Here is a 72,089-nt window from a genome sequence, read left to right on the forward strand (position 1 = left end):
TTGGTCCAAAAACCTGCAAATTTCACTTCCAATCTCACGATCCATCAGATCGTACGAATCGTGAGTTTCATCTTGACTTTCCCAAAACAAGAGAAGAGGTTCTTCATGATTGGTGGGAAATGTAAATAATAATAACAAAGGGAGGGGCTAGCCATGGTGTATAAAAAGCAGCCACCATTTTAACCCTGTGCACATTCTGCTCTGATACTAGTGAGGCTTGGTTTATACCAGCTGAAACCTGTACATTGCTACTGTGCTCTGCTTTGTATTTGACTTTTACCTATTACAAAGTGTGTTATCTACCTGGAAGTGTGTGCATTCTATTCTGTTACTGAATTCTGTGCTGATGCATCCCTATCAGTATAAAGTATTGGTCACCCAAGCTGGGGTCCAGTTGATCCAGGAGAGGGCCCAGCGAAGGAGAAGAACATGCTGAACCAAAGAGTGGCTTCAGCAAAGGGATACCCACTCTCACATGTCCCTGCTGATGGAGATCAAGGACAATAACCCGGACGACTATCGCAACTACCTGCACATGGATGATGCCATCCAGGAGTTGCTGACTATGGTGACCCCCCACATCCGGAGGCAAGATATAAGGTGGCGGAGGGCAATCCCTGCTGAAGAGACGCTGGTGGCTACCCTGAGGTACCTGGCTACAGGAAGGTCATTTGAAGACCTGAAGTTTGGGACACTCATCTCACCTCAGTCGTTGGGCATCATCATTCCAGAGACCTGCAAGGCAATCGTTAAAGTGCTGCAGTTCCAGTATTGCTAGGTAAGAAAAAAAAAATACTACACATTTGTTTCTTGTCAAAGAAAAAAAGTTTTTTTTTTGTTCAATTTAACTCTTTATATAACTGTGACAGCCAATAAGGCTGCATTAACAAAACTGTGCTGCATAGCAGTCATGAATATTTGTGTGGCAAGAACACAACAGTATGTAATTGTAAATACAGGTTGAGTCTCCGATATCCAAAATGCTTGGGACCAGGGGTATTTTGGATAACGGAATATTCCGTATTTTGGAATATTTGCATATCATAATGAAATATCTTGGGAATGGGACCCAAATATACACACAGAATACATTTGTGTTGTATACACCTTATACACACAGCCTGCAGGTAATTTTATGCAATATATTCAATAATTTTGTGGATCAAACAAAGTTTGTGTACAGACATAAAATTCAGTTTATGTTTCATATACACCTTATACACACTGCCTGAAGGTAATTTTATACAATATTTTTAATAATTTGTGCCTTAGACAAAGTTTGTGTACATTGAGCCATCGAAAATCAAAAGTTTCATTATCTCAGCCATGCCAAAAAAATTCCGTATTTTCGAATATTCCGTATTTCGGAATACTTGGATATAGGAGACTCAACCTGTATATTACATAAACGTGTATAAACAGCACAAAACAGCATTATCACCAAATTTGATCAATCCCAATAGGTAGCATGCTATATGGCGGGTCAGACACCAGATTGAACAGGCCAATACACACATGGCCCTGGCTTCCAGCAATGTGTACTTGTGCCATGTGTGTAGCGATCTTGTCCAATTGGTGTCATCACCACTATATAGCATACAGCGTGTACCTATTGGGTGTGATGAAATTTGGTGATGGTACAGAAGAAGAAGCAAAAAAATAACAAATAGGTTAACGCGGCAAATCCTCCTCTGACTCCAGCATAGCATTGTAAACGGTGCTTCTTGTGGTTGTGGTGCTGGTTGGGGGAGTCATCTCCAACTGGGCTGGGGGGTGTCTGACATAGGCATTTGGAGCAGGGGAATAAAGCATAGGGTCAGCAGTATAGGTTGAGTAATGCAAATTACTGCTGAGGGATCGAATGAGAAGCTCATAGACGAGCCTATGAAAATTTTTGGAAGTAACTGCATCCATTTTTCTCATCTGGCTATTTATGTGAGCAGTAAAGTCATCAATAGCATCAGGGGCTTTTTGAAGGATGCTTTCTGCTTTTTGTAGGAACAGCTCCTCCTGTTCTGTGTGTTTTTGTTTCTTTGCATTTTGTTTTTTTTGGGGTGGTATCGAGGAGGATGATGCTCCTGCTTCAATGGTTGTGGCCATTGTGGTGAAGTTTTCCACCTTGATGTCCCCGATCAAAGTTAGGTCCGGCGTCATGGACAAATCAGGATCTTGGGTGGGAGTCTATATAGGAAAAAAAATGTAAAAAAATTATTAAAGTTATGTTTATCTAAAAAATTTTTTTTCTATTTTTGCAGTTTCCTAACACCGTGGAAGAGTGGAAGAGCATCGCTGAAGAATTTGAACAATGTTGGAATTTCCCTAACTGCGGAGGAGCCATCGATGTAAAACACGTCCGCATCAACCCACCTGCCAACATCGGATCATATTACTACAACTATAAAGGCTTCTTCAGCATCATTCTCATGGCAGTGGTGAATGCCAACTATGAATTTTTGTTTGTGGATGTCAGCAAGAATGGCCGTGCTTAAGATAGTGTGTCCTTCAAACAGACTGCTTTCTACCACAAACTCACCAACAAAACCCTCCACTTGCCATCACTGGATAAAACAAAGCACGGCCTAAATTACAATTTTGTCACAGACGAGGCTTTTGCATTACATGAACATGTGATGAAGCCATTTGCACAGAGGGGCCTGACCAGAGAGAAGAGGATCTAAAACTATCGTCTATCCAGGGCACGGCGCATTGTGGAAAATGCATTTGGAATACTCAGCAACCAGTTCCGTATTTTCCACACCACCATAAACCTACGTGTGGAGAAGATAGATTGGGTCATGTTGGCGTGCTGTGTGCTACATAACTTTCTGCGAAGGAAAACTACACAACAAGGACCAGTCCAAGTTAGACCAGAAAATGTAGGACCTCTGGAGGAGATTGCCCAGTTTACATCAGTGTCTGCATCGAGTATATGGCCTATTTCACCGGACCAGGTGCGGTGCCATGGCAGGAGGGCTATCAGTGAGATAAATGACTACACTGGCCAACTGTGATTGAGCATCAAAAAAAACTTATGAACTGTGTCTCTACTTACCAACAAATCCTCAGAAGATGCAATCACTTCTGCAGCCTCCTGGTCTCCCTCTCACTTGGCGATCAGGACCACTGACTTGCGTTGTGGCTCTTGTTCACTTATAAAACTTATAAGGTCATAGTACCAGAGTGTTGGGTGGTACACGTCATCACAGCCAGCCCCCGGAACTTTTAGACTCAACAACTTTTCGCTTTTCTTTGATGTAGATTCTGTTTTCTGCCGTACTGTTTAAAGGTCAGCATCCACAATGAACCGTTTTGTATAGTCCAAAAGGACATTTAAAGCTGCCAATTTTGCCGACTTGTGGTGGTACTGTCGACAGGCTATCCTTCAAAGGCACTCCGTTTCCTGGAGGATCGCTAGGAAACTGGTAACAAATTCCCATTCACTATCCACGGGCATTGCTAGGAGGAAAAAATAAGGACATTTTAATAATCTACAAAATGTGAATTGTTTTGTACATTTTTCATGTATATTTTTACCTTGTTCAAAATTTTTGTATATTTTATGTTTTTTGGTTTTTTTATATTAGATGTTTCCAGGAATGTTCTGTGTTTTTATATGTATTTTAATCTGTTTTTTTTCCCCAGGAACGTTCTGTTTTTTTATATGTATTGTAAACAGTTTTTTTCCAGGAATGTTATGTGTTTTATATGTTTTTTAATCAGTTTTTTCCCCAGGGATATTCTGTTTTATATGTATTGTAATCAGTTTTTTTTACAGGAATGTTATGTGTTTTTATATGTTTTTTAACATGTTTTTTTTGTTGTTGTTGACATACATTTGTTTATGGTGGTATATTCAAACATCATAAACTAATGTATGACAGCAACAAAAACAAATTTTATATATGTATCGCTGTTCTTGTAATTTGTTAATATTTGTTGTTAAACTACATTTTTGTTTAAATCAATTTATAAAACTTTTGAGTGATTTTTTAATGTGAGGTTATTTTATCGGTGTCATGTGACATTGGTGGGTAGGTGGCTGGGACACATTGGTGGGCAGTGGGAGGTTAATGCATGACCCAGCCACCACCCACCTCATTCTGGCAGGCGGTGGCTGGGCCATGCATTTACAAATGGCTGGCACACATTGGTGGGCAGTGGGAGGTAAATGCATGGCCCAGCCACTGCCCGCCTCATTCCGGTGGGCAGTGGCTGGGCCATGCATTTATAAATGGGTGTCAGACGTTGGTGGGCAGTGGGAGGTTAATGCATGGCCCAGCCACCACCCGCCGGAATGAGCCACAGCTTGCCGGAATTTGCCCCCAGCCACCTCCCGCCGGAATGAGGCAGGTGGTGGCTGGGCCATGCATTTATAAATGGGTGGCACACGTTGGTGGGTAGGTGGGTGGCATACATTGGTGGGTAGGTGGGTGGCACACATTGGTGGGCAGTGGGAGGTTAATGCATGGCCCAGCCACTGCCTGCCTCATTCTGGTGGGCGGTGACTGGGCCATGCACTTATAAATGGGTGGCACACATTGGTGGGTAGGTGGGTGGCACATTGGTGGGCAGTGGGAAGGTAATGCATGGCCCAGCCACCGCCCTCCGGAATGCATTTATAAATGGGTGGCACACATTGGTGGTCAGTGGGATTGCATTAAAATACAGTACCAATACTCACCAAACTGCTGTAATCCACACTTCACTGTGTAAGCTCTTTCTTGCTTCCTTCTTGTAGCCACGATGCTACAGAAGATGGCTATTGGGAGTGTACAGGGTCGTGTCAGTCAAATTTCCCAAAGTACGATGAATCGTGAGACACATCGTGAGTAAAAAAAACAACACGATTTGGATCAAATCGTGTCCCAGATTGGAAAATCTGGCTTACAGCATGCCAGATTTTAAGATGCGAGGTGTGACGAGCTGGGACGCGCATCGGGATCATGATCAGGAGTAGAACTTCACGATTTGGCCATATTTTACACGATTCGTCGAAATCACCCAAATCGGGTAAAAAATCGCCATGTGTTTGGCCAGCTTAACTGTTTCACAATATCTCTCCTTTTTTGAAACACAAGGTACACCAATTCTAGGAACCCGAACAACAGGTTACATAGGCTTCTCATTACCATTTTTTTAAAACTATGTCTTACCATTAGTATCAATTTTACAAACAGGAATAAAAAAAAAGGATTAGAAAGAATCGCACAGCACTTATACAAATTGAACCGAAGAACCATCTGGCTAATGAGAAAGCTGCTGTCCTGTAGGTGATAAACACAATAGATAGGATGGGGAAATTAACAATTAAATTTATCAGCTATTTGAGTAAATTGTTATGTGATATATATATATATATACACAGAGAGAGAGAGAGAGAGAGAGACATTAGTCACCTACCTTCACTATGTTAAGTGAGGGTGGGTGAGCTGCTAGTGTCCATCATCTAATGGGCATAGCAAATATGGAAACGATGTGCAGCATTCAACCCTAGATGTATGAATCTGAAGAGAAAAAGAGACATTAGTCAGTATAGCTAAAAACATATTTTGTATTACATTGGTATTGCAGCAGGTAGTTACATTTGCACAATATCAATGGGTCTGATGGTAACAGTAGTGTATTAAAACAATGTAAACTCTGTAACAATTCTAAAGCTAAAAGTAGCAATCTTCATGCAAATAGATGCATAAGAATACAGTGCTCAAGGATTCTTCTGGGGCAAGGACTGAAGTGAATCATTTAAATATTTTTTTGTAAATTACTCCCCTCCCCTCCTCCCTCATAAATTTGCTTCAGAGTAAAAAATTTCAATAAAATTTTTCAAATATGAATTTCCCTGCCTTCAACTGCATACATACTCCTACTCCCTCAGGCCTCTTGAATAATACAACAATTTGTTTCCTGATGTGCCATGTTGGAAGTTGAACTGCCACAGCTACTACAATCTTTGACATGCAGTTGCTGAATGCCAAAAATGTCCAGAAATGTTTATGGCCACAGATAGCTTCTCCTGCATGCCCCTTTAATTTGTAAAAATATTCTGAACCACCAAGTTGATTTGTGGGCAAAACATGGGACATATTGTTCACCCATGCTCTCTCCTCCTCCTTCATAAAATTGCTTTGGAATAAAAAAATTTAATTACATTTACTACCATTCAACCCTTCATGTCCCCGCCTTCAACTACATACATATTCCATGTTCCTCAGGCCTCCTGATTAATGAAAACATATGTGGAATGTTGGAAGTTGAACTGCCACGTGTTTGTGCCACCCACTGCTGCCGCTTAGCTTAGTCAGCCAGCCAGCTTGGTGCAAATTTTGGGCCTAAACTGGATGAAAACAATATAGTGAGCTGTGAGGTGGTCAAAGTTGACTGGAAATGAGTAAAAATTTATGTTATTTGGCTTAATAATACTGTAGGAACAAAAAAAAGCCCAAATTATGTGATGTTAGCAGTTTTTATCAATTTTTGCAAAAAAATATAGATCTAAAACCAAAACACGCAAGAGTGGTTTTGGCAAAACCAAATCCAGATCCAAAACATGAAGGAGATACAGATTCAAAAATAAAACATAGAGGATGGCGCAAATCCCTAGTGTATATATATATATATATATATATATATGTGGAGAGAAGTAGAAGATAAGTAAGCACCACCTGGATATTATTTTATACAGTAATACACATGATATACAATATCTAATCGCACTTTCTTGTCTGGTTAAGGGTATTGTCCTTGAGGGAGTCTGTGAGACAGACGAAATGCGTTGGGATATCCGGAAACCTGCCTTACTTGAACTTGCCCAAAGATATTCAACTAAGATAAGCACATGGCACTTTGCTGTTTATTTATCTCTCTATACTTTGAAATAGAACTATGATATGCTTTTCTTAAATATAGATCCTTTGTAATATGTTTTTTTATATCTCTATTTTACAATGTTTTTTATTTATTTAAAAGAACATTTATTGTAATTAGCTAATACAAATTTTATTATTTTTTTATATATATTATTTGTCTTCCTGTTCTATTATACTAAAAAGCTAGTACCATCCAGAAGGTGTTTGATCCTAAAATATGCATCTTATGTGCATGGACAGAAATTTATGTTTTGAATAACCTTTTTGCACTATTGCACTGACACTTTAGCACACTACCCAATTTTTAGTAGTATTCCTTTGATCTACATTTATTACTTATATGACATATCCTAGATACAAGTAGCTAGTGATCCTATTCACAGCTACACTTTTGTATTAATTAAAATATGTTGTATATATAATTTATGGTTGCACGTATTGTACTGACACTTTCATTACACTACCTTATATCGAGCTCCCATCCCCTCTCTTTTTTATTGATTTTATCTTTGTTTACATTCCTTTAGATGAATGTACACTTCTAGATTGATACCCACTATTGTATGATTTTATTTATTTTCTACCCTATCAACACTATTTGTCACTGTACACCAAGTTTATATACAGTATTTATATATATATATATATATATATATATATATATAGTGGTCAAAGTGGGAATTTTGAAGTGGGGGTATGGAACACTAAGGCTCTACTTTTGCGTGCGTCTCGCGTGCGTACCCATTAACAGGCATGGCCACTCAGAAGAGGGTATGGTCACTCACAAATGTCACATCAGTGTAGTTTACCAAACTGTAGTGCCCCTTATACACATTATGTCACACAATAGTAGTGCCCCTTATAACACAGTATGCCACTCAGTAGTGCCCCTTATAACACATTATGTCATACAGTAGTAGCACAATTTATAACATGATATGCTACAGTAATGCCAACTTATACACATTATGCCACACACATTGCCATTTACAAGTGATGCCACATACAGTAATGCCCTTTACAAGTGATGTTACACAGTAATGTCTTCTACAAAATTTGTAGTACAAATTATGCCACCCAGTATTAATGCCCCTTACACATTATGCCACATAGTAATGCCCATTATAACATTATGCCCCACAGTAAAGACTCTCCCCCCCTGCAACCTCTTACCTCCCTCTTCAGTCCCTTGAGCAGCATGATAAGAGATGACATGATGAGAGGAGACTCATCTCAATGTGTATTTGGTACCCTGCATGGCAGATATCCATGCAGAGACAGCGGCACCACACTCCCATTTCAAATCTGACACTGTCTCTGAGCCAATCAGGAGCCACCACATCACTGACAAATGCTTCCACTACTCCCAGCATCACTAACAAACACTCATCCACTTCCACCTGCACCACTAACAAACCCCCCCCCTCCACTACTCTGAGCACCACTAACTATCCCCCGGTCCACTACTCCGAGCACCATTAACAAACCCTGGTTCCACTATTCCCAGCACCACTAACAAACCCCCCTCCACTACTCCCAGCACCACTTACAAACCCCCCCTCCACTATTCCCAACACAACTAACAAACCCTCCTCCACTACTCCCAATACCACTTACAAACCCCCCCTCCACTATTCCCAACACAACTAACAAAACCTCCTCCACTACTCCCAGCACCACTTACAAACCCCCCTCCACTATTCCCAGCACCACTAACAAACCCTCCTCCACTACTCCCAGCACAACTAACAAATCCTCCTCCACTACTCCCAGCACCACTAACAACCCCACCTCCACTACTCTACTCCCAGCACCACTAACAAACCCTCCATCCACTACTCCCAGCACCACTAACAAACCCTCCTCCACTACTACCAACACCACTCCCAAACTCCCCCTCCGCTACTCCCAGCAACACTAACAAACCCCCCTCCGCACACTACTCCCTGCATCACTCCACTATCAAACCCCCTCTCCACACTACTCCCTGCATCACTCCACTAACAAACCCCCTCCCCACATACTCCCTGCATCACTCCACTATCAAACCCCTCTCCACACTACTCCCTGCATCACTCCACTATCAAACCCCTCTCCACACTACTCCCTGCATCACTCCACTAACAAACCCCCTCCCCACACTTCTCCCTGCATCACTACACTAACAAACGCCCTCCCCACACTACTCCCTGCATCACTCCACTAACAAACCCCCCTCCCCACACTACTCCCTGCATCACTCCACTAACAAACCCCCTCCCCACACTACTCCCTGCATCACTCCACTAACAAACTCCCCTCCCCACACTACTCCCTGCATCACTTACAAAAATACCCTCTCCACTACTCCCAGCACCACTCCCAAACCCCCCTAAACAACTCCCAGCACCACTCCCAAACCCCCCCTACACAACTCCCAGCACCACTAACAACCCCCCCTCCCCACACTACTCCCTGCTTCATCCACTAACAAAATCCCCTCCCCACACTACTCCATACATCTCTTACAAAATCCCCCCTACTACTCCCTGCATCCTAACCCAATTTTCCCTGCTTCAATAACAACCAAGCATTCTGTTGCTCTTTCTTTGAGGAGGTGGCAGAAGCCGAGGAAGGCAGTGACACAATTGAAGTAGATAGATCCCCTTCAGCGCAAGGAATGCAAGAAGTGTGCCAAGCCCCAGGCTCCTGTTCGCCACAGCCATCGGAGCACATGACGTCACCTTCATGTCCTCCGAGCAGCCCTGCCCTGTGGAACAACTGTGGGAGTGCAGCTAAGGAGCTGTCTATCACTCCTCCGAGCAGCATGGTCTTGCTCGGCGGTGCAGTCTGGCATAGGATCTAGCAGCAACCGTGCAGGTCTGGTTGGTGCAATGTAATATGTAGCCGCTAATGGTGGCTACAATGTGAGCAGGCGGTATGGTGTAAAAAAAAGAATTCTAGTGCTTGAAGTGCCGGTATGTCATACCGTTGCATACCGGCACACTTCGAGCACTGTATACAGTATATATATATATATATAACACTTCGAGCACTGTATACAGTATACATATATATATATATATATTTATTTATTTATATATTAGGGATGTGCGCCGACCCCAGTGTTTTGGTTTTGGATCTGTATCTCCTTCAAAGTTTTGGATCTGGATATTTTAAATAAAAAAGTTTTAAAAACAGCTAAAATCATGTAATTTATGAAATCCAAAACCCAAAATTCAGATTTAAAATCCGAAGATCAGAACCACGATCCGGATTTACCCGGATCTCCTCAGGAGATTAGAACAGCTACTCAGATTTACCTGGATTCACGAAATTCAGGTGTTTTCGGCTTTCTGGAGTACAGAATCACACATCTCTAATATATACTGTATATCACAACAACAAACATTACACTGATCTGTAGATGTATGTGACATGTGTTCTCTTGCCTGGTATTCCACCAGCAGCTCAGCCTATGTGGCTCCACTTTTATAATAATTTCATTGCCCAGCTACTATGGATCAGCGCAATTGCCTGCCAAAGGAGAGGTGGGTGGGGCTTCGGGCAGCTACAGGGGCGAGGGTTCGGTTGCCGTGGGTGGGTGGGGCTTGATTAAGCAAAGTCGAATAGATATGGCTTGGGACTTCCCGGAGGTGAATGGGCAGGGGATAAGGACTATTGGGGGAGAGTGGGAGAGACTTTGCATTGCAATGCTGCTAAAGCCGAAGGGAAAAAAAAACTACTTTGGTTCATATGGGCCTATTTTCATTACGGGCCTGGAGCTTAAGCTCCACCAGCCCCATTGTTAATCTGGCCCTGACTCACTGTCCAGTGCTTAGAGATGCCCACTGAAACAATCTGACATCCACCACTCACACACACAACTGGAAAACTTGGAAACATCGAATGCAGATCAGTCTAAGCTGCCACAGACATAGTGGGTTCTCCAGACATGCAGAGGGCTCTCTTCTGTGAGCAAGAGTGTAGTGGCTAATTTATGGACGCCCAGAGAACAGAGTTTAAATGGTCCGACACGTCTGTGTTTTTTCTAACCACCCCCTGTTACCTCCCCAAATGCTGACTAACTGTCAAACACTTGGGGCACATGTACTAATCTCTGGAAAGTGATAAAATGGTGAGTGATAAACTACCAGCTACTACTAAACAGCTCCTAACTGTTATATTTGGAACACAGCCTGTAACATGACAGTTAGGAGCTGAGTGGCTGGTAGTATAATACTGTCCAATTTATCACTTTCCAGAGCTTAGTACATCTCCCCCTTTGTGAGGGAATCCTCTGTGTGAGCGTAATCACAATTCAGTTGCTGCATATGCACAGTGCAGCTTACACACATGCACAATGACTAACAATTGCTCAATCTATGTATATTATAGGCATTGTGTACATCTGAATTAGGCCCAGAGTAAACCATCTGCTCTCAGATCCTCCATCAGTGTGTATATGCAGGGTGCAGTGCATGGAAAGTCTGTTGGCCTGATTCAGAGCCGGACGCTCTGACCAGAGCGCTCGACTGAATCAGGGCCCTCCTACGTGAAAATGGAGCGTCTTCCTGGGCGCTCGTATAGCTGTGGGTGACCACCCACAGCTTATGTGAGCGTCCATGATGATGGTCGCGCTGGTCAAGACCATCGCGACCATCGGGCTTGCGACGGAGACCCTGCGGTAGGGTCTCGCAGCTGCAAGCCCTGGAGTGATTTTGGCTCTATCAGAGCCAAAATCACTCCCACTGACATCACTAGTGATGTCAGTGGGGCCGGCTTCAGACGGTAGGCGTTCCCATGGGAACGCCTCCATCTGGCAGCCACGCCCCCGGCACGCCCTCCAAAGGGGGCGTGCTGTCAATCAACATCGACAGCACGCCCCCTTTGGTGCGAGACCCGGAGCGACGGCTACCTCGTCGCTAGCCGGGTCTCGCGCATGCGCACAACGGAGCTCCCTCCGTCGTGCGCATGCGCAGTGGGGTAACATCGACACGCTTGCGAGCGTCCTGCATTTGCGAGCGGGTCTGAATGACCCCCTGTGTCTGTTATCTTTGGTGAATACGTAGTATGCTGATCATCACAAGATGTACCTGCTTTTGGATTTTAAATCCAACACAAAATCAGACCCTCAATCTGTATCCAACTCAAGTTACATACACCTAAAAGACATACAGTAGGACCTTGGACCTGATTCATTAAGGATCGCTATTGTGATTGCAGCTCCGTAATCCAGGGCTGACGCTAGGTGTCTCTGCACCCAGTGCCATCCCGTGCTTCCCCTCCGCCCACTTCTTCCCTGCGGCCTTCCCCTAACCATAAAATTACACCTGCAGCAGGTGGGTGGAAGGTGGGGATTTTCTTCAGCTGGACCTGACGCCTCTGTGTGGCTGCACTGACAGAACGTGTCAGGAGCCAGGCCTGCCGTAATCACACACAAGTCTGCTGCAAAAAAATGCTAATGAATGCTATCGTAGTGCAGTTACCAAGAGGTTAATAGTAGGCACTGGGATGTGCTGGTTTTCAAGCAGCTACAAATATAAAGGGATAGTCACACCCTTACAAATGTATAGAAACAAAGAAATAACAATGTAGCGCTATGATGGATGATAGCATACAATAATCAAAATGGATAAATTTAATTAAAAAAAAAATAATTTATAACAGAATAATCAGCAATTGCATAAAACAATGAGAAAACATGCGCCTCTCGCTCGTGATACTCAAATACTGAAGCCTGTTCCTATGTATACTTCCAAGTGTACAATGCACATAAGTCACGATGCAGAGAGCACCACTCTCATTCACTAGATAGGGATTTTCCAATGGGTTTGCATAATTAACAAGTCCTGTTTACCGATAGAGGAATGTTCCTGTCGGCATATTAACCATATGTAGCACTCGGAATCCTCAGATGACATGGTGCACAAATCCAGTGCAGGAGCAAGGAAAAAAGTCCCAAGATGATGGAATCCTAATGGTGAATCCAGGAAGTTTGTATAGGCTTGTAATTGGCAGGTCCCGAAGTCACTTGAGGGCAAAGGGTGGGTGCACTGACGCGTTTCGCTGTCTACAACTGCCAGCATAGAGACGCCCACTGCCTCCAACTACCGCTATCTCACATCCATAATACCTCGCAGTCATGCATATACATCGGTAACATCGAGTACCATCGGCCCTTCACACAGAATTACAGTAGCCCTGACCTTACTTTAATAATTGCTAACCTCGTTGTACGCAGTAAGTACTCAAGCTGCGTATGCAATCGCAGTGGCTAATTTATGCACACCCAAGTAACGGCGTTCAAAGGGACAGGCGCTGCATTTCACTGACCCCCCCCCCCAAACGCTCACTGCCTGTCAATCACTCTGCGATGGCTCGCCGTAGTCTGTGTGATAGCAGTGTGATCACAGTGGTGCCTTTGCGCACGTGCACTGTGATGCATACGCATGCGCAGTACACAGCAATTGGCCATCTCCATGCACTTTAGCAGTTACGATCCATGCTGAATCAGGCCCCTTATTCTGATTCCCTCCTCAGTCTAAAACTTTCTACACACTTGCACAAAACTACATATTTCCACTTTACTTACTGACTATATCAGTGTCATCCATTGCCATATTGCTCACAAAAATATTTTTAGCACTTTACCGGGGAGGGCTACAACCAACTAACACCATCTTCAGATGGCGTTAACTGCAGGGGCCAATCTCCGGAATGTTTTGCAGTCCAGAAGTTGGTAAATGTAGCATCTCGCCCCCATAAAAACAGTTAGGGAATGTGGCTGCCTGCAAGAATGGAGGGATCGCAGCAGTTATTGGAGATATCTGCTGCGGTCCCTCCTTTATACATAGGGAAGATACTAAATATTCACGGTTATCCCAAAAACGGGTGTTTTTGGGGTATAAGCTGCAAAAATTTAATGATAAATGGGTCCCATGATAAGGATAATGGGGATTGATGATGAGAAAAAAATGCTGGACACGTCCCTCTTTGAAGTATATCTATCTAAATTTCCCTGGGTACACACTAGAGATCTGCGCTGACCCGCGTGTTTTGGTTTTGGATCCGGATTCACCTTTGTGTGTTGGTCTTGGTTTTGGTTTTGCAAAACCACCCTCTTGTTTTTTGGTTTTGGATCTGTATTTTAATTTTTTAACATAGAAAAAACTGCTAAAATTACGTAATTTTGATACAGTATGTTAGTTTGCAATTCAAAACCTGAGTTTGGTTTTAAATTTGAGTTTCGAACGGCGGGAAGACTTGAACCGGGACTCAGTTCAACTAGGTACCCCAAAGTGATTCTGAACCGGGACTCAGTTAAACTAGGTACCCCAAAATGATTCCAAATTTGGACTCAGGCCCTGATTCAGAGCCGGACGCTCTGACCAGAGCACCCGCTCTGAATCAGGGCCATCCTAGTTAAATTTGGAGCGGCCTTTTGGACGCTCGCATAGCTGTTGGTTACCACCCAAAGCTTATGCGAGCGTCCATGATGATGGTCGCGAAGGTCAAAACCTTCGCGACCATCGGGCTTGCGACGAGATCCTGCAGTAGGGTCTCGCTGCCACAAGCCCTGGAGTGATTTTGGCTCTATCAGAGCCAAAATCACTCCCACTGACATCACTAGTGGGGCCGGACCCAGACGGTAGGCGTTCCCATGGGAACGCCTCCGTCTGGCAGGCACGCCCACCAAAGGGGGCGTGCTGTCACTCACCATTGACAGCACGCCCCCTTTGGTGCGAGACCCGGAGCAACAGCTTGGCTGTCGCTATCCGGGTCTCGCGCATGCGCACTACGGAGCTCCCTCCGTCGTGTGCATGCGCATTTGGGTACCATCGACCCGCTTGCGAGTATCCTGCGCTCGCGAGCGGGTCTGAATGAGACCCTCAGTTCTTCTTGGAACCCCTAAATTTGGTTGTTGTCGGTTCTCTAAGAACAGGACCAGCACATCTCTAGTACATACCCTAATGAACTGTGCTAAACCTGAGTAGGGCTCCCGTATTTTCACGGTTAATCTGAGCTTTGGCATTAGGAATTTGTTAATAAAACAATGTCTCCCAGAATCCAAACTACTGGATTAAAATAAAATAATAAAAAGCATATATACTTGCCTATTATAATTTTACAATTGTAAAACTATTATACTATATTTGACATAAAACAAGCCATTGGTGATTTAATTTAAAATAAGTTGGTTCATTTGCTTGTGACATGTGGTGCACTGGCTTTGAGTTTTAAATATCAATCAAGGCCCTGGGTTAATTTCCAAGTTCACTGCAACCAGCAGCTTGTGGCTTTGGTATGAATGTAGTTACTGTGCATGCATCTTATTTATCTTAACTATCCAGCAGCCTTCTGTATTCCCTGATCTGCACCTGTATGCAGTTTCTGCATCATTTTACGTTTTGATGCTATGTACTAACAGACTAATGCAGGAGATTTCACAGAAATCTTCTGCAGAAAGCTAAATATCAATGCAGACTTTGTTATCAATGGGGTCTATCGTCTAACCCCTATGTACCAAACTATAAAATGTAGTTTCCTGAGTTTGTCCCGCTGGTTTACGGTTCTGCCGTCTGTCCGTGTACCATGCTTGCCTACCCTCCCGATTTCTGCGGGAGCCTCCCGAATTAAGATGGAAGCTCCCGCTACCCGCAATGTATATGCAATCCCCCGCTTTCCCCACTGCCCTGCTGGAAATCCTACCTGCGCATGCGCGATGGGGCCCAGGCTTGTATACAGGAAGACGCAGGGGCAGGGGGTCTGTCTGCTATGGAGCCCGGAGATGCCTCCCAGGTCCGCCCCCTGCACAGCTGACAGTCACATGGGCCACACACTGACTGCTGGGAGAGACTGATGCTCCCAGCATTCCCTGGCCAGCCCAGACTTCCCAGCCATAACGGAGGACAGACAGCTGGGGGAGGAGCCTACGCTGAACTGACTGAGGAGCTGAGTGACTGATCAGAGCTCACTGTAGCTCGAGCAAGAACCATGAATGTCAGTGGTGCTGCAGGAGAGGACAGGTGAGGGGATGAGAGAGAGAGAGAGAGAGAGTGTGTGTGTGTGGGTGTCTATTACTGTGTGTGTGTGTCAGTGGGGGGACCATTAATGTGAGTCTGTGTGGGGGGGTCCTATTACTGTGTGTGTGTGTGTGTCAGTGGGGGGACCATTAATGTGAGTCTGTGTGGGGGGAGTCCTATTACTGTGTGTGTGTGTGTGGGGGTCCTATTACTGTGTGTGTGTGTGGGAGGGTCCTATTACTGAGTGTGTGTGGGGGGGTCCTATTACTGTGTGTGTGGGGGGGGTCCTATTACTGTGTGTGTGTGTGGGGGTCCTATTACTATGTGTGTGTGTGGGGGGGTCCTATTTCTGTGTGTGTGTGTGTGTGTGTGTGTGTGTGTGTGTGTGTGTGTGTGTGTGTGTGTGTGTGTGTGTGTGTGTGGGCACGTGGTAATAGATACACCAATAGATGGATCTAGACATGCCTTTTGGGCGGTGCTGGCCACGCACTCCAACACCGCGCGAGTCGTTTGCTACTTCCGTAAATTATCTCCCTCAAACTACTTTTCAAAAGTAGGCAAGTATGCCGTGTACTACACAATCTGTCTCCGCAGCTGAAGCAGCTATAAGGTTTCCTCCTTGAACACAACATCAGCCTCTCGGTTCTGCTTTTGATGCAGCCCTTCCCCAGCTTGACAGACCTGACTGACAACACAGCCCTCCTCCAGGCTGACTGACAACATAGCCCTCCTCCAGGCTGACTGACAACACAGCCCTCCTCCGCTTAGGTACTGCTCTAAAGAAAACGCGGAACTGTCCATCTGCCTCCTCACAGCATCGTTCTGTTTATTTATCAAGCAGTGAAAAACTTAGTGAAGCGGACCAGTGGAGAAGTTGCCCATGGCAACCAATCAGCTTTGAAGTAAAATTTATTAAGTACAGTCATACAATAATAAGTAGGAGCTGATTGGTTGGCATGGGCAACTTCTCCACTGGTCCGCTTCACTAAGTTTTTCACTGCGTGATAAAGAAACCCTACGTATTATTTTATAGACTGTACTTAATAAACTGTACTTTATAGACTGTACTTAATAAATGTTAATTCAGAGCTGATTGGTTGCCATATGCAGTCAGCTACCTCAGGTGTGGTCTGACCAACTGTCACATGCATCAACACCTGGCACTGCTCATGTGATGCTCTCCTGTGCAACTGCAGCAGCTGCTGTGAATTGTGGTCTGTCTATGTAATGACATACACATGTGCTGCTGCGTGATGCACAGTGTCAGACTTAATAGCAGAGATTAGAGTACAGCGCTCTGGGTCTTATGAAAAGATGTCCCTAGCTGCTACACACATAGAGGTATCCCTTCCTCCTAATTAAAACTGTATAAAATGATTATTGTTATTATGGGGCGCTCTGGGGCATTTACTATTTAATTATTTTAATGTGTCCCTTATGTTAATACGTGACATTGTGTCCTGGTGTAGGTTCTTATTATATAGAAATAGTCCCAACTTTTGATCTATAGGTAGGGTGTTCTTATAATACAATCCAATATGGTTTATGCGTGATCCGGACTATTTCTATACAATAAGAACCTACGCCAGGACACAATCTCACGTAATAACATAAGGGACACATTAAGACAATTAAATAGTAAATGCCCCAGAGCGCCCCATAACAACAATAATCATTATATACAATGTCACACTTAATACCTCACGTGGCTGGGTATTAAATAGGGACAAGAAGTTCTTATTACATTTTGTTTAAAATTAAAGTCTGTTGCGATACGGACTATTTATAATCGCAACATTGATATGATTATAATACATAGGCACCATAGTCATGATGGTTACACTGCATACACGGAATGGTGGAATGCTTAGAGTAAAAAAACAACTCACCGGCAACTCACCGGCACTCCTGGACAGACGATATCTTGCTAAACTGTGCAATGTGACTAATGACCTATCGTGCGTCCTTAATGATTTCCAGTGCATCGTTAAGGAGATTGCCAGATCTTACCTGCAGTAGGTAAGATCTGAAGATTCGACCAATGACCTGCATCGGATCGTTATCGTTCCTGGAAGCTGCACGATTTGCAAGTTTTTAAATGATGTATCGTTCCGATGCATCGTTTTAGTGCAAATCGTGCCAAAACTCGTCCAGTGTGTGGGCACATTTAGGGGTTAGGGATAGGCACTAGGGGGAGGGTTAGGTTTAGGCACTAGGGGGGTAGGGTTAGAGTTAGGCACTAGAGGGAGAGGGTTAGGTTTCGGCACTGTGGGGAGGTTAGGTTTAGGGCGCAGGGAGAGAGAATTAGGGGTAGGATATTTACTGACAACACTTTTTCTTTATCTAGGAACACTTTCAGAAATGTACCCAATGTACAAAGTTATTTTATGCTATAATATGATAGTTTTTTGGCATCACATATACATTGTGACCTTTAAAAAAATTGTGTTTCCATACCCACACATTTATTATAAAGGATAAATAACACCCCCAGTCCTGATGGTATTCTACACAGCCACACGTATCATGAAGCCTGGTCATGCTTGTGATCATTTGTTTTCATTTAACTAAAAAAAATAATGTTTAGCTTTATTTTGGCTGCATAAAGTGGCAGCTCACAGCAGTGCAGAGTGGTAAATGTAAGCAAACAATCTCTATACAAACGTGTTCCTCAGGTGGCAATGTACTGCACGATCACAAACAAGAACACCATGCTAATTAATCATCTATGATGACACACAGAAAGCAGCTGTGAAAGTCAAGCTAATAATTTGACCACTGTGATTCACTCTACTGTAAATACACTGTAACACCACGGATAAACTTCCTTTTTACTAATGCGGAACGCAGACCAATCATTATCCAGAGTATGTGTAATTTATGATGAAATAAGAAGCAAATTGATAGTTGCCATGCGGGAGGTGGATTTTCCAGCATTGTAAGAGCAGACAAGCAATGAGTTGTCTCTCTATGAAGCCCGTGGTAAATGTACTGTTTGTTAGACAGCTATGTTATTTTTATATCAGCACAAAGCTGTCACATTCCAAGCTGGCTTCTGCTTCTATTTTCTTTAGCCATTTAAAACAGAAAAATTACAAAGCGCAAATAAAGGGTTTTCAATGAAAACAGAAGGAAGCACTAGTACTGGTCATTGGTATTCAGAATGGATTTGCTAGGATTCAGGTTTAATAGAGGAAATGTTCAGAAGTTTTATAGGAAGGTGCTCGGGGTTCATTTGAGCACCGCTATGCATGTCCAAAATAGAAAGAAGGTCCAAAGTAATTTTGCTTGTGAAAATCCTATTGGCTTGGTCCATAAATCACCTGAAATGAATAACTTAATATATAGCACCAGAAAAAAGGAGATACGTCTTTCTGCTACAAGACAGGAGAGGTCATTTTATAACGTTAGATCTGTCACCACAATCTGTTAAGAAACTGATTCTGCTCAATTGAATGTGCATGTCGTTTGAAAGCGTGGTTCTATGCCTTTTTTATTATATTGTGTGCCTTCAGCAAAACTCAACCTTTGAATGTTTTGTTATAATAGTTCCATTGAGTATATCAGAAATCATTAGCGCACAGTATATACCATATAACCACTGTATTTGGGAAAAGGACTATCTCCATTATTACAGATACTAAATCAGAATTTTTTTACTTGGAGATTAAGCAATTTGCTTAAAGAGATGGAGAGCAAGTAAAAAATGCTGGCACAGGCTGTCTGGTTTAATCCTCTATCATATTGTGTAAATATTCAGAAGCAGGGCGACCATCAGCAAGAAAATGAGTTGTACTTAATGAAGCAAACATTGGTGGGGTATCAAAAAGTTTAAGGTTATCTGAACAAGTTTACAAGACATGACAACACAGTTATTCATTATTTTAAATGATAAATAGATTAAAAAAAAGCTTGATATGCAACAACAGGATACCTGTACTGATGTGTAAAGCAGTTTACTCAACAACCTCAATGCTAGTTTGGATTAGACTATAATGTTGTTGTTATTATTTAAATATTTAAAAAACAAATTTAGTATATTTTGTCTGCTGCAGGTTGCAAGCAATTCGTACAGAGCATTGCAACAATGACATAATTTTAAAATGTACACAACAATAAGGCAATAGGAATGTAAGCTCAGCAAACAGGGTTCTCAAACTAATAGTATTCAATCATTGTTGAGGCTGTATTCCACCATAGAGCTTAGGGCCTGATTCAGAGGTGGACGCAGTTGCTGTAGAATTGTAGAGTGACTAAATCGCACTCTGGCAATAAGGGGGTGTGGCCTGACATGTAGGAGGTGTGGCCTTGTGGGTAGAGACGTGGCCTTGTGGGCCAAACCCCCATTTTAGTCACTCTGGGGGTCCCGGAAATGCAGACTGCCCCGGCGACCAGTCTGTGTGCAGGGCTGGCTCCATCACTGTGGGCGGGATGTACAAAACATTGCATCGGCGTTGCATTACATCCCGTCTCTCTTTGGGTACATGCCATGGTTAATTACCGCAGTATGTACTTAGAATATTGCAAAGGAAAGCTCTCCCGATAAGAGCTGTCCTTTGCAATGCCCCCAGACAGAGGGACTTCGGGTTTAACACCCAGAAGTCCCTTTGGCGTTCTTCTACGCATGCGCAGAAGGACACAGCCCGCGAGGAGTAATAGGAGGGATCTCAAGGGAATCATCCCGATTAGAAGCCCTTAAGCTGGTGTTTAGTACATATGGGGTATGCAGTCAAATTCTAAAATTCCCAAAAACAGTATTTTTGAGGGTTTTACCACATGTTCCCCTTTAGTACATCCTGCCCCATGTCAGGTGCTGAGTGCTGAATGTAATTCTACACTGCAACACCAGGATCCTGTCACTGTGGAAGAGTTGGCACTTTGGTGTCACCCCTCAGCAGGTGACACTCGGGTGCGGCGCACACCCCGAGCCCCCTCCTTGTGACACCACTTCCGCAGCCGCTTTCCCATCTTTAGCCTAATGCTTTAGGTGGCTGAAGGGCTTCCTACAAAGACGCCCACAGGCTACGGTGCTAATCCATTGCTGTGCATTTTAAGACACACCATCGGTCGCATTATGAAGATGCAGCTTCTTTGTCTGAACATGGCCGTCTGTGTCAGAGGAGTACAGGGCTGCACATCAGACTGGAGGCGGTCACCCCACAGAGTTCGAATAATTTGACTATAAGGAGCTAGTGAGGAGGATAATCCCAGAAGAAATAGTCTCTGGCATCAATGTTCACAGCGATGCTCCCCCTCCATGTCTGCCTGGTGAGTGTTTTATAACTGTCAACATACACCACTATAAACGTGTTACACCTACATGTCATTAGTTAACAGTTTACTCACTTAGCATTGTGTTTTGGTAAGTTTAGACAATGAAGGCAGACTGACACATATTTTTTTTTTTTGGAGGGGGCGGGGGGTAAAAATTATTTTGATCTTAATATGCTGGTTAGCTTCCAGCTCAGCCTAGAAGAAGAGTGAAGTTGCAGGTATTTTTATTTATTTAAAAAGTGATTTAAAAAAAAAAAACTGCATTTCAACAAAGTTATTATTTTGTCTAAAACTATTCAGGCCTCTAGGACAATACCTCTAGCACAAACACCAAGAGAGCCATGGAGATGACATCATGTTCTCCTCCAGCTCAACAGTCAGGTAAGAGTCAAGTTTCCTTAAAAAAAAAAAAAAAACTTAAAAATTATTGTGTGGCTTATTCCCCAAATAACAAATGTGCTATTACAAGCCAGATATATTGCTTTAACACTTTGGTTTAAAGCAAAGCTATTACGCTTTGATTTAGAAGTGGACACAATTTGTGATTGCATTGCAACTACTTATGTACAGAGGATCCATTGATTACAGTGACAACTGCATTTTTGACTGTTGCTGAATTAGGCCCCCAGATCAATTGTGGCCTACTTAATTTCTTGTTATGATACTCAGTTAACTCGAACAGCTTTATTTATGAAGCAGTGACTTTTGTGTTACAAGAGCAACTGCTTTGTAAATAAGCCCAAAGTCTCTTTGAGATGAAGAACTTTCTTGGCTATTTTGGATTTCTACTCAAACCAGTCTTTTTATTGACTTTTCTTTTTGTGTATTTTGAAGCTCACAGAATGTAATATTTTAAAACTCCTCATAATAACTCTTTGGTGGTTTTTCAATGTTTGATCTTGCAGAGGCTCTCTTCCACACTGGTAGCCTTTGGTTCAGGTATGTCTCCAGCTGCTGGCATTTCCAGTAACACTTACTTATTCTGCAAATTTTCTATGAGTGGTGCTGTCTCTTGGAAAATGACATCCCTTGACTTGACAAGCTTTTTGGTCTTTAGATTCTAGAAACGGTAAACAACTTTTTTGACAATATGAAAGCATGATGCATTTCATGAACTTTGGATCAAGCTTAAATCTTCTCTCTTTGGGTATATGTACATAGGCAGTACACCAAAACTCAGAGATGTCTGATTCTTTGTTTTCTTCGAGATCAATCCTCTATTGGTGTGTTGTCCTTCTAAACAACTGTGGAAGCACACTTTTTTACACAGACTGCTGTGGACACTGTTTCCATTAAAAACACTTGCTTCAGCCGACATCTTTCAGCATACATTGGGCTCTCTCCACTAAAGTACAATTTACATGCTAATTTACATTCTGTGTATGCAATAGTCAATTGATGCTCAGTACCATGCTTCTTCAGGAAGATTTTCACATCTTTGTTGAGATGGTTTCCTCCATTATTAGACCTAAAGACGTTTAGTTTGTGACCAGTCTGTGCCTCTACTATTTTCTTATTTTCTGCAATCTTGTTCATCACTTCACACTTTTCTTTAAATAAGTATGTGTGTCATTATTTTGAAATTATCAATGAATGTAATGAAGTATCTGTATCCACTTATTGACTTAATCTCCATCAGACCACTCACACATCCTTATGAACCAGTTCCAGGGGTGCCTCAGCTCTTCTTGCTGTTTTTGGAAATGGACAGTGGCTTTGCATGCCTGTAAAAAAGCTTTCACACATGGATTTTTCTTTATCAGTCACTGATATTCCTGTAACCTTCTCATCCAGGAGTTTCTGGACACAGTCATATTCAAAGTGACCCAACCTTCTAAGTCATAGACCTATACACTGTAGATCAGATGTCATCATCACATAACACTCTTTTTTGTCAAGAACATATAATGTAATTGACAGCACTGGCTATCTGCAGCTATCACAGTCACTCTTTTTTTCCATATAATTCACTTTCCATTTGCAAACTGGACTCTGTAGCCTCTTTGTTCCAGAACACAATTGGTTTTTAGGTTTGTCCCCATATCTGGTAAACAAAGCACATATTGGATCTCCTTGACATTTGTTCTAATCCCTATTTTCAAGCGGGTAGTGACTGTCATAACTTTTGTAGCTGTAAGCAATTCAATTCCAATTCCTTTCATTGTTATATGGTCACACATGTTCAATGTATTGAACCACTATTTATTACACCTGAAATGTCTTGTCTTGTAGCACTTGATTCATTATACCAGCAATCCTTTCTAAGACACTCAAAGCTGACTCAATTTTTTCACTGCACTTGTTGTTTTAGTTAGAATTTTAATTTTCCCATTTACATTCAGTTGTTTTGTGTCCTATTTTATAACATACCTAACACTTATATTAGACTTTTCTGGGCTTCTCTCTTTTAGTGTGTAGTGCACTATTCTCAGCATTTACTAAACTGTCACATGTTCCTGGAAATGTAGCAGTTTTGTCCTTGCAATTTCTGTAGTTAGCTTGACTGTGTTAGCTTCTAAGGCTATTACACAGAAATCAAATTCAAGCCTTAAGTTTTGTAGCATTGCCATTGCATCCTCATCATCAATTTAGACTCCTAATGACATTAACTGCTGGGATATGGACATAATTTTGTTATTATAGTAACTCATACTTGTGCATTCACTCAGCTTGATACAATATAATACAAGCCTCAGAACTATTCTTCTTATCAGATTCCCATCCTCATATGCTGCCTGCAATGCTATTCACATGTATTTAGCTGACATTTTCACATGTATAATAGAATAAATGTGCAATCCAACACTTAAGCCTATTGTTCCTATGGCTCTTTCTATATCCTCTGGGCTTGGATTGTCACCTGGGTCAACTAAAACTTTCCACAACCTTTACTGCTTTAGTTGCATTTCCATTGCAAATTTTTATGCGTTATAATTTTTTTAACCTTTCAGCTTAACGAAGCCCATCATGGATGCAGCTGCTGTGTACATGATGTGCACTGAAAACAGTTCTGCAGTCTTGCTAATTTGTTTTCACATTACTCTGCCCTGACATGCTCTGCTGACACTCTGGAGTTAGGTGCATTGCGTTTGTGTGCCAGGGCCGATAACCTGTTGCTATGTGTGTGCAGTTTGGAGATGGTATGTAGAGTTAAATAGTAACATCAGCTGAACTGAAGATACACCTAACAATCCAGGTGCTTTGCTAGGTGTCAAGTTTATTGAAGTGTAATGGTAGCTACTGATACAGCCATAATCACAGTTGCACTCTTGTTAATCTGAATGGAGAGGAGCTTAAATAGAGCATACAGAGTACCTGTTGGATATGTATGTTGGTAACAGAGCTAGTATTTGCAGGATAAACAGTATTTACAGGTCAATATGCAGGATAATGTAGCAGGGTCTCTGAATCTAAAAGGAACATGTATGTCCCACTGTGGTGCTTATACATAGTGACAAGATGGCGTCACACCTGTGCAAAAGACCAAATGGTGGCCATCTTGGTTAGGTAGAATGAGTTATCTAAGGAGCACTCATGGAGTCAGCACAGTAGCGCACTCCATATTTTAACAATTATCCCCCTCACCACACACAGCATTTCAATTACTCACAATAACACTGTCACCCAATGTTACTCTGGACCCCCCTACATTTAATTTTGATTGCAAACATTGCTAATCATTGTCCAGTGTGTCTTTCATCACAATATGAAAAAAAATCTGATGTGGACTTTTTTATTGTCACTAGCCCGTCACTTACTGTTTCAGGGTCATACTGACTCTCTTTCAGTCCTGTATGTGGCTAAGTGCAGATTCTCATTGCACTGCAGTCTGTATATGTGGCAGTACCATGACTCTTCCTTCTCTTTCCTCACACCTGGGCCCCATTCTCTCCTCCACCATTATCTTTCCCTCACTCCCTTGTCCCATCCTATTCTTCATCACCCTCCTATGCTCACACCCTGGCCCCATCTTCTCCTCTGTCATCCTCCTTCCCTCACAACTAGTCCCCATCCTTTCATCCATCATCCTCCTTCTCTCACACCCTGGCCACATCCTCACCTACTATACACAAATATCAAAGAAAACTACACCTGGGCGCTATATAGATATATTAAATGTTTAGAGGTAGATACGTCCCTTTTTAAAGTTGAAAACTTTACTCCTTCTCCTCTTCCTTTCTTTATTCGGACAGCAGTTTGATGTTTAATGACTTTCTCCTCACAACCAGTTGACATGTGGAAAAAATATATCCATGTATCAGTATTCAAAGACCAATTCCAATCTTAGTTCATAAAACAAAAGAGATCAATGTCCCCTTGTGGCACACCAGCATACCCCACTCACAGTAGAAACACGATGAGTTTGGCACACCCGGATTGGTTTGTATTTAGGGGGGTTTCCTCACGAGATAGCGTGATTGGTGGATCTCTCCTTAAATAGTAGTTTGCATCACACTTCCCCACATGACTTGAAAAAGGCTCTCATGTGAGCCGAAACGTGCGTCGACTAGGGAGTGTGCACTTGTTCTTCAGATCCCCTGTGGTGAGGTATGTCTTTTTAAGCTTTGGGTTTTTTTTATCTATTGTTGCCCAAACCTTTCTTTATATGACATTACCCACAAGGGAGATCATTTGCCATATTTTTTATTTTTTTATTTTTTTATTGTGACTTATTGTACTATTGATGTATATGGTTTTAAATATTTTGTGGAACCAAGTTTGTTGGTAATAAACCCTTTTTTTCAACCCGGTATCTACTGATTCCATTTTTGGGAGATTATATTACCTGTACGGAAACAGAGAAAGAAACCATTATGAGTATATAATCGCCAATCTGACTGTGAGTTTTGGTACGCTTATTGTATCTTTCTACCAAAGAAACCTTTATATATGGTGTCTCTGCACATTTTGATGTGAGTTATGGTAAGCAGGATACTGTTGATATATCTCTTTGAATTTTCTGGGTGATGGGATCTTTAAAAGAAACCTTTTGAGGAATATACATCGTGTTTCTACTGTGAGTGGGGTATGCTGGTGTGCCACAAGGGGACATTGATCTCTTTTGTTTTATGAACTAAGATTGGAATTGGTCTTTGAATACTGATACATGGATATATTTTTTCCACATGTCAACTGGTTGTGAGGAGAAAGTCATTAAACATCAAACTGCTGTCCGAATAAAGAAAGGAAGAGGAGAAGGAGTAAAGTTTTCAACTTTAAAAAGGGACGTATCTACCTCTAAACATTTAATATATCTATATAGCGCCCAGGTGTAGTTTTCTTTGATATTTGTGTATAATACTATTTATTTGTGGGTATGGTGACACTCACTATTATTGAGAACTCCCATTATTGGCGGCTGTGCGCAGATTGGATTGAAACCTTTTTATTATATTGTATATTACATCCTCACCTACGTCACCCTCCTTCACACTCTTACTTTCCTTACATGATGACCAAATTCTCTCCTCCAACACCCTCCTTCCCTCATTCCCCAGACCCATCTTTTCATTCGTCATCCTTCTCCATGCCAGCAATATTCTCTCCTCCATCACATTATTTCCCTCACAACCTGGCCCCATCTTCTCTTCCATCTCTCACACCCCAGCCCCATACGCTCCTGAATCATCCTCCTTCTCTCACACCCATCCCGTCCTCTCCATAACCCTGCTCATTCCATCATACCCTGGACCCATCTTCTCCTCCATTACTCTCTCTCCCTCACACCCTGGCCCCATCCACTCCTCTATCATCCCCCTTCCCTCACATCCCAGTCTTATTTTTCCAATACTCTCCTTTTGGTGATTTCCTCTCCAATACTTTCCTTCCTTCACACCCTGACCCCATGTTCTCCATCATCACCTTCTTGCTTCCATAACACCCTGGCCCCATCCTCTCTGCCATCACCTGCCTTCCCTCAAACCCTGGCCCCATCCTTTCCTCTATTACCCTCTCTCCCCACACTCTGGCCCCATCTTCTCTTAGATCACCAACCTTTATCCCTCACACCCTGGCTCCATCCTCTCCTCCATCACCCTACTCATCCCTCACACACCAGCCACATCCTCTCCTCCATTAACCTCCTTCCCTCAAACCCCATCCCCATAATCTCTTTCATCATTATCACCACCATCATCATCCTTCCCTCTCACCCTGGCCCCATCTACATGACCTTCCTCCTTCTCTCATACACCAACTCCATCTTTTCCACCCTCCTCCTTCCTCACATCCTGCCCCATCCTCTCCTTCATAATCTTCTTACTTCAACCCCTGGCTCCATCCTCTCCTCCATTACCCTCTCCTTCCATCACACCCTGGATCCATCCTCTAATCCATCAACTCCTTCCATTCTCACACCCCAGTCCAATCCTTTCCATCATCCTCCTGTTTCCCTCACACCTCTGCCCCAGCCTCTCCTCTACCACCTTCCTTGCTTAACACCCTGGCTTTATACTCTCCACCATCATCCTCCTTCCCTCACACCCCTGCCTCATCCTCTCCTCCATCACCTTCATTCCATCACACCCTGGCCCAGTTCTCTCCTCTATCACTCTCTTTCCCCATACTCTGGCCCCATACTCTCCTAGATCATCCTCATCTTTCCCTCATCCCTAGCCCCATCCTATCCTCCATCACCCTCCTCCATCTCTCACACACAAGCCCCATCCTATCCTCCATCAACCTCCTTCCCTAACAAGGGATGGGTATGGGATCCTGGCGCTCAGGATCCTGATGTCAGAATCCCAATGCTGGCATCCTGACAGGGTTAGGATACTGATGCCTACAGGTAAGTATCCTAACCCTACCTCTAAACCTAAGCCTCCCTCCCTGCAGCATAAACCTAACCCCCCCCTCAGCCTAAACATAACCCACCCCCTAGTGCCTAACTCTAACCCTCCCCCTAACTCAGGTGGTTGGGATGCTGGTGCCTTGATTCTGACTGTTGTTGGGATTCTGGCACTGGTATTCTTAACTACATCCCCTAACAAACCCAACCCCATAATCTCCTTCATCATACTCCCCCTTTTCACACACCTGGACCCCATCCTCTCCTCCATCACTTTCCTCCTTCCATCATATCCTGGCCCCATCTACTTCTCCATTATCCTCCTTCCCTCATACTCTAACCCACTCTCTCCTCCATCACTTTTCTACTTCACACCCTGCCCTCATCCTTTCCTCCATCACCCTCCTCCTTTCATCCCATCACCCTAGCCTCATCTCACACCCTAGCCTCATCTTCTCCATAACCCTCTTTTCCTCACACCCTTCCCCATCCTTTCCTCTATCATCTTCCTTCCCTATCACACCATGGCCTCTTCCTGTTCAAAACCCTTCTTTCCACACACCCTGTCCCCATGTTCTCCTCCATCACCTTCTTCCTTCCCACTCACTGTTTCCCCATCTTCTCTTCCATCATCCTCCTATCCTCAGACTCCTGCCTCATCCCCTCCTCTATCACCCTTCTTTCCTCACAGCCTGTTTCCATCCTCTCCTCCATCAACTTTCTTAAGACCCATTGTCTCATGCTCTCCATCATCCTCCTTCCCTAACAATTGCACCTCAGTCATTGAGAAGATGTGCTGTATCCCAGCTGCCTCGCACATACCTCAATGCCCACTGCTCTATACAGCCTGTGTGTCCAGAATGTGTAGTGTGGTACACTGAGACTGTGCAGGCTGTCTGCCACTGCTACTATGATTGGCTACAAGCACAGCTCATAGAGCAGAGCACTTATTGTGTGTGATAGCAACTGCAAATTTGATTGTCTTTGGGCTGCCCTGTAAGAGAGAGTAGCCTGGGGCACATGTCTTTAGTGCTTCCCCTTTCATTCAACACTGCACTAGTGACAGAGAGGGGGTGTCATGATCCATACAGGAGGTTCCTCAGGTGAGGACAAAAGCCAGGGGGATAGTGTGGCCAGGGAACCCTAGGTGAGTGACAGTGACTAGGTCTCCCTATTGTGGACAAATCAAGGTTTTGCTAGATCTGCCCAGAGGCATGGAGTCTATATTTAAGAGAGTTACCACTGAGAACCCTAGAAATTTATTAACACTAGGAAATGAAATGGTTACTGGAGATGATCCATCTGCAGTCTTGCTCTGAGGAGCAATGGGAATGTAGACACAGGGGTGTACAGAGGATTGTAGAGATCTAGTCATAGACTTGCACTGAGAAACACAAGGAATGTAGACACGGGTGTACTGAGGATTGTAAGAGAACCAGTCACAGGCTTGCTCTAAGAAACACAGGAAAATGTAAACACAGGAATGTGCAGAAAATTGTTAGGGATCCAGTCACAGGTCTGCTGTGAAGAACACAGGACAGTGTAATACAGGAATGCACTGAGAATTAGTAGGAATCCAGTCGCAGGCTTGTTCTGAAGAACACAGGAAAGTGTAACACAGGAATGCACTGAGAATTTGTTAGGGATCCAGTCACAGGTTTGCTATGAAGAACACAAGAAAGTGTAACACAGGAATGCACTGAGAATTTGTTAGGGATCCAGTCACAGGTTTATTCTGAAGAACACAGGAAAGTGTAACACTGGAATTCAACTGAGAGCTAACTAGTAATCAGCATGAAAGCTGAAAAATGTAACACAGGGAGGCAGCACAATAATAAACAATACAAGAGCTAATATATGAAGAACTGGAGCTCAGTGAGAGAACTGAAGTAACACGCTGGGAGTCAGCATGGGAGCTGATACAAATAACACTGGAGGACAGCGAGAAGGCTTAAGCAACACACTGAGGATTTTACATGGAGAAACACTAGTGAGTATCACAGTCACTGGAACAGCGAAGTTGAACAGCAATTTCTTGTTCCTGGAGTCAGACTAAATACCACACGGTAGCTGGTCATTGGATCAGAGGATCAGCCGAGTGACTGCAGAACTAGCATAGGGAGAGATTAGTCAGGTGATATGGACCAACATGGCATCCCAGGAATCAGGACACTTGCTCAGAAGCCCTAGCAGACCCAAGGGAGAATACTCAGCCACCACTCACCTCCACTCCCAGAGACTGAACACCTAAGCCCAAGGACACCAACATGGAGGTGTGTAGCGGCCAATCCCAGGCTGCATCCTGACAGTACCCCACCTTTCAGGGTAGACTTTGGGCACCTAGGAAGTGCACTAGAACAACTTCAAGAACTCAAAACTTGAGACATCAGAAAAACTGGAAAAAAAAATCAGACTCTGTCCGAGGAACTTGTAGATTTACCATTCTCCAGAAAAACTTCAAGAACTCAAAACTTTGAGACATCAAAAAAAATAAAATTCAGACTTGGTATGAGGAACTAGTAGATTTACCAATCTTCAGAAAAACTTCAAGAACTCAAAACTTGGGACCCAAGAAAAACCAAAAAAAATTCAGCCTCGGTATGAGGAACTTGTAGATTTACCAATCTTCAGTTGATATCTGGTACAAAAGGATGGATTTTGTCAAAGTTCTCATAGGTAACTCCTGGGGAAATATATGGCTTGGAAGAATAGGCTCAGACAACAGATGATCCTGTACTATACAATCTTGAGAAGGGAGTAAAGTAGTGTGTCTGAGGGTGGTAAACTTGCACTAGAAATTTTGTCAGAAAGCCATACTGAAAGCCCTCAGATTTGAAAGTAAAGGCCTCTAGACTCTATTAGTGGATTAACCCAGTCTAACACCTTTCCCCTAAAGTTAAGAAGAAGGGATTTAACAAGATTGGAGGTTGTAATATTGCATGAAGGATTAGCTTCCATTAAGGCCATATATTGATCAAGTAGTGCATAATATTGAGTCATGTCTCCATCAAAAAGAATGTAAGTAGGAGTGTTTGATTAAACCTGGGAAGTAGAATTATGCTCAGGACCAGGAATAGAAATATCTTGAGGAATAGACAAAACATCAATTAATCCAAACAAGCCATCTTCATCAATAATCTTGACCCCAAGATTCACTGCTTTCGCTCGCTTGGATTCTCTACCATCGCGGCCCATGATAAAATAGTTGGTCTTTCTGCTGATATTTCCGGTAACAATAGTCATTAATAACTTGGCTTCATCATTCTTAATGGACTCCAAATCCCCTGTGATTACAAAGGCTACGGGCTTGTTTCAGACCCAGTTGCTAAGCTGCGCTCGCTTGCTAGGGGCGATAATCGCACATCTGCGCATGCATATGAGTCGCAGTGCACATGCACAAGCCAGTCACTGCAATAGGGAATATTGCACTCATTGTACACAGACTGAGCGCTACTTTGAGTGACAGATCGTGCCATTTGTGGGTGGTAACAGGGGAAAGTGCTTGTGAATGGGGGAGTGGTGGTGCGAATGCAGGCGTATCTGAGCTTCAAAACTGAGTTTAATGGGTGTGCATAATTAGCAAAGTAGTGTAATTGAACATGTCACTTGGTTGTTTTTTGCCTGAACTGATCGCAGTGCTTGCGGTGGGGTAGGTCTACCTCAATGGCTGCAAAGTGCTCCGATGGCTCTCGATGTTACCGATGATTCATACATAGGGTGTCCTTAAGCCACACAAGACTTGCGAGATTTGCTTACCCGGGCCCCTTTTGGCAACGAGCGAGCACAGCTTAGAGACTGGGTCATAATCCTGCAATTATCTGCTCACTGGGGAATGTGCTTAGCGTTAAGAGCTTTAGCGGCAGGACTGATCTTGTTTCAGAAGAAGGTGAAAGATTTAATGGTGAGCATGAAGTTTTCTTAGTCTTTAATGTAGAACCTTTCCCTTCCTGAAAATGTGGATACCTCAAATAAAATAGTCATACAGACTGGGATGGGCAAATCACTTGAAACCTCCTCTGATTTAATATTGGAAACCCCCTGTTGGGTATAAAACTTAAAAATCCCCTCCTGGGGGTGAAAAACTTGAGACTCCCTCCTGGGGTATGAGACTAGAATCCCCCTTTTTAGATACAAAACTTTAAACAGAGACCCCTTCCTGGGGTGTAAAACTTTAAACCCCCTTTTGGGGTACCAGACTTGAAACCCCCTCTTGTGGTGCAAAACTTGAAATCCCCTCTTGGGGTATGAGACTTGAAACCTCCTTGAAGGCTAGAGGACTTGAAATCTCCTCTTGGGGTATGAGACTTGAAACCCCTCTTGGGGTGCAAAACTTGAAACCCCCTAATGGGGTATGAAACTTGAAACAGAGATGCCCTCCTGGGGTGTGAAGCTTGAAACAAAAAACACTTCTGGGGCATGAAACTCCAAATGGAGACCCCCTCTTGGGGTGTGAAACTCAAAACAAAAATCCCCTCCTGGGGCATGAAACTTGTAACTCCATCCTGGGGTATGAAACTCCAAATGGAGACCCCCTCCTGGGGTGTGAAACTCGAAACAAAAACCCCCTCCTGTGGTGTGAATCTTGTAACCTCCTCCTGGGGTATGAAACTTGAAACAGAGACCCCCTCTTGGGGTGTTAAATTTGAAACCCCTTTCTGGAGCATGAAGCTTAAAACAGAAGACCATAAATCTGGAAGTTCAGATGGTTCTTCAGGGATGACAAACTGGTGTCTTCCAGTAGAGCAGAAAATGTCCGGGTTGAGACCGGCAGAGGCAAAATTTGGGCTGGAACCAGCAGAGGCAAAAGCTGTGACCGGTAGAAACAGAAAGTGATGTGTCTCTGACTTTAGGAGGTTGAAATATTCTTCCATAATTCCCTAGATGAGATAAGAAGCATCTTGTAACAGGGCCCCAATCGAAAACTTGAACTTCCTTTTGCTTGGTGGACATCACCTCCTTGTCTGAAATTTTAGACACAGAAGCCACCAATGACTGATGGGAATTATCAAAAGTGCAGATGTTGGGAGTTTCACACGCACCCATTTCTCGGTGGGTGCAGAGCACAATCTTTAAGAAAGTGATCGCCATAACCACAATACAAACACCGATGTATTTCTCAGCGCTGCTGACATTCAACCTGTTAGTTTAGGGCACTGGAAACTTTGATGCCTTACTTTTGTCTGCTTTGAACAGATGTAAGTCGAGTCAGAAGTAGCACTAGAAAGCTTGGGAATAATTTGAAAAAAATTTTGGAGGAGACATAGAAGTTGTTTAAGAAGCCCCTGGAAACTCTTGAAATGTTTTAGGTCACAAATATCAGATAACTAGGAGGCCAGAGGACACTTGAGAGGTTGACTAGTAGACACAGAAACATTTTCTTCCATAGGAGTAGTTGGAACTTGAGAACAAAACTCCGGAGAAGAAGACACAGGATAATCCACAGGTGGAACTTCTGATGTGACTGGAGTCAAAGCAGCAAGAAAAGAATGAAAAGCCTTCAGTTGACTAGAAAGTTCTTGCAGCTTCTGTCTCATGACTTGCTGAGTTGTTTCCTGAGAATTCACATGAAGAAGTAGGTTTTGAAAAACCGCTTCACCCTGAAACCCGGTGGTTTGCATGTTTAGGCTGTTAAAACTGTCATGATCTGTACAGGAGGTTCCTCAGGTGAGGAGAAAAGCCAGGGGGTTAGGATGGCCAGGGAACCCTAGATGAGTGACAGTGACTAGGTCTTCCTATTGTGGCCAAATCCAGGTTTGGCTAGACCTGCCCAGAGGCACGGAGTCTAACTCACTTGGTGGTCTTCACAAGTGACCCCTCTAGTTGTGATATGGGTTTCGCTGTACCAAGTGAGCAGGTCGCGGCCCTATGGACAGGTACCTGGGAGTGGCAGGAAGGCCAGAAACTATATTTAAGGGAGTGACCACTGAGAACCCTAGAAATTTATTAACACTAGGAAATGAAATGGTTACAGGAGATAATCCAGCTGCAGCCTTGCTCTGAGGAGCACTGGGAATATAGACACAGGGGTCTACAGAGGATTGTAGAGATTTAGTGACTTGCACTGAGAAACAAAGGAATGTAGACACAGGGGTGTACTGAGGATTGTAAGAGATCCAGTCACAGGCTTGCTCTAAGAAATACAGGAAAATGTAAACACAGGAATGCACTGAGAATTTGTTAGGGATCCAGTCACAGGTTTATTCTGAAGAACACAGGAAAGTGTAACACTGGAATTCAACTGAGAGCTAACTAGTAATCAGCATGAAAGCTGAAACCTGTAACACAGGGAGGCAGCTGGGGAACTGAACAGCACAATAATAAACAATACAAGAGCTAATACATGAAGAACTGGAATTCAGTGAGAGAGCTGAAGTAAAACACTGGGAGTCAGCATGGGAGCTGATACAAATAACACTGGAGGACAGCAAGAATGCTAAAGTAACACACTGACGATTTTACATGGAGAAACACTGGTGAGTATCAAAGTCACTGGAACAGTGAAGTTGAACAACAATTTCCTGTTCCTGGAGTCAGACTAAATACCCCTGGGTAGCTGGTCATTGGATCAGAGGATCAGCTGAGTGACCGCAGGACTACCATTGGGAGAAACTAGTCAGGTGATATGGATCAACATGGCTGCATCCATGCCTGGCACCCCATGAACCAGGACGCATGCACGGAAGCCCTTGCAGACCCCAGGGAGAATATTTAGCCACTACCAATCTCCACTCAGAGCGACTGAACACCGAAGCCCAAGGACACTGGCACGATAGTGAGTAGCGGCTGATTTCAGGCCACATCCTGACAGGAGGTCTGGCTTAGCAGGAATTGCCCTGTTCTCCAGGTGGCCTAATTCCCCTGATAGAAATCTGCAAAATAAAAATGATAATTAAAAAATTTAAGTGTAGCAAGTAAGATCTGGCAGATGTCTGTACATCTTGGGGTTTTCTTTTCCAAGTTTAACATATGTGCATTCTTGTGGTCTATTATTAAATATATTGCAATTTTACTCCTTTACCTACTTCAAAGTGTAGCCCTTGCTTTATTTTTGTTTTTTAACTAAAAAGTGTACATTATTGTACTGTTGAAAAGGGAGAAACTAGGGTGATTCTGCACTAGATTATAAAGATAGGCATTTTAAATTTGTAAAGAAAACCAACAAAGTGAGGGATGCCAATCACAGGATCGGGATTGGCGGGATCCCGGGATTTAGCATTAAAAACACCAGAAATTGAATCCCATTATCGATACCTCCAATCCCAGATTTGTAGGATTAGGCTGCGCACATTCTGTTCAGACTGGGGGGAGCACTGAGCACTAGTTCCATCAGCTCAGGTGCTGACCCTGGGCCTCCAACAGCCATGCTTGTGCCTGCTCTGCAAGAGTCTGCTGTTTGTGATTGGCAGCTATATTAAGCGGAGGCCTGGCTTACTAGTCCATGGAACAGTGGGAGTTTATACCTCATGCTAATCACTTTATTCTCACACACATTTATTTTTTGTTTAATCATGTTTTTTATCTTCAAATTCTTGGCACTGCCATGGGGACCAGGTTCGCGCCAAGTTATGCTAACATCTACATGGGGACATTCGAAAAAGAATATATTTGGAATGGCCCCTTTGGCGCGAACCTGATCCTCTACACTCGTTATATAGATGATTTATTTTTTATTTGGAAAGGGTATTCTTCATCTATTTCTCAGTTTATCCAACACCTTAATCACAATCACTTTAATATTACTTTCATGAGCACATATCACTAGCACACAATGAACTTTTTGGGCATTATGTTTAATGTTGTGGATAATTGAATAAGTATATCAACTTTTCAAAAAGAAGTAGACTGCAACAACCATATTAATTATAATAGCAACCACCAAATAAGTTGGCTTAATAATATTCCCAAAAGACAATTGCGCAGTTTTAGAAGTAATTGCTCAGAAATAGATGCATTTACGGAACAAACTACTCCCTTGCAAGATTCCTTCAAGGAAAAAGCATATCCTCAGGTACTATTGCAAAAAGCCTTTGAAGAGACCTGGATTTTAGATAGAGCTACTCTGTTGTCCAAAAAATCAACCCTCTCAAAAAGGACTGGAGAAATATATAGGTCTATTGTGTTTGTGTCTAAACAAAATAGCTTGTCACACAAGATTAAGAACATTATGTCCAAAAATTTTCCAATTTTGAAATTAGATCCAATTCTAAAAAGTGAATTACAAGATAAACCTATTGTGATGTTTAAAAAGGCAGACAATCTACAGAGGAAAGTGGTATCAAGCCATTTTAAACAACAAGACACAAAAACAAACATCTAAAATACTATTGTATGGGCTCCAAAACCTTTTGGTTGTTTCAAGTGCAACCATGCCAGATGCATCACCTGCAAATATATAAGCAATAGAGAAATAAACTTTCATTCAGCTATCACTGGACAGATATTTACCATCGATATGTTTGTGAATTGTGAGACGAACTATGCATTAAACAGTATCTTTGTCGGACTATCAGGAAATTTAAGTTCCGATTTTTGGAACATAGACGTAATATCATCTATTGCATGACAAAACATACAAGGGTTGTCCAAAAAGTGATGCCTAAATGCTCATAACTCTGAAATAATAAATTTATTTGAAACTTTGTCAGTTTGTACTTTAATATGTCTGCTAACTATATATGTAATTTTGTTTAGGTAGTCCAAGAAATACCATGGAATCCAAGATGAAAAAAAGAGCCGTCATTGAATTTCTGGAAAAAGATGGCTGCAGTGCTACAGAAATCCGCAGAAGACTGAAAAAAGTGTATGGTGAGCGTATAATTGACTATAGCAATGTCAGAAGGTGGATGAAGCATTTTCAATTGGGAGAATTGTCCATGTGTGACAAACCTCATGGTGGCAGACCATCAACTGCAGTGACAGCAGAGAACTGACTCAAAGTCGATGCCATGATTCAGAAAGATCATTGTGTGACCATCAGAGATATCAGTGATGAACTGGAATGTAGCCATGGCACTGTAGAAACACTAATCAATGATTTGGGATATTGTAAAGTGGGTGCTAAATGGGTTCCAAAGCAATTAACCAGGGATCATAAGGCCCAGAGGGTGGAAGTGTGCAATGACCTTTTGACCAATTTTGAAGCCAACCCTGAGATGTTTTTGGAAAATGTAATTACAGGAGATCAGGGTATTCCTTTATGACCCAGAAACAAAGGCCGAATCAAAGCAATGGAAACACCCAAGTTCACCTTGGCCAAAATAGCTTAAATCACAGCGATCCGTAAACAAAGTCATTTCCACATTCTTCTGGGATTGCCGAGGTGTTATTCTCATCAATTACTTGGAACAAAACCAATCAATCAACAGTGATCGATACATTATTACACTTAAGAAGCTGAAAGAAGCCATCCGCAAAAAAATGTCAACAATTCGACTGTCAAATGTCAACTTACACCACGACATTGCCAGACCTCACACTTCGATGGCAACATCTGCGACCATTGCCAAACTGGGGTGGGCAATAATGCCACACCCACCATACAGTCCTGATTTGGCCCCTTCTGACTTTCATAAGTTTGGCCCTCTCAAATACTGTCTCTGTGCTCAACATTTTGAAAACATAGAGGTTGTTAAAAATGCCATACGTTCCTGGGTCAAACACCAACCACTGGAATTTTTCCAAAGTGGATTCACAGCTTGGGTTGAGAGGTGGAGAAAATGTTTGAGGGCAGATGGTGAATTTTTTTAGTAGAGTCATTCTGTTACTAAGACTTAAAAGTATTTTACTGCAAATTTTCAAATCTGTATCTATAATAAAATTTAAGTTGTGAGCATTTAGGCATTACTTTTTGAACAACCCTCGTAGTATAGCTAGGCACTTTGCACAGGAACATGAGTCCAATCCGGAGTCACTCAAAGCAGTTATATTAGAACAAATACCTATTACACAAAGGCTATGTATGAGAGGCCTGTTGGATCCATGCATTACACACACTACTCCCAGATGGATTGAATGAGACCATTGAATTGGACTTTTAATCAATCATATATGTGGGGATAAATGTGTTTTGAGATATCTCCTAATTCTCCTTATCCTCTAACATCCATCTTTCCCTCCCTTCTCCCTCCCTCTTTCCTCTCCCCATATATAGTAGTTCCAAAATGCAATATAGTTATTGTAATGATTTGTTAGAATACGCAATGCTCTACTCCAAAAATTCCTCTTTGATTGAAGCGCTAAAATTGTAGAGGTTTCTATAGACAAGAGCAATGCTCCCATTGCACTACCAGGAATGAATATGTTTTGGTACATCATTTATGAGGGGCTTTATGTATGAGTTTAATTATGCCATTTATATGATAAGTTGCTTTTAGAAATATCCTAACAATATAGTATAAATATGAACTATGTGAGTAGTAATTAGCTTGGTATTTTTAGTCAAATTTTAGATCAATCTATTACATAATAGTAACCATTTTTGAGTTGCTTTCTACAAACTATTGAGTGTGTGCAAATTTTAATATATACACAAAAATGAAAATAGTCATATTCTCAAAACCTGGTTTTTGCTTTTCTTTCCATATGGAGATTGTTTGGTGAATTTATAATAATGCGTTATATTTATATGCAGTTATTTTATATTTGATGTAAAGTAGTATTACAAGATGCTAGTGCCTCTATAATTTTTCCTCAAAATATGTTCTTACATATGATTTTCCCTTAAAAAAATAAATAAATAAATAAATATATATATATATATATATATATTATATATAATTATTATTAATATTATTATTATTTATTTCATTTAATTAGTTTTTCTCAACTAATTAGATTTGTGTCAACCAACATTTTTATATTTTACAATTAAAAACATGATTGTTATGTTCACTGATTAAGACATTATTAATTAATAAATGTCTAATTTTTAACATTGTAAATTTTATTTTTGGTTTTTATTTTCAATGTATTTCATTTAATTTTTTTCAGGATATATATATATATATCATATGTGAAATCCACTACAGTACCTTATCTATGTTTCACTATTATGGGATCTATAGTCTAGTCTAATTGATACATGTTTGCCAGTCAGCAGAATTGTAATATAAATATGTCTCCTTATAGGTTAAACTAATTGCATAACACACAAACTCTCACATTGTTATTTTATCCTTTATAATTGTATATTTATTTGTATATATGATACTATTTATAAAAATCATCCATTATGGGCTTTGTAATAGTGCTGGGTGATTCATTAATAGAAGCTAAAACAGTTGAAATAATTAAAAAACAGCTGAGAAACATACTGCACTAATGAACAACAAGCAGGGCTATTTAAACCCTCTGTGAATGCAGTAGATGTTTTACCTTCTGAGGAAACCGGGCACTGGACTTATATTGCTCAAGTTCATGAGATTGCCGTCTCTCTATTGAGCCCTTGGAACTCTGCACCAGGCGTGCACTCACACGGCACTGAGCCCCCTGGGAACAGGTGGTTGCTATACAGCTGGATTTTCACAGGCCCTTAGGCAGTCATCGAACCGTGACATGAGACGGAATTCCTGCTAGTCGCCTTGATTAGACAGATGTTCCCACTGACATAGCATGGGTAGTGCACCCATCACACACACAGAGAATCTGCACCCTTGATGCTGGATGGTGAAGTGCTGCACCCCACACAGGACCATTTGGGGCGAGTGTGTGTATATAACAGATATTCTACCATAATGGTTACAGCTCGTTACATAGTTAATCATTTTTATCTTGGACGAACTGTCTTATCTACACATTCTGGAGGACATACCAGTTCTTAGCTCATTTGAGACGTCCAGTGTTTTTGGCTTACATCCATACTGCCATGGGTATCAGGACAGTTAGCATTGCTATACCTGTGTATGGTACACATTCACCAGCTGTGTCAAACACTGCTCAAAAATCCCGGCATAAGGACTAAATCCTCTCTAATCATCCGTGCACTGTCCCACTTACAGAGAGCTATATTTTCTGTATTGACATTGTGAGTCAATATGTTTTATTCAAGAACACTGCATACTACATTTCTGTTATTTATTGTATTAAGTCTATTGTTTTCATTAAATAGTATTCATAGTATCTATTGGTCTTTTTCAAACAAGCGCTTCAACATTATTTGTATTTATCTTTTCCTATTAGCAGATTGCATATCCTGCTGTTTGGAGCTGCCAGTTTGAGAAACAGATATATTTATATTGATTGGCTGAGAGGCGCACCTTTTACTACATTTTTTACTACTCCATGGACCTGGTTCCTGTTGTCCGAGGCAAGTGGCGCACGGAAGCCAATGTCGCCTGAGGGGAGGAGGACTGGAGGAGAGGAGAAAACTGACTGGCTGGCTGGTGTGGGAGTCGGTGGGAGCCTGGTGCTGCCTGCCAGACAGTAAAAGTCAAGTGACACACACTGTCTATAATACACAGCCTGGTTTTTGTTTGTGGGCCTGTGGGGGCTGGGCTGGCTGGGGGGGGCCATGAAAGATGAAAGTACAGAATAACAATATTTTCATGGATCAACTCAATCCTGGGTTTCCCAGGAATGAGATTTTTTCAAAATCCCAATGAAGTTGGTGGTGCTCCCAGAGTCATGTATATCTATATGTTGCACAACTAAGTAAAAGGAGACTCTTGACTGGGGCACTCTTAATGTGCAACAGTATTGTACTGTTTATAGCCTGATATTCTAAATGTTAAATTTGATAGTCTCTGCACTATATAGTGGTAATATACCACTGCCTCACTGTAAGTGGCACATCATTATTTATTTATTATTTATTAGCAGTTATTTATATAGCACACACATATTCCGCAGCGCTTTAAAGAGAATATTTTGCTATTCACATCCCTTCCCCAGTGGAGCTTGCAATCTATATTCCTTATGCAGGGGTGATGAAAGTGGGGGGAGCGGGTACTATTCACCTGGGCACGGGCTTACTGAGAGGCCCGCCTAGAGCCCGGGTCCGGTGCCACCCCCCTCCCTTGCTCTCACCTCCCTCAGAACAGCCCAGCACACAGCGTGTGCTGGGCTTCAGTGGGAGACTGCTTGTGGCTGCTGAGTAGCTGAGTGGCTGCTCTCCCCCCCATATGCCTATGGGGGGGAGAGATCACACTGATCGTGCCCCCCCTGGCATTGTGCCAGGCTGAGAGGCTGATTACGCCTCCCTCCCCAGCGTGCTGCAAAAGTGTTGTTGGGGTTTTTTTGGTCAAGGGGGCATGGTCACGCCTCCCGCAATTAGGCCACGCCCCCTTTTCACTTGGGCCTGGCAGGGCTCTCTACGCCCCTGCTCACACACATACACACTAGGGTTAATTTTTGTTGGGAGAAAATTATCTTACTGTACCTGTATATTTTTGGGTATCATATCCACAATTATGGTTCCACAGCTAAAAACTAACTAGTTCAACACAGGTGACAGCAATCATAAATTAAGAGGAAGTTCCAGGAGCAGAGCATTTTGTCCCTCCTGGAAAGGGTCATGTTGGGAGGTATGGTGTGTATATATACCATACTTATACATACTGTATGTATGATTAAGGTGCAAGGAACAGCTGTCGGACTGAGAGTGACATCATCATCTAATGGGGATGACCCTTTGCAGAATATTTGGAATTTTTTTACCATCTTGACCACCCTGACACAAATGTTGAGTATTATGGTTGTATACCTCAATGTCTTTTTTCTGAAATGCAATTTATGTTTGCTGACACTTACTGTATGGAACTTTTTTGAATATCCCTATAAAATACTATTTTTGCATTTTGACTGGACGTGCTGGCTCTTTTTTTGGATCATATATATATATATATATAGTTATACATATATATATATATATATATATATATATATATATATATATATATATATACATATACGCACATATATACAATGTTTTTGTTAACTGAACTTTTATTTTGCAACCTTGTTTTAAAATAACCTACCCACTCATACACAGCATTGTTTTTAGAAATTTCCTGCTTCTTGCCTGCCATGTTTTATTAAAGGAAACCTTTTCAATAGAGAACATTGCTTTATCTAATTGTTTTTTTTTTTACAATTGCTTGCTAATGTGAGGCCAGCACACATCATTATGTTGATTTGGCAAGGCTACATTACTAATAGTCTTAATCAGTGGGCTATCAGTGGTTGCAAGCTGTGCACTTGTATTTTGAGACATTGCATGATTGTAGTAAGAACTCTGGTAGGCTTTGTAATCATTTAAATCTGTAAGATGTCACACTGCCTAGACGCCACCATATTAAAGTATTCAAATGATTTCTGTATTAGTAACAGAAATATGCCATTTATTCAAACATTAATATTTATACCTAACTAAACAAATGGAAAATGGAGTGTCATGACCAAATAATATTCACTGCTAACAGCTGACTTGTTTTGTTTATTTAGTTTGCACAGTATGCAGCCATTAGGTGATCACACTCTGTGGTTTGTGTACAAGGATTGATGAACGGTGCTATGTGTGTGATACCTAATATTTATTATCCATTAGATCGTAGGGTTGCATCCGGGATTAAATTTACGTACATACAGACTGTCCGCCAGGCCCGGCACTAATGCCGGGTCATTGAAGCCATCAGCATCATGTGTGGAGCCGATGCTTGTAGATGATCTTATCTCCAAGCCCCAGCTCTTCCTATGCAGAAAACGGGATCCGGGTCGCATCGACCCGGGTTACCTGTTCACTTCAGACTGCTTCACGCGCAGGGTTGAACACGCATCTAACCCTTCTTGTGACCAGGGTTGAAATGCCGGGTCAATCGACCTGGATTATTTCAACCCAGCCCTTTCACACAGCACAATAATCCAGGTTATTGCTGGCAGTGGAAAAGGGGTATAAGGGACTATTGCAGAGTGAGTTCTATGTCAATTGGTGTACACATTACGCATGATCAGAACATTGCACATTTGCATGGTTTACAACATGGGCTCAAGGGAAGGTAACGTGTCTGTGACTTGTTCCAGGCTTAAACCAGATGTATAAGATACAGTTGCTAGCTGGAGTGAACTCTAACTCTGCATATGGCTGTAAATACACTATTATTGTTTGCAAACGCTTTCAATCTTATATTATGCAACCAACGCTGTATCAGCCTCTGAGTTTTAAGCCTCCCCTAAATGGGGAAACATTGTTGAATTGAACTTGCTGTGCCTTCTCCCACTGCAGGGAACCTTAGCACCTTCTTCTAAAAGGCCAATTGCACATGTACAGTGAGTTTTGTATTATTATTATTATCCAAATAATTTATTTTAAGCCGCAAGGGCTATTTGAATAACATCTTTTTATGAAATATTCTATAATTTTACAAAGCACCATATGCGTAAGTAACAATGTAGGCCAAACCCATTATGGACGGGTTCAGTATATTAGTGTGAAATTCATCATGTCGACATTCATAATGTTGATATGAGAATGTTAACATGGTCTTTATGTCACCAGTGTACATGTCATCATTTTCATCATGTCAACATCGACCATGTCGACATTCAGCACGTCGACACATATAAAATGTCAACATGGTCAGAATGTCAACAATGTGGTTTTAAAGTCTATCCCTAACCATGATGCTAACCTTAGCTCCTAACACTAACCAGAATGACAATAATATTTTCACATTCTCTCAATGTTGACATTTATGATGCCTACATTTAACATTATGACGTCATCACAACTGTTGACATTCTGAAGTCAACATTTTGAATGTCAACTTTGTCACTGTAGATCAGTGGTTCTCAAACTCGATCCTCAGGACCCCACACAATTCACTTTTTGCAGGTCACCCAGCAGTTGCACAGGTGTATTCATTAGTCACTGACACATTTTAAAAGATCCACAGGTGCAGATATCAGTTTCACTAGTAATTATGTGAGGAGACCTGCAAAACATGCACTGTTTGGGATCCTGAGGACCGAGTTTGAGAACCTGTGCTGTAGATAATTTGACTGCATAACATTAGTATCGGCAATGCAAGATGTAGTAGCTTGTAATCACCTCTGGAAACTCCCAAATGTACATACCTCCCAGGATAAACCTTACATTAGATGCAGACCTACAGTAAAATATTACTGGATAGTTTTATAGATGATAATGGAGTCATTGTCATTTGGTGACTCCCAACACTCAAAGCTGGATCAAGGAGGGGCACCGTGCCCTGGTCAGAGCACACTGCTGTACTGTGCAGTCCTGTGTACAGTATTTTATAAGGACCAGATGAGGGGGTGCTTGCCTAACGATAATTGGGGGTAAGCCAGAAGATGAGTGGGGGTAGGCCAAATGACGAGTGGGGGTAGACCGGACGGCAAGTAGGGGCAAGATGGATGAGGAGTGGGTGCAGTGCAGGCAAGAGGGGGAGGGCCGGAGGAGTGGGGGTGGGCCTCCCTGTCTTAAGTGCTCCAGGCGTCCTGAAAGCTTCATACGGCCAACACTACCTCACTTCCAGTCAAGTTTGGATAATATTTTCATGGAGATGTCTGCAGTTATACTGTGGGATACTGCAAAGCAGTCTCAGCTTGATAGTTGTACAGTAGGTGACATGCAATCTGGCATACCGCAGTATACAAGATAGCTTTGAACATACCTGAACTGTAACCTGATTAAATCTTCCTAGCTGCTGAAGATAACTGAGCGCTATATAAACTCGAATGTAATGAAATGCCTAGCTTGTATTAGTATTCCTTCATACAGTATGTCAGGGTTAAGATATGGAAGCAGTTAATAGCTATACTGGGCAGCGTCTTCAATTGCAGGGACCAAAGTGATGACTGCAGGGTGGATTTAGTGGAATGGGAAGTTGTATATTTGGGAGAATGTAAGTCGCCTTGGCTGCTATTCAATGATCAGACCTGTCACAATCTTTCACCAAGCTTTTTCATCTGTATTCAGCTGCTGGTTTCCTCCTGTCATTCAATTTCCTGCAACCTGTTCCCTACCCCATCTAACACAGGGCCTGATTCAGAGCCGCTCGTAAGCAGCCGCTCGTTCGCTCCGAGCGATGTTCGCACAACTGCGCATGCGTATGGGTTGTAATACGCATGCACGAAACAGTCATTGCGGTCGGAATTGTGTGCTCGCAATATAGCGAATGCCTGATAATTTGAGTGACAGAATGAGGCGTTTGTGGGTGGTAACAGGGGAAGGTGCTTGAAAACGGGGAGTGGAGATCCGAACGCAGGCGTGCATGATTAACAAAGCAGCGTCATCAACCACGTCACTTGGTTGTCTTTTAGCCTGAACTGCTCGCATGATTGCGGTAGGAAAATCCTACCACAAGCACTGCAAGCAGTTCATACGCCTTTTGATGTACTCGATTAATCTAATAAATAGCGGAGATGACGTAGGATGCGAGCGGCCAGGGGGCGTTTTTTACAAAATAGCGAGCGCATGTTTCGTTCGCTCGTTCAGACATAGAGGCGTCAACAGACCGCAAAGAGCGAGCGCTCTATTTAAATATCCGGCCCCTTTTTCTGAACGAGCGAGCGCCAATAGCGTCCGGCTCTGAATCAGGCCCACTGTTTCTTCATCATGGACTTTTTCAGGGTGTTTTTTCCAGTACAATCAGTTAGACATTAATATCAGAAGTTATTCTATGGGAGATTGTCAGGCTACTAGTGAGGCATTTTGTAGGTAAAAGTAAACAGGCTGTCGATAAAAACCGTCTCACCATTAGTGTTAGCCAAGGGGTAGGTATAAGTTAATATGACGTGCTAATACAAAAGTTACTGTATTAGGGGGCTCTGCACTAAATTATGTGATAACATTAAGACAGGGAACTATGTAGCTATGTTTACAATTATTGAAGATGCTAAAACAAAATGGACACAGCTAAAAGTAAGGTTGGGAAGGTGAGGAGTATTATGAGGTATACTTTATTTGGTTAGGAAGCAGGGGTTAAAGTGAGCCGAAACAGGGTGGAACTGCATTCTGTGAGTTCTACTCATGCAGCTACCTCCAGTTCACTTTGTCCAGCCAGTCGCTCAGCCAGGGAGGTGTCGCAGGGATGGAGAGGCGCCACCGCTGCCTACTCCATTTGCTGAGATTTTGTTAGTAGCAGGCACCCAGCTCCTTCCCTACAGTGCCAGCTGGAGGCTGGAGTTCACTCCTGAGCTCCACCTTCCGGCTCCCATAGCGGTTGAGGGGGGTCTCTCCCATAGTTCCAAGGAGCAGATGGACAACAGGGGGCATTGCATAGAGTGCACTGAATAAGGGGAATCACTCCTGGGGACACTGCATAAGGGGCAACACTCCTGGGGGAGCTGCATAAGGGGCACCACTCCTGTGGTCTCTGCAAAAGTGGCACTACCACTGGGGGCACTGCATAAGGGGCACTCCCACTGGGGGCACTGCATTAGGGGCACTACTAATAGGGGCACTCTATAAGGGGCACCACAACTGGGGGCACTGCATAAAGGGCACTACTGCTGAAGGCATTATGGGCACTACTGTTGTGGTCATTGTATAAGAGGCACTACTACTGTGGGCATTATGTGTATTAGGGGCACTACTACTGTGGGCATTGTATATAAGAGGCACTACTGTGTATCGTAACATGAATAAGGGACACTACAATGTGGTGTAATGTGAATCAGGGGCACTATGTGCGGTGTAATGTGAACAAGATTGTACTACTGTGTACATAATTTGAATTTGGGGATGCTATTGTGTGGCCACGCCCCTTTTTTATATACTACGCCTATGGCTTACACTATCCCTTTACTGAAGAAAGGGAGGGCACAAATATATATATTTATAGTCTGCAGGGGGCGCCAAGGATGGGGGGGATGAGTTCCACCGCGTCTCTAAGAACACTATAAGGACTGTTAGGAAGTAAGGGCCTGATTCAGAGCCGGACGCAATTAGCGCTCGCTCGTCCAGAAAATAGGGGTGGCTATTCAAATGGACCGTTCGCTGTTTGCGGTCTGTTGACGCCTCTAGGTCTGAACGAGCGAACAAAACTTGCGGTCGTTTTTTGGGAAACTACGCCCCCTGGCCGCTCGCATCCTACGTCATGTCCGCTATTTATTAGATTAATTGAGTACATCGAACAGGGTATGAACTGCTCGCTATTCTTGTGGTCGGTTTTTGCTACCACAATTTTGCGAGCAGTTCTGGCTATAAAATATCCCAGTGACGTGGTCAATGATGCTGCTGTTTTAATTATGCACACCCATAAAACGCCCGTTTTGACCTTTAAGCACGCCTGCGTTCTGATTTCCACTCCCAGTTTTCAAGCACCTTCCCCTGTTACCACCCACATATGCCTCATTCTGTCACTCAAATTATCAGGCATTCGCTATTTTGCGAGCACATGAATTTCGGCCGCACTGACTGGTTCGCGCATGCGTATAACAATCCGTACGCATGCGCAGTTGGGCAAACATCGCTCGGAGCGAACGAACTGCCGCTTACGAGTGGCTCTGAATCAGGCCCTATGTTAATCTTGGCAGCCTGCTATCTCACAATAAGATTTTAGGGAATGTGTACTGTATCAAGCCTTGGAAAGAGATACAGTAGAGAAGTTGCACAAATCAACCATTCAGCTTATAACTATCATAGACCATGCTAGATTAACGACAATTAGAAGCTGATTGGCTACTTTGGGCAACTTCTCCACATTATCCCTCTCCAAGGCTTCGCACATCTCTCCCTTTGTGAGTACAGTATGCTAATATTAATAAGTACAAGCATTGGATTCACTCTATGTTCAAAAAATCTAAGGAGTAAACAGTATGTGAACAGAAATATGATGAAAAAAAGTTTCAAATGTGTTAGTTTTTAGTTTAAGGATATTGAAATTGGTTTGGAGGTTTCTCAGTCAGGGAGAATTTATACAAGGTGCATCAGGGCAAGAGATGTTTAGGCAAGGGAGGCTGCTCTATGCAAATTTAATCACACCTGCATACAATGTGGGAGAGGGCACCCAGCAAGGGATTGCATCAAAAGAGCTTTATCTGGGGGGGGAAGGAGGGGCAGGAAATTGTACTAAATAAAGGGGAAAATCAGACTGTTTGGCCACAATGGATAGTGTAGTAACCTACAGTAAAAGGGTTGATGCTAAGTTTTTGGTAATTTCTGGATAGAGGTGGTTAGTGTGGGAGTACTTGGAATTTAAAAGAGTCTGTAGAATTACTGGTGAATGTGATGATGGAGGTTAGTTAGCCATTTACAACATCTCATTAACCTGTCTGGTTATATCTGTTATATTCCCAGTCAGGGACCATGTAAATAAAGAGTGCAAACATCGCACAATACATGATTATACCATAAGTGTAGTGCTGGTACAACCCACTTTATTTACTTATACAAAGTGTAACCCCAGACCTACTGTTCCAGTTTACTAGCCATTGCCTGGATTTCCTTTATATAAGGATATTTTGGGTAAATTAGTAAAGTCTGGTTACTTTAACATCAAGTGTTGTATACTGTAGCTCAAAGTGTTCTGTCAAATTACAGGCTTTAATGTTGGGTGATACATGTAACAGCAGCCATAAACAGGTTGAAAAGATTATCAGTAACCATTGGAACAACCACTAAAACATGTCAATGAAAGATTCTGTTCTTAACAATATTATACAAACTAGAGATGAGTGGGTTCGGTTATCTGAGAACCGGTCTCACCGGAACATAGCCGATCTGAGTAGGATCCGAGTCAGGTTCAGGTTTAGGGATGGCCATCAACCTTAGATGATTCATAATCATCAATGGCTTATGGCCGATGTCGAATGCTTTTGCTATTGATGGGGGAGGACCAGATGGTTTCCCTCCATCGATGAGTAAGCACAACCGAATGGTTTTTTTTACAAGGTGCCAGCTCTCAAAGCATAACTGGCACCCGTGGATCCCCACCCCGGGTACTGATTGGCCCATTGGCTAGTCAGTCACAAAACAGGGATGACCATCGGTTGGTGAAACCATTGATGGTCATCCATTGAATAGTTTGTAGCTATCAATGACTGCTTGCTATTTTGCCATTAATGGTAACACCACCGATAGCCATCCCTACTCAGGTTTTCCCACCTGACTCGGAATACAAAATTAGGCAAAACATCATCTTCCCGCTGTCGGATTCTCACAGGTTTTGGATTGTATATAAGTCTCTCCCCACAGTGATCAGTGCCATTTGCTTGCTGAGTCCAGGGCTGTTGGGCTGTGCTGTGCTCCATCCAGGGGGGGCTGTATTGACCAATCCAGGCATGTGCAGGGGTGTGTTGTGCTGTTTCCAGGGGGCTATGTTGTCCAATCCAGGGGTGTTCTGTGCTCTGTCCAGGAAGCTGGTTGTCCAAACCAGGGGTGTGCTATGCACTGTCCAGGGGGCTGTGTTGCCCATCCATGGTTGTGCTGTGCTCTGTCCAGGGAGCTGTGGTGTCCAATCCAGGAGTGTGGTGTGCTGTGCTCTGTCCAGAAGGGAGGCTGTGTTCTCCATCCAGGGGGGAGTGTGTGCTGTGCTCTGTCCAGGGAGCTGTGTTGCTCATCCAGGGTTATGCTGTGCTCCATCCAGGTGGCTGTGTTATCCAATCCAGGGGTGTGCTGTGCTGTCCATCAAGGGGTGTGCTGTCCAGGGTTGTCCTGTCCATCCAGTTTGCTGTCCATCCAGGGGTGTGCTGTCCATCCACGGGCTGTAAAAAAAAGTGACTAAAAGTTTTAATAAAAATTAAAAAAAGAATAAGGTAAAAAAAAATATGTTTTTGTGATGTACCCCAGTGTATCCATATAAGCACTGTGACAAAGCACTATGACGCTGCTGGTCATACTGTGGCGTAGTATTCATAAAAGTATAATGACGCTGTAGGTCATTGATACCGCAGTGTAAAATTCATACAAGTATTGTGAGTGACACTGTAGGTTCATCATACCGCAGTGTAAAATTCATACAAGTATTGTGAGTGACGCTGTAGGTTCATCATACTCATAAAGTATTGTGATGCTGTCGGTCAGTAAAACCGCAGTGTAATATTCAGAAAAATATTGTGACGCTGCCATCTGTACAGCAGTGTAATATTCATGAAAAAATTGTGACACTGCCATCCGTACCACAGTGTAATATATTCATAAAAATATTGTTAAGATGTAGGTCATTCATACTGCAGTATAATATATTCATAAAAGTATTGTGACGCTGTAGGTCATTCTCATACCGCAGTGTAATATCCATAATGTATTGTGACATTGTTGGTCAGTAATACCGCAGTGTAATATTCATACAAGTATTGTGATGCTGTCAGTCATTCAGTGTAATATACATAAAAATATTGTGAATTTGTGATGCTGTAGGTTTTACCCCAGTGCATTCCCATAACCGGTGTGACTGTTAAGTGTCATTTGTGAACAAAGTTTAAAATAAAGTTAATGTTAATTTTTTTTAATTTTGCTACAAATTTATGTGTGCTGTACCCCACTTTGTTCAGATATGGAGAATGATCAGTTGAGAGGAGAGCAGGAACCACATACTAGTGCTGGAGCTGCTGCCATCAGAGACGATACTAGTCCATCAACATTCACTACTAAAGCCAATGCCCAAGGGCAAGGAGGGCTTAAATCAGGGCATCTAAAATAAAAAAAACAATCTTTTACAGTGGTAAAAAAAATCAAAAATCAAAGGGAAAACATAAAATTGGCAATATGCCTTTCACCACACGAAGTGACAAGGAAAGGCTAAGGCCTTGCCTTTTATCTATGGCTGCTGGTTCTGCCTTTTATAATGATGTAAGCCCTTCTCCCTGTAAAAGTTTTAAAAAATCGTTATGGCACAGAAACCAACTGTGTGCTCGGAAATGTCACAAATCCTGAGGAGAGTCTAAGTGTATCCATGGGCGCCATGTGTGAGCCTGACCTTTCTAATACTGTACTTGAAGAAGAGTCTCCTTCCACCATTTGTGCGCCCTCTGCAAAGGTGGGGATGAGCAGCATAAGTCAACATGCTAAAATAGAAATTGAGGATGCTTCTGTGGAAGTGCACCAAGATGAGGAGGACATTTGTGTAGCTGACACTAATAAGGATGTTGATGATGATGATGTTTTTGATGAGGATGTTGTTTGTGTAAACCAGGCACCAGTGGAAACAGTTGTTGCCCATGATAAGGAAAAGACCACTGTCATGCCTGGATATAAGACAAAAAAATCCACTTCTTATGTGTGGAATCATATCTACCCAAATCCAGACAACAATTGTCAAGCCATCTGTACCCTTTCTAAAGCCAGAGTAAGTAGAGGTAGGGACCTTAACCATCTAGGAATCTCGTCCCTGCTACATAATTGCAGTGAGTACATAGAACATTTTTGGGAAAATCACAAACTGGTACTAAAACAATAACAACAGACAGTCCAGCATCAGTTAGCTCCCTTCCCTCAGCTGGATCCCAGCACCTGCAATCTCCACCGCCAACACCTTTGTCATCAATATCCTCACTAATGAGTATTCCTCAGAAGAACCCTTGAGCACTAGGCCTGCTGCTGCTGCTGGTGGATCTTCATTCCAGAAATGCACCAAGTAGAGTACAAGTTGTAGTAGTAGTTAAAAAAACAATTGACTATTAAACAATCCTTTGATAGAGGAAGCAAGTATAACAGCTGTCACCCAGTTGCACAGTGGATCACTGATGCCATGAAGGTTGTGCTAGTATTACATGGTTAAAAAATAGAAATTGAGGATGATAGTGTGGAGGAAGTGCAAAATGAGGATGAGAGAGTTATTTGTGTCCTATCTGACACTAATGAGGATGTGTATACAAGACAGAAAAGGGATAGTTTGTCTATATTTCAGCGCACATATTTTAGATTATTATATATTTATTACAATAAAGAGGAATCACGATGCGATTATTCATATGCGACAACATATGAATTGATATATAAATTTTTTCACATTTTTTATCACACAAGAACAGCACATGTACTTATTTGTACACACATGTTTAATTAATGTACTTAGTTTATTCACTAAAATAATTATTATGGTTCTCTTGAATTTATTAACACAATAATTGATTTTGGAAGATGTAACAACCTTTATGTAGTTACAATTAATAAATACACTTAGGGTAACATATGTTCATCAATTGATAATTTATTGATGTTCATATCATTAATATTTAACACAGATCATAATGTCTATATCATATGACACATATGAACAGATATACAATATATCTTTTAATTTATTTTTGATTATATATGAGCAGCACATGTATTTATAAGTATCCACACTTTTAATTTAATTTACCTTATTCAGTTTATTCACTATGGATAATTATTATTATGATTTGTTTGAATTTTTCTGAATCTATCAAGAGATGAATTAACTTTTACGTAGCTACAATAAATGTATACATTTAGGGCAATATATGTTCATCAATTAATATATCACTGACGCTAGATCGTGAATATTGACATAGATCACAATGTTCATGTCATGAATTTCGATATAGATCATGATGTAATATAACCAGATCAAAAGCCATCTATAGCTAAGTAGAGGATGTATATAATAACAAGGGTAAAGCTTTATTATAGCGGTCAAACCCACATAATGGAGTAGTATTTATGACTGGTTCATTACGTTAATCAACGTTAGTTCCATTCATATAAATGGAAGTGTATGATTAGAATAGACAGTGGTATGATTGGTCAAAAGGAACACACGTTCTATCCTCAATATCTAAGATTAACAATCATTGGCTCAAATAGAGAGCCTCTAAGGGAGATGAAAGGAAGCGCTGGATTGGCCGCACTGAACACATGACTTTTAAACGGAGCGTGATTGGTCCTCCTGGATGAATAAATTCTGGGGCTGTAGTGGCAATCGGCTTGCCTTGAAAAAGCATATCACAGCTAAACGCGCGTCGGCACGTTCGCTGTGTGTCCCTACAATCCTGATAATAATCTAAATGTCTGTATGTGTTTAAATGTATGCTGCATGTGGGAAAAGCGGGTATTGGAGGTTTAACAACCCCGCGCATTGAGCATATCATATTGGTGGCTTGAATCCATGTCAGTTAATAGCGGATAAGAATAGCAACACTGTTGCCAATAGATCTCATTGAAATTAATCACAACCATACTACTACTTAGTATGTGTAGAGGTTCAGTGACACGATAACCTTCCCAAGCAGCAACAGGAGTAAAAATATTTTTAATGCTGACACAATATCATGCAAGAATTCGTTAGGGAATCAGGATGGGATATAAACCTTGATAATAACCAGACCATTTTTTATGCTAACTGATTGATAATAATATAACAACATATTTCTTATATATATTGAGCGTTAGGTCTAAGATAATCCTTGATTACCCAGCGAACTAATAAATTTATGATGTTGACAGTATTAACCTATGTAGTGACAAACCATTGATATATTGGAACATCTAATTGTCACCTACATACTGTTGAAGAGAACGCAACAGATCTATCTCCTTATATTTAACACATTTTCTATCATAACAATACGGAATAATTGAAGAGGACACACAGCAGAAGAAAATAAATTTTATCGCACATTTCTGTTTCTATACACACAACCTATTTCTTTATTTTTAAACCATTATTTCACTGAATATTATTCCCTCTCTGGGATTAAGAACAAATTATATTTTTTTAATGTATATCTAATAAAGTATATGATTTTTAAAGGAATCTAAAATACGTGCGCTGAAATATAGACAAACTATCCCTTTTCTGTCTTGAATACTCATTATAAGGTATTTTGTACCATTTGTCTTTTGGCAGCACCCCCTACAATAAAAATATATATTATAATTTAAATATTAAATATGGGGTTACATCATGCAATTAAGAGATGTGTGCGGGTATAAACTCCTTCCCATCAATCTTCTACTAATGAGGATGTTAATGATGAGGATTTTGTTTGTGTAAATCAGCCACCAGTGGCAGCAGTTCTTGCTCATGATTAAAAGAAAGCCATTGTCATGCCTGGGCATAAAACCAGAAAATCCACATCTTGGGTGTGGAATTATTTTAACCAAAACCCTGACAACAGTTGTAAACACACCTATACCATTTGTGAAGCCAAAGTTAGTAGAGGTAGGGGTGTTAACCTTCTAGGTACATTCTCCCTGTTATGTTATTTGTAATGAGTTCATGCAATATATTTAACAAAATTATAATAATTTGTAAATTATTAACAAGCAGCCCAGTATCAGCTATCAGCAGTTTGGACCAGCACATGCAATCTCCACCACCATCACGCTCATCGTCAACCTCCTCCTTAATGATTGGAGGTTGTCCTTCCAAAAAAATGTTTGTGGGGGCCCAAACAAACCAAGGACTTCAGCCACAAAAGTGTCAGTCGTTGTCACTAAAGTGCTCGGTTTGTTAAACTGTGCATGTCATTTTTAATATCCAACAAAAGAGTAGGTGGGAGGGCCCAAGGACAAATCCATCTTGAACTTCTTTTCTTTAAATTTTGCACAATTTGGGGCATTGCTAACTGACGTTTTTATAGTTTATTAAACTGCCATCCTATCTGCTACTGTTGTGTGGCAATGTTTCATAGATGTCCTATATTTATTTAAACTGCCGTGCGTTTGTGCCACTGATCTGTCGCTTACTTTAGCCAACCAGCTCGCTGGAGCCTATGGCCTATATTGGTGAAAAAAAGTAGTGAAAACAATTTTGTGAGCTGTGAGGTGGTTAATAATGACTGAAAATGCCTGAATATTGCTGTTATTAAGGTTAATAATACTGTACAAACAAAAATAGGCCCAATTTATGTGATTTTTAGCTGTTTTTATCATTTTTTCATACAAATACAGATCCAAGACCAAAACCAAAACCTGCAAGGGCAGTTCTACAAACCAAATCCAGATCCAAAACCTTGAAAGAGATACAGAATTAAAACCAAAAAACGGGAGTCTGAGCACATCTCTAATATGAACATGCCCAACATTTATTTATCACAGAGCTCCTAGTATAAATAAAAAACAATTGGTGAGAAGCCCCTATATACAGGTGGAGTATCCCATATCCAAATATTCCGAAATACGGAATATTCTGAAATACAAAATATTTTTAGCATGACTGAGATAGTGAAACCTTTGACTTTTGATGGTTCAATGTACACAAACTTTGTTTAAGGCACATTATTAAAAATAAATTATAAAATGACCTATAGGCTGTGTGTATAAGGTGCATATGACATATAAAAGAATTTCATGTATCTACACAAATTTGTTTGAGCCACAAAATTATTGAAAATATTGTATAAAATTACCTGCAGGCTGTGTGTTTAAGGTGTATATGATACATAAATGCATTCTGTGTTTAGATTTGAGCCCTATTCCTAAGACATTTCAATATGGTATTCAATTATTCCAAAATACAGAATATTCCGATATCCAAAATACCCCTGGTCCCAAGCATTTTGGATATGGGAGACTCAACCTGTATAAGATAATAGAAAAAATAGATTTTATCAATGTGGGTTATGTGGTACAGTATGTGCCAAACATGTCCTAACAAAGGCCCTCATTCAGAGCCGTACGCTCTGAGCAGAGCGCACGCTCTGAATGAGGGCCGCCCTCCATAATTATGGAGCGTCCTCCTGGACGCTCGTATAGCTGTGGGTCACCACCCACAGCCTATACGAGCGTGCAGTTTGATGGCCGCGATGGTCTTGACCATCGCGACCATCGCCACTGCGAGCCGGAGCCTGCGGTTGAGTTTTTCAACCGCAAGGCCCGGAGTGATTTTGGCTCTATCAGAGCCAAAATCACTCCCACTGACATCACTAGTGATGTCAGTGGGCCGGCTTCTGACCGTAGGCGTTCCCTTGGGAACGCCCCCGTCAGGGAGGCACGCCCCCGGCACGCCCACCAAAGGGGGTGTGCTGTCAATCAACATCGACAGCACGCCCCCTTTGATCAGACACAACGAGCGAAGGAAAGTCCTTCGCTCGTCGCTTCTGCCGCATGCGCACGACGGAACTCCCGCCGTCGTGCGCATGCGCAGTGCACAACATCGACCCACTTGCGAGCGGACAGCCGCTTGCGAGTGGGTCTGAATCAGGCCCAAAGGTAGTTGTATCAATAATTCCAGTTCTCATGATGGAAAATATTTTAAAATGAATAGGTTTGTCATATGTAATAGTAAAATTTTGATTTACATCATCGAATGTCAATGTGGTGAGATATATGTATGAAGAACCTAGGTTTATGGAACATCTCAAGAATATATAAAAAAGGTTTTGAACAGCATTGGCTGTCAGTGCACTTTCAAATTGCTCACAGGTGCTCCAGTAAATCAATAAAACTTGGGATAGACCTAGTCCTAGTACACACATCATGGAGAGGCAGACATTACTAACATCTTAGCCAAGAAGGAGAGAATTTGATCTGCAACTTAAATTCTCTTCAACTAAGGAGTTTAAATAAGAACTTCAAACCGAAGTGGTTTATGTGAGGCAATTGTTATATTTATATTTGGTGATTCTGTATTCTTAATTGTATATACAGCATGAAAGTATTAACATAAGATAAACAAGACACTTTTCAATAACATGGAATGACATCTAGAGGTAGCTTTAATGTATATTCTACAATAGACAAATGGAAGTGTTGCTCATATCAACCAATCAGATTCTTTCTATAATTTTCTCGGATGCAATAGAGAAATGATAGCTGAAATCTGATTGGTTGCTATCTACCCTGTAATGTGTTTTATGGGCCTGATTCTGAGTCACACTTAATGCCAATGTTCACGGAATTGAGCAGTTTTTTTACTATTGCACATGAATGAAAAACCATAAAATCTCATACTGCACAAATGTTACATTATGCTTTTCCCTTTGTACGGCTGTGTCTGAGCGTTCATTGGCTGAGAGAGGTCAGCCCCTGCCTCACCCATCCAATGAATGTCTGTCATCATTGAAGTCAATGGTGGGAACCACAGAATCACCTTTAGTAGCCCGGCAGCTACTAAAAAAAACGCGTCTGAGCTCTTCATTCAGGAATTAACAACCATCATGGTTGTTACCTGTTGTGTGGGTCGGGTTTTCTCATTTTTTTATTTTATGAAGACCTACAATGTCTACAGGGAGAAGTGGACCAGTCCAGGTAATGTAGGTGAGTATGTGTGAGTGTGTATGTATGTATTAAAACTATACTGTCACAATGTGTATATTATGTGTTTATTTAAACATTTCTTTACAGATGAACTACGGGTTCATCTGTGGTTGTGGTTCTTCAAGTACCAGCATGCGGGCGAGGCTTGCTAGGACCTGCAGTTCTACTCGTAAAGACAATGTTTACACTTTTATTTTTTTACACTACACTTACACTATCAACTCGCCACCCACCACCCACGAGTGGCGGGGATAGCCCGGGATATCAGCCTAGGCCTGGAGTGCCCTGGAGAGGGGAACCCCTTTATTGGGGGGGTCACCAACTCCCCAGAGATCCCCGATAAGGGGCTGACTAGTGATCAGGAGTAATGTTTCAGCTAGGGAACTCGGTGAAAGGGTTTCCCTGGCTGTGACACCTCCCCACTAGAAAGGGTCCGGTGCTGGTTGTGGAAATTACAAGGGAACCCTACGCATTTTTTACCTGTAACTCCAGAACGAGGACCAGATCTGAGCCTGGTGCTGGTTGTGCTAAGTACAGAGGAAACCTATGAATTTTTTTCCCTGTACTTATACAACCAAGACTGGCTATGAAAAGTCCGGGGCTGGTTGTGTATTTAGGGGGGACCCCACATCCTTTTTTTATTTTAAACATTAAATCTTTAAAAGCATTTTAAAGTAAGATACATGCATGCATCTCACTGATGTATGTATGTATCTGTGTGCTATCGAACTGATCATTCTGAAAACTAATGCATGAAGTTCTTCTATTCATTTGGGGATTTGCAGTTCGAGTTTGAGTTAGTTTTTCATTCGATTTACAAATCGAATGTTATCAAATGAAGGGATCCTATTGTCCTCTATGTGAAAACATCAATGTTTTTCAGAAATTCGATTTCATTTCAAATTCCTTTTTCTGTTCAATTCGACATTCGATTTGGCCTTTAGTAAATCCCTTCATAAAAAAATGTAACCAAAATCGAATGCAAAATCGAACAGAAATCAAACTTGAACCATAGTAAATATACCCCCAAGTTTGAAACATCTTTAGCTAGATGAAGTACCAGCAATTTGGAGTTGAATTATTTCATTGTGATTATTTTCAAGGAGTTTTTTTACAGCTTTTTTGTGAGTAAAATATTTGAAGTCCTGGTTCGGATCTTCCCACGGTTCAGGACTCGGATTTAAAAATCGAACTTGGGTTTTGGATTGCATGTAAACAGGTCAAAATTTTTTTTTTCTTAAATACATATCTAAAACCAAAACACATGAGGGTGGTTTTGCAAAACCAAAACACGAAGATGAATTTGGTTCCAAAACGAAAATGAAAATACGGGGGTCGGCACACATCTCTAAAACCACGGGACCAAACCCAAAAAAGCTAAGCTTTTACGAAGTTTGGTATATGTATAGGGGTCAGATTGTAGTCCCCAGTGATAATAATGGGGACTATATTCTGATGGGGTACTTAGTACCTCATTCAGAGTCGGTCGAAGCGGCCGCACGGTCGTACGGGAAAAGGGGCCGGATATTCAAATGATTCCCTCGCAAGTTGCGTCCCTAAGTTCGGATCGGTAGTTGGCCGACCAAGGGGAGGAAGCGGTCGGAAGACAAAAAAATACGCCCCCTTCTCGTACGCATTGCACATCATCTCCTGGCATATAAGGATTAATCGAGACCATCGGGAACCATCTGAACTGGTCATAGAGCTTAAGGTTGACCATACCCTCTCTTAAGCTCTACGATCATGTCAGTGTAAAAACCTCCCATGTCACATGTGCCATGAGGCTACTTTGTTAATTATGCTCTCCCATAATCTGTATGCACTCCCATAAAATGCCGTTCGCATAATGAGGCACGCCTGCGTTCGGATCTCCACTCCCCCATTTTCAAGCACCTTCCCCTGTTACCGCCCACAAACGCCTCCATCTGTTACTCAAACTACTGACCTGGCTGTGTTCAAGGAGAGAGAAATTTCTGATCGTAGCGGCTAGTTTGCGCACGCGCATTGCAAACTTTACGCATGCACAGTATAGAGTACGACCGTGCGGCCTCAACGACCGACTCTGAATGAAGTCCTTCGTCTTTTGCAGGAGATTTCTGTAAAGTCTCCTGCATTAGGCTGCTGTTACATAGTGGTTATACATAAAATTATGCAGAACCTGCAGTTTCTGCATAATTTTATGAAGAAATGGCTTGATAAATAGACCCCTTACAAAGAAACTGCATTGAGTTATAATATATATGTTACATTACTGTCTGTTCTTTCATTTATTATGTAATTATTGGCAGCACCATTTTGCTCCATTCTCTTGTGTTTACAAGCCGAGAGAATTGCCATTTGTAATGGGGCTCCTGGGGAAGCAGTATATGTAGTTCACAAATTTTTTTTCCCCCATTTGGATTTAAAGTAGGAAAACAGAAGATTGGTTTTGGTGTGTAAAAAATTTAATAAAGAGAGTGTGGTTAATTTTTCATTTGAAGAAAAGATCTGATCACAGTGTGAGACTTTTTATTTGACAGTATATTTGTCCTGGTGCACTACCATTACAGGACATGCTGAAATCCGTAGTACAACAGGAACAAATGCTGATGTTTGTATTTTAACTATTCATTAACTAACACCCACTGGTCACAGGTGTTGGGTCGACCCCTCCTGCTTTCAGCATGATGCTAATTTTTGTTAGTAGAGATGGCATGTTTTGCTGAATAGACTAGTGTTGTCTAACATTATGAGGGGGGACCTTGTCCAGCCCAGCCTGTAATAGTTTAGTGCATTAAGCAGCTTAAATTGTATCTTGAGTATGCCACTGCAAGATGAAACCCTTAAAGAGTATGTTCTAGTAACACAATTCAAAGCTGTCCTATGAAAATCAGTACATACAGTATTACAGTCCAGGCTACATCGTTTTACAAGTTACAGTACAGTAGATTTTCACAAAGAAAAATCTAAATCTCTCTGATATGAAGTATTAATCATAATTTATGTATGAACAAAGAAGAAATCCTATTTTCATTGTTTTTCAGATCTTGCTTGCTTGCTAAAAACTTTTATTCTTGCAAGTGTTAAAATAAGTGAAAGAAAAAATATTAGCAAAGACATTTTTTCTATTCAATGTGAATTATTTTGTCCTTGTAATAAAAACATGTTTGCAAATGTTTTGGACAGCATTTGAAGCAGATGGCTCTATATACTGAAATTTCTGCATAATGAATTACAAAAATATACACAGGGATCCCATAGTTAGATTCTATTCTTTGATATAAAATATATTTCAAATATTTGTGTCCAAGTTTTTCCAGTCATAGCTATTGGGGTAACATGTGCCATAAACACCAGGGCCGTTACTAGGGCAATCACACCACACAGAATGCACACTGGCCACCACCAATACCTTCAATGGCCGGGCTGCTGACATGACAGTGCCAGCAAGCGGGTGCAGTGCCCGTTTAATTTTGGCGCCATACATGAGCCAATCACGGCTGACAGACCAGCAGCCAGTCACAAGCAGCCGCAGCAAGCCAATCATGGCTCGCTGCCTCATAGCTCCACTTGCTCTCAGCATCTGACAACAGACACCGCTGAGGGGAGCATTCAGTTCGGCAGTGGAGGTGATCAGGAGTAGACCTCTGGTGAAGAGCTTTGGCTGCCGCGGAAGAGGCGAGAAAACAGCACAGCTGGCCAGTATGGACCAGCGGCAGAAGAAAGAAGGTGAGGACTGGAGAGTGATTCAACTAGTGAGAAGCAAAGAGCTAAACAAAGCTCCCCACTGCAGCCTCTCCCTGCTTACTGTTAGGTGGCCTTGGCCACCAGTAATTTACCCCCATTCCCTAGACCACCAGATGCCGGGCTTGGGCCCATGGGTGCAATCAGGCCTCAAGCCTGTGGGACATGTTAGGCAGGCAGAGGGCCCATGCCACAAGGATAAGTGATTCTGGGCATTGGGCCCAGGTCACTTTATGTACCCAAAGGTAGTGGTGCGTGGCTGGACATTAGGCCCAGGCCACTCTTTACTAACAGATAGGTAAATGAGGGGCCTTACTGTGTGACATATTAACTATAAGGACTGTATTAAGTGGTGTTTAAAGGGCTGTAGTGTGTGGTATATAAGGGTCTATTTTGTGTGCTGTAGAAGAGGGTAAATTGCATGATGTATAAAAGGCTGTACTGTGTTGTGTATAACGGTCAGTACTGTGTGTTGTACAAGGGGATGTACTGTGTTGGGTCTAAGGGGCAGGACTGTGTGTTGTATAAGGGACACTACTGTGTGACATAATGTGCAATAAGGGACACTACTGTACGGCAATAAGGGGAATTACTTTATGGCATAATGTGCAATAAGAAGCATTACTGTGTGGTATAAATGTAATAAGGGTCTATACTGTGTGCAATAAGAGTACTACTTTGTGGCATAATGTATAATATGGGGTACCTCTATGGCATAATGTGAATAAGGGGCCACAGTATACTTTGTGGTATAATGTGCAATAAGGGGCCCCCCCATGTGGCATAATGTGCAATAAGATTTCCTACTGTGCGGAATATGAAAGGGGTTTTACTGTGTGGCTTAATTTGAATTGGTTCTATTGTGTGGTCACACCCCTTCACTATGAGGCCCCACCCCTATGTTTGGCCTATGCTTTTTATGTACATTGTCAGTAATTAAACTTAAGGGGTCACCAATGCTATTTCTAGAACAGGGCACCAAAATGGCTAGTTACTCTGACCAACAAAATCTAAAATCATACCTACATGGCATTTCCACATTTGTAGTCAATCAGACAACATTGCTATTAAAACTTTCCTCCAGTAGTTTTAGCAGCAACATATATGTCCTCTTACATTTATCATCCATATGCCATGTAGCGCGCCCTGCTACTCACATTCTACCATGCACAATCCGGAAAGTGTAATACAACTTTCTGTCCACCAGGTGTTTTCCTAAACTGCACTGTGCATGCGTAAAAAAGTCAATGCACTTTTTATAGCACTGCTGGCTGATTGACTGAACCTGTCATTTGGTACACTATAGTACAGCGTGTTCATCATGGATCGAGACCTGTCATTGAGTGTGTAATAAAGGACTAAATCATTCGATGTGCGAGTCCTGTATTTTTAAAAATATTTAAAATATTTTCTTTACACTGGTAGTATAGGTGTCAGATGCCAATTACTGTCCAGACATGCAAGATGCTGGGACAGGATGGTTGGGGCCTTTAGTCTCGCGACAATGGTTAAAAAATTTATAATATGACCCCTTATTTTACAATATCAACCCCAGTGTCAATATTGTTTTATCTACAATACAGTACATAGATATATATATATATATATATATATATATATATATATATATACAGTCAGGTGCATAAATATTGGGACATTGACAGAATTTTCATATTTTGGCCTCTATTCACCACCACAATGGCTTTAAAATGAAACAATAAAGATTTGCTTTAACTGCAGACTTTCAGATTTAATTTGAGGGTAATTACATCCAAATCAGGTGAACGGTGTAGGAATTACAATGGTTTCTATATGTGCTTCCCACTTTTTAAGGGGCCAAAAGTAATGGGACTATCAACTCAAAAGCTATTTCATGGACAGGTGTGGGCTATTCCCTCATTTTTCATTATCAATTAAGCAGGTAAAAGGTCTGGAGTTGATTCTAAGTGTGACATTTGCATTTGGAATCAGTTGCTGTCGACTCTCAATATGAGATCCAAAGAGCTGTCACTATCAGTGAAGCAAGCCATCATTAGGCTGAAAAATCAAAACAAACCCATCAGAGAGATAGCAAAAACGTTAGGTGTGGCCAAATCAACTGTTTGGAACATTCTTAAAAAGAAAGAACACACCGGAGAGCTCAGCAACACCAAAAGACCCGGAAGAGCATGGAAAACAACTGTCGTGGATGATAGAAGAATTATTTCCCTGGTGAAGAAAAACCCCTTCACAACAGTTGGCCAAATCAAGAATACTCTCCAGGAGGTAGGTGTATATGTGTCAAAGTCAACAATCAAGAGAAGACTTCACAAGAGTGAATATAGAGGGTTCACCACAAGATGTAAACCATTGGTGAGCCTCAAAAACAGGAAGACCAGATTAGAGTTTGCCAAACAACATCTAAAAAAGCCATTACAGTTCTGGAACAACATCCTATGGACAGATGAGACAAAGATCAACTTGTACCAGAGTGATGGGAAGAGAAGGAAAGGAACTGCTCAAGATCCAAAACATACCACCTCATCAGTGAAGCATGGTGGTGGTAGTGTCATGGTGTGGGCATGTATGGCTGCCAATGGAACTGGTTCCCTTGTATTTATTGATGATGTGACTGCTGACAGCAGAATGAATTCTGAAGTGTTTTGGGCAATATTATATGCTCATATTCAGTCAAATGCTTCAGAACTCATTGGACGGCGCTTCACAGTGCAGATGGACAATGACCCGAAGCATACTGCAAAAGCAACCAAAGAGTTTTTTAAGTCTAAAAAGTGGAATGCTATGCAATGGCCAAGTCAATCCTCTGACCTGAATCTGATTGAGCATGCATTTCACTTGATGAAGACAAAACTGAAGGGAAATGCCCCAAGAACAAGCAGGAACTGAAGACATTTGCAGTAGAGGCCTGGCAGAGCATCACCAGGGATGAAACCCAGCATCTGGTGATGTCTATGCGTTCCAGACTTCAGGCTGTAATTGCCTGCAAAGGATTTGCAACAAAGTATTAAAAAGTGAAAGTTAGATTTAGGATTGTTTAGTTTGTCCCATTACTTTTGGCCCCTTAAAAAGTGGGAGGCACATATAGAAACCATTGTAATTCCTACACCAAAGCCATTGTGGTGGTGAATAGTGGCCAAAATATGAAAATTCTGTCAATGTCCCAATATTTATGCACCTGACTGTATATATATTTAATTTAGTTTTACACTGAACTGCATGGCACTTGTCAAGAAACAAATTCACCCTTCATGCTATGCCACAGAGAGTGTAAAGTGCCATGGTGTAAAGATGCACTTTCCGCTTACAATGAAACCAGATGAATTCATGTCAGGGTACTGTGCTTAACTCACTGCATACTGTAGCTTCACACCATCCCCCCAGTCTTCATTCCTGTGCCATGCCAACAGATATGGCTTTGCCGCTAACCACTACAGACATTGCCACTAGCAGCTTACTCAACATGGCGCTAATTGGTACACATCACTGCAGTGGTCTAAAATGCAGTGGTGTAAAGATGCACTTTCAGCTTTCCCTGAAACCAGTTGAATTCATGGTGACCATTGTCAGGGTACTGTGCTTACCTCACTGCATACTGTAACTTTACACCATCCCCCCAGCCTTCCTACCTATGCCATGCCAACAGAGATAGCTTTGCCACTAACCACTACAGGCATTGCCGCTAGCAGCTTGCTCAACATGACGCTAATCAGTACACATCACTGCGGTGGTGTTAAGCATCTTGTCAGTAGCTTATCAAACCTATCAACTTAGGTTCAAGTCCTGTTGAGGATGGGGTACAAATAATTCTATTTTGTCATCAATTTCACTGTATAAGTGTCGGTCAGTTTGGCAATTTCGGCAGTGTTGTGTAGGCACTCACATAGCAATGATATGCCTTAGAAATGAACAGGAGGGTTGAGGGGTGCTCTAAGAAATCATCACTCAACTACAAATGTCAGCCCAGAAAGAGGTCTGTTTGGTTTATACACTGACTGTGGCCCTGATTCAGAGCCGGACGCTCTGACAGAGCGCTCGCTCTGAATCAGGGCCGTCCCTTTGAATTTAAGAGCGGACTCCTGGCCGCTCGCATTGCTGTGGGTGACCACCCACAGCTATAGCGAGCAGACAAAATGATGGTCGCGATGGTCAAGACCATCGCGACCATCAGGCTTGCGATGAGACCCTTGCGGTAGGGTCTCGTTTCCCGCAAGCCCTGGAGTGCTTTTGGCTCTATCAGAGCCACTCCCACTGACATTACTAGTGATGTCAGTGGGGCCGGCCCCAGACAGTAGGCGTTCCCATGGGTACGCCTCCGTCTGGGCAGCCACGCGCCCGGCACACCCACCAAAGGGGGCTTGCTGTCAATCACCATCAACAGCACGCCCCGTTTGGTGTGAGACACATAACGACGGCTTGGCCATCTTTATTCGGGTCTCGCGCATGCACACGACGGAGCCGCCTCCGTCGTGCGCATGCGCACTTGGCCAACATCAACCCACTTGCGAGCGCTCAGCGCTCACGAGTGAGTCTGAATCAGGCCCTGTGTGTCTTCCACAGCAACCTTGCAACAATAACTGTCTAACTAAAAACAGTGACATCACTTTTTAGCACTGCCGGTGTGTAGCACTTGGCCTAGTGGAGTGATCAATGCTTAGCAAAGCTATCAACTTAGGTGTGAGTCACATTGTACACTTTTGAAAAACAATTTATAATTGTCATGTTAGTAAAGTGCTTCTCCTATTAAAATGGTGAGATCAGCCACTCACCAATAATAATAATGAGAAGTGTTGGGCTTATACTAATGCCCGACGTGACATCCTGGCCAAATTATGCTGGAATCAGAGCATCTGTATGTTCGAGCGATGGTGGAGTTATCTTGTATAAAGGATTGCCCTGAGGCTCCAGAGGCTCAGGCAGTGAGTACAGTATTACTGTAGTTATAGTAGTTACTGTAAGTATAGCCAATCAGGATCTGCCATAGCGGCATTATGGTGTGACAAAACGTGAATGGGCTCTGTGTCACATAAAGTACTGTACAGTAACATGAATAAGTGCCATTACTGTGTGACATAACATGAATAAGGTGCTCTACTGTGTGACATTACATGATTAAAAGGCACTACTGTGATATATGGTGAATAAGGTGCACTATTGTGTAACATAATGTGAATAAAAAGGCACTACTGTGATGTAATATTAATTTGGGGCACTACTGTGTGGCATAATTTTAATTGAGGGTACCATTGTGTGGTCATGCCCCTTCCTATTGAGAGTACACCTAGGTGTGCACTTTCCCTGCATCAATTCCAAAGCAGTCAGAATCCCGGCTCCAGAATCCTGACTGACAGCATCACAATGGTAAGTATTAGGGATAGGGGGAGAGTTAGGTTTAGGGTTAGGGGTTATAGTTAGGCACTAGGGGAGGTTAGGGTTAGGGTGTGAGCGGATTAGGAGGAGAGTTAGGAGTTAGGGTTAGCATACTTACCTATTCTATTGGGATTCTGACTTTTGGGTTGCTGCTGTCAATATTCTGACTATCAGCAACCTGGCCACCGGAATCCCACCCACTGGAATCCCATACCCAACCCATGTACTTGTGCTTACTTTCTTGATTGCTGTTACAAATCACTGCTTACTGTTGGACTATGTCCCATTTTTCTTGATTTATTTCTGGTCTCTACAATTACTACATTCCTGGGGTATTCAATAATCAATATTTTGAGAGAAAATATTCATTCCTAAGGAGGTAATAGTGGTACATTATTTGGATTGCACAGACTTTTCTACTTCCAATAAGGGACAGCAATAGTCTGTGCAGTTAAATAGAGGTATATGCAAATTATAATTACTTTATAGGATTCATTTCAGGAATATAGTATATTCAGATGCTACCTAATGACCCTTAAATTGTTATTCCGTATTCAAGTAGAACTATTTTCCATGCACAAATTGTATTACAACATACAGATATCCAGGTTAATACATTGTAATTTAAAGGTAAAGTCAATCCTCAGCATTTAGAATAGGTGTGGAATGAGGACCTTAAATACATAAGAAAAAGAAAACATTGTCAGGAACCGTGCTCACCTTCAAAGTCGTGCTGCACTGTCTTGGTGTGGGTCCTGGTATGTGGTCTTGTGGAGAGGACTGCCAGTGGGTCCCCAGTGTGACGATGGTCTCAGGGGTCTGGAGCTCCGGTGGCTTAGCTGCCAGCTTCAGACACTGAGGGCCTGATTCAGACCCGCTCGCAAGTGGGTCGATGGTGGCCCAGTGCGCACGCGCGAGCCTCGGAGCGAGCGCAAAAAGCACTCGCTCCGTGGCTCACTACAAAAGGGGCGGCTGTTGATGTTGATTGACAGCTTGCCCCATTTTGTAGGCGTGGCCAGGGGGTGGCTTCACAAACGTAGGCATTCCCAAGCGAACGCCTGCCATTGTGGGTGGCCCCACTGACATCACCAGTGATGTCAGTGAGAGAGCTTCCGGCTCTATTAGAGCAAGAAGCTCTCTGGGGCTTACGGCCATGAGACCCTACCACAAGGGTCTCATTGCAAACCCGATGGTTGCGATGGTCTTGACCATCAACCTGGCCACTCGCAATTGCTGTGGGTGGTCACCCACAGCTATGCAAGTGGCCAGAAGGCCACAACTTAAAAAATCAGTGCCCGCCCTGATTCAGAGCGTGCGGTCGCTTTATGCGAGCGCCTCTGAATCAGGCCCTGAGTGTGGTCATGGTGGCTTCTGTTTGGCAAGGTGTGTCTCTGGAGGATCCTCAGTGTGCTAGTAGTCTCAAGGGGCTCAGGGTTACATCTGTGTTCCCGCCGACCCTGGACACTGTGCACCACCATGTTGATTTGTGTGAAATGACTGCTAAGTCTCCAATGGGTATCCAGGTTGGTGGCCCCTTGACTGCAACAGCCAATGCCTGTGATGCACAGGGTGTAAAGTCTCACTTCTCACAGCATTCATTGCCTGAACTTCATCACTGACACATGCTCTTTTTCTAGCTCCCATGCTAGTTGTGCTAATTTCTCTGATGACTCCTATATTCTTCAAGTTTGGTTCCACTCTAACTCCAGTATATTCTTCAAGTCTCACTACAGTACAAGTGTATTCTCCAAGTAAGGTCTCACTCTAATACCAGCATATCCTCAGGAGTCAGGATCCAGAATGGGTCCCAAGTCAGGCTCCAATCTGGTTGCCATCCAATATCTACCATAAGTTCTAGTCTCAGTCCTTGCTATCTGATAACACCCATATGTATTGCTGTGCTGCTTATTCCATCTATAAGGAGGACTTATATATGATGATCTCTATTGCAAAACACCCGTACACCAGTGAGCAAGTACCTGAATCTCTAATGAGCAGTCCTGAGTCCCCAATCATGATAAATGTTATCCCAATAAAAAGTGTACTTTCCACATAACTTGTAAAGGGAAGGTCTTTTTAAGGGGTCCAGACTAGGGGCTAAATTGGTAAGGGAGCCCACTCTGAAAGATGCAATATTAGACTTAATTCTTACAAATGGAGACAGAGGGCCAAATGTAATAGGTAGTCTGTTTTAGTAACAGTACAAACTCGCACTTTCTCGCACTTTTAAAAAGTGCGAGTTTGTACTAAAACTCGCAAATTCAATAGCATGCGAACTTTTCAGCTCAAGGCTAATGCATTTGCGAGTTTAGGCGAGTTTAGGACTATGTAAACTGACACCTTTTAATGCGAGTAGCATTAAAAGGTGTGAGTTTTAGAGAAGCCATCACAGATCAGTGAGATGTGCCCCGGTCATTTACGCGGAGCAAAGGTATGTGTACACACATACCTTTGCATGGATTGGGTTTTTTGCGTTTTTTATTTTAACCCCTGGATTGCCTACTTGGAGAAGTGGATGCGATCTACGCATAGGAGAGGTGAGTATGGTTTTTTTTTTCAGGTACACCCCTATGGATTACTTCGGATACTAGGTGAGTATGTGTGAGTGTGAGTGTGAGTGTGCATGTATGTTTTATTAAAATTATACTTTCACGGTGTATGTTTGTTTATTTACATATTTCTTTAGTTGTGGAACTACAAGTGCTATCAGTCTAGGCCAGGGGTGCCCTGGAGAGGGGGACCCCTTTATTGGGGGGGTCCTCAACTCCCCAGGGATTCCCGGCCTGGACTGACTAGCGGTCAGGGATAATGCTTTGGCCAGGGAAACCGGTGAAAGGTTTTACCTGGCTGTGGCATTAACCCCCCGCTAGACAGAGTTCGGTGCTGGTTCTGGAATTTTCAGGGGACCCTACTCGTTTAGTCCCCTGATTTTCCAGAACCAGGACCAGCTCAACAAAGCCCTGTGCTGGTTCTTAATATACAGGGGCCCCCTACACATTTTGGCCCCTGTATTTTTAGAACCAGAACAGGCTTTATAAAGCCCGCGACTGGCTATGCTTTTGGGGAGGGGGTGCACGTCATTTTTTTTTTATTTAAAAACATTTTACATAAGTACACACAGAATCATGTACATATCTCATGGATATGTGCATGTTTTTGTGTTAATCTGACCTGCTCAGGATGTACTCGCTAGCCTGAAGCAGGTCTATTATTTGGGGACTTTTGGTAATCTTTTTTTTGCGAGTCTGAAACAGACACTCTATTACATTGGGCAAGTTGATTGTTTTCAATGTGAAAACATCTGGATGCAAGTTTGAGAATGGAGAGTTTTAGTAACTCTGAAAAATGCGAGTTTTAGTGAACAGACACCCTATTACATTGGAGAGTTGTGAAAAATTGCGAGTTTAGCACCAAACTCGCAATTTACCAAAACAGACACCCTATTACATTTGGCCCAGAATATCTGATGTAAAAGTGGGTGAAAACCAGGGATCCAGTGATCATCAAGTAGTATGGTTCAGAATAAAGACAGATACTGACTCACCCCATACAAAAACAAAGGTGTTAGATTTTAGGAAGGCTGATTTTGCAGGGATGGGAAGATGTATAAGCACATCTTTGGCATAGTTGAGGAGCTTGAAAGGAGTGCAGGAGAGGTGGGAAAATTGAAAAGTGCAACAGACCTTTGTATCAAAAGGGTTAGAAAAACCACAAGGAAAAGGAAGCCAGTGTGGTTTGGGAAAGAGATAGCAAGTATTGTGAAAGCAAAATAAGATGGTCTTTAGGAAATACAAGCAGACGCAAAATAACGAGCACAAAGAGGAGTATCTTGTAAAACAGAAGGAGGCTAAGAAAGTAATCAGATGTGCAAAGGCAAAAGCTGAGGAGAAAATGGTACAGTCAGTGGGTAAAGGAGGCAAAACTTTTTAAGTATATAAGCGTAAAGAGAAAAACAAAAGGTGGAATAAAAAGACTAAAGACAGAAAGAGGGAGTCTTGTTGACGAAGACAATGTAATAGCTGATCATCTTAATAATTATTTTTGTTCAGTTTTCACTACTGAAAGAGAAAGGCTAGGGGCCACAGTTAAGTTGCAGGTGTAATCAGAAAAATGAGGTAGGAACAAGCACATTTACAGAGGAGAAGATCCTAACAGAACTCTCAAAACTAAAAGTGGATAAATCAATGGGGCCAGATGGGATACATCCAAGGATACTAAAAGAGTTTAAAGGGGTGCTGGTAACTCCATTATCAGAATTAGTCAACCAGTCACTAGCTACTGGAGTAATCCAAAGGCCTGAAAAAGAGCAAACATTGTCCCACTGCACAAAGATGGAAGCAAGGAAGAGGCAAGCAACTACCGACCAGTGAGCCTTACATCAGTAGTAGGAAAATTGATGGAAACACTCTTAAAAGAAAGAGCCATAGATTATCTCAAATCCAGCAATTTGCAGGACACCAAACAGCATGGATTTACTGGGGGCAGGTCATGTCAAACAAATCTTATTGACTTTTTTGACTGGGTGACTAAAGAAATAGATAAAGGGGGCCATATTTATAGCTTATCTAGACTTTAGTAAGGCTTTTGACACTGTTCCAAATCACAGACTGTTAAATAAACTGGAAAACATACAAAGAAAGTTGAATGGATAAAACCATGGCTTGAGGACAGGAAACAGAGTTGTAGAAAACGGAGTGCAGTCTCAAAGGGAAATGTTACCAATGGAGTACCTCAGGGATTTGTACTTAGACCAGTGTTTTTTAATATCTTTATTTGTGACATTGCAAATGGTATTGAAGGGAAACTATGCCTTTTTGCAGATGACACAAGTGTATGCAACAGGGTAGACACACCAGGAGGGGTAAAACAAATGATTGATCATCTAGATAGACTAGAGGAATGGTCAAGAATGTGGCAACTACAGTTTAATGCCAAAAAATGCAAGATCATGCACTTGGGTCTCAAAGATCCAAATGCTAAATATAGTGTTAATGGCACTTTACTGGAAACCACTGAAGAGGAAAGGGATCTAGGAGTCACTATTTCAGGTGACTTAAAGGAAAGCAAATACCACTGTATACAGTAGGTCATTGGTACGTCCTCATCTAAAATACTGTGTTCAGTTCTGGAGGACATAACTCCTGAAGGATATTAATACATTAGAGACTGTACAAAGAAGGGTAAATAAAATGGTGCAAGGTCTAAACCACAAAACATACCAGGAAAAACTAAAAGATCTTAATATGTATAGTTTGGAGCAAAGAAGGGAAAGTTGGGACATGATAGAAACGTTCAAATATATAAAGGGAGGAGGAGGAAGGAGAAATTCTTCAAAGAAAGAGAAGTATCAGAACAAGAGGACATGTACTAAAACTGGAGGGTGGTAGGTTCAGGGGAAATTTGAGGAAAAATTATTTCACAAAATGGGTAGTGGACAAGTGGAATAGCCTCCTATCAGAGGTGGTAAAGGCTAAGACAGTAGAGCAATTTAAACATGCATGGGATAGACATAAGGATATCCTTCAGAAGAAGTAAGGATCAATAAGGGTTGAGGTAACAATATGTTTAAAATGGGACAGACTAGATGGGCCAAGTGGTTCTTATCTGCCGTCAAATTCTATGTTTCTATGTTTCTAAATGTAATAGGGTAGGGGTTTCTGAAAGTCCAGGGATTTTAGTGAGTTAGCAAATAAATTTAAAATGGCAATAATTTGTAGAGCAAAATCTGATATGATATCATCAGAGGTACAGTACAGAGCAGTGGTTCACAAACTCCGTCCTCAGGACCCCACATAGTTCATGTTTCGTTTCCCAGGTCACCCAGCAGTTGCACAGGTGCATTCATAACTCACTGACACATTTTAAAAGATCCACAGGTGGTGTTAATTATTTCAGCACCGTTACATGCACTGTTTGGGGTCCTGAGGACTGAGTTTGAAAAC

This window comes from Taudactylus pleione, unplaced genomic scaffold (genome assembly GCF_031769625.1).
Source record: "Taudactylus pleione unplaced genomic scaffold, aTauple2 ptg000037l, whole genome shotgun sequence".
In the NCBI taxonomy this organism is placed as follows: domain Eukaryota; kingdom Metazoa; phylum Chordata; class Amphibia; order Anura; family Myobatrachidae; genus Taudactylus; species Taudactylus pleione.